This window comes from Salvelinus alpinus, chromosome 9 (assembly GCF_045679555.1).
Source record: "Salvelinus alpinus chromosome 9, SLU_Salpinus.1, whole genome shotgun sequence".
NCBI classification, from domain to species: domain Eukaryota; kingdom Metazoa; phylum Chordata; class Actinopteri; order Salmoniformes; family Salmonidae; genus Salvelinus; species Salvelinus alpinus.
Genome location: NC_092094.1, coordinates 24,387,663 through 24,459,751, shown reverse-complemented (window position 1 = coordinate 24,459,751; position 72,089 = coordinate 24,387,663). Strand labels below are relative to the sequence as shown.

The 72,089-nt window shown below is 42.8% G+C and overlaps 2 protein-coding genes across 7 annotated transcripts; both read right to left on the bottom strand.

Annotated features, from left to right (window-relative positions):
* Window positions 1–42,664: 42,664 nt before the first annotated feature.
* On the bottom strand, window positions 42,665–51,018 carry LOC139584523 (protein FAM3C-like). Of its 3 annotated transcripts, none has more exons than XM_071416491.1 (9): window positions 50,688–51,018; window positions 49,982–50,050; window positions 49,676–49,750; window positions 49,357–49,480; window positions 48,643–48,701; window positions 48,476–48,526; window positions 43,408–43,492; window positions 43,035–43,161; window positions 42,665–42,869 (listed from the first exon to the last, which is right to left on the bottom strand). In XM_071416491.1, exons 1-9 carry the CDS (start codon window positions 50,704–50,706, stop codon window positions 42,780–42,782), a joined length of 699 nt encoding a protein of 232 aa, XP_071272592.1. In that variant the 5' UTR covers window positions 50,707–51,018; the 3' UTR covers window positions 42,665–42,779. The 3 variants fall into 3 exon arrangements, with proteins under 3 accessions (XP_071272592.1, XP_071272593.1, XP_071272595.1); XM_071416492.1 differs by having other exon boundaries at window positions 48,512–48,526; XM_071416494.1 differs by lacking the exon at window positions 49,982–50,050 and having other exon boundaries at window positions 50,688–51,016.
* A 340-nt stretch (window positions 51,019–51,358) lies between these two features.
* LOC139584522 (uncharacterized) lies at window positions 51,359–70,303 on the bottom strand. Of its 4 annotated transcripts, none has more exons than XM_071416487.1 (11): window positions 70,004–70,303; window positions 65,457–65,808; window positions 64,713–64,806; window positions 64,162–64,249; window positions 63,592–63,916; window positions 63,286–63,379; window positions 63,096–63,183; window positions 61,634–61,958; window positions 55,942–56,035; window positions 55,756–55,843; window positions 51,359–53,481 (listed from the first exon to the last, which is right to left on the bottom strand). In XM_071416487.1, exons 2-11 carry the CDS (start codon window positions 65,734–65,736, stop codon window positions 52,873–52,875), a joined length of 2,085 nt encoding a protein of 694 aa, XP_071272588.1. In that variant the 5' UTR covers window positions 65,737–65,808; window positions 70,004–70,303; the 3' UTR covers window positions 51,359–52,872. The 4 variants fall into 4 exon arrangements, with proteins under 4 accessions (XP_071272588.1, XP_071272589.1, XP_071272590.1 ...); XM_071416488.1 differs by having other exon boundaries at window positions 65,457–65,781; window positions 70,004–70,140; XM_071416490.1 differs by lacking the exon at window positions 51,359–53,481 and adding an exon at window positions 55,240–55,376.
* Window positions 70,304–72,089: the final 1,786 nt, after the last annotated feature.

The window sequence follows — 72,089 nt, the reverse complement described above, 5'->3', positions numbered from 1 at the left end:
AGGGGGTTTATTAGAGTAGTTGGGTTTATGTTTAGTATAGTAGTCTAGCTGTGTCTATGGTTGAGTGTAGGTATCTAGGAAAGTCTATGGTTGCCTGAATTGGGTCTCAATTAGAGACAGCTGGTTATTGTTGTCTCTGATTGGGAGCCATATTTAAGGCAACCATAGGCTTTAGCTGGTTGTGGGGAATTGTCTATGTTGAACGTTTGTAGCCTGTTTGTGTGCACTACGTTTATATCTTCACGGTCGTGTGGAGGAGAGACGGACCAAAACGCAGCATGTGGAAAATAAGCCATCTTCTTTTATTTTACTACGAAGATGAACATGAAACGAAACACTATTACAAACTATACAAAAACAACAAACGACCGTGAAGATATAAACGTAGTGCACACTAACAGGCTACAAACGTTCAACATAGACAATTCCCCACCAACATCGGATCAAGCAGCGTGTGCAACAACAACAGGACCCACCTACACAGGACTATTGGAATTGGGAGGAAATTCTGGACCGCGAAGTACCAGGAGAATATAACCGCCCCAAAGCTGAGCTGGAGGCAGCGAAAGCAGAGAGGCGGAGATATGAGGAGATAGCAAGGAAACAAGGCTGGAAGCCCGTAAGTCAAACCCAAAAATTTATTGGGGGGGGGGCTCTCGGGTAGTTTAGTTGGGTCAGTCGGGAGACGTGAGCCAACTCCTCCTGCTTACCGTAAGGAGCCGGTGAGGGCGGATTTGGAGGAGAGTGACGCAGAGACAGTAAAGGAGTTAATGGAGAAATTGGAGGAGAGAGTTATGAGGGATGTATTGGTTTGGTGCATGAGGCACGGCATCCGTCCGAATGAACGTGTTGGTGATTTAATGTCACCGGGAACAGCTCTCCATACTCGTCCTGAGGTGCGTGCTAGCCGTCTGGTTAAGACAGTGCCTACAGCACGCACAAAGCCTCCTGTGCGTCTCCAGAGTCCTGTGCGTCCTGTTACTGCTCCTCGCACTAGCCCTGTGGTGTGTGTTCCCAGCCCAGTACCACCAGTGCTGACACCACGCACCAGGCTTCCAGTGCGTATCCAGAGCCCTGTTCCTCCTCCACGCACTCTCCCTGTGGTGCGTGTCTCCAGCCCAGTGCCTCCAGTCCCGGCACCACGCACCAAGCCTCCTGTGCGTCTCCAGAGCCCTGTACGCACTGATCCTTCTCCCCGCACTCGTCCTGAGGTGCGTGCCCTCAGCCCGGTACCACCAGTTCTGGTACCACGCACCAGTCCTATAGTGCGCCTTGAGAACTCAGTGTGCCCTGTTGTTGTTCCCCGCACTAGCCTGAAGGTGCGTGTCCTTAGCCCGGTACCTCCAGTTCCGGCACCACGCACCAGGCCTACAGTGCGTCTCAGCCGGCCAGAGTCTGCCGTCTGCCAAGCGGCGCCTGAACTGCCCGTCTGCCAAGCGGCGCCTGAACTGCCTGTCTGCCAAGCGGCGCCTGAACTGCCCGTCTGCCAAGCGGCGCCTGAACTGCCCGTCTGCCAAGCGGCGCCTGAACTGCCCGTCTGCCCAACGGCGCCTGAACTGCCCGTCTGCCCAACGCCGTCTGAACTGTCCGTCTGCCAAGCGCCGCATAAACTGCCCGTCTGTATTGAGCCTTCAAAGCCGCCCGTCTGCCATGAGCCTGCAAAGCCGCCCGTCTGCCATGAGCCTACAGAGCCTTCCGCCAGACAGGAGCCGCTAGAGCCTTCCGCCAGACAGGAGCCGCTAGAGCATTCCGCCAGAAAGGATCAGCCAGAGCCTTCCGCCAGACCGGATCAGCCAGAGCCTTCCGCCAGCCATGACCAGCCAGAGCCTTCCGCGAGCCATGACCAGCCAGAGCCGTCAGCGAGCCATGACCAGCCAGAGCCGTCAGCGAGCCATGACCAGCCAGAGCCGTCAGCGAGCCATGACCAGCCAGAGCCGTCAGCGAGCCATGACCAGCCAGAGCCGCCAACCAGACAGGATCTGCCAGAGCCGCCAGCCAGCCATGAGCGTCCAGATCCGTCAGCCAGCCATGAGCAGCCAGCTCCGTCAGCCAGCCATGAGCAGCCAGATCCGTCAGCCAGCCATGAGCAGCCAGATCCGTCAGCCAGCCATGAGCAGCCAGATCCGTCAGCCAGCCATGAGCAGCCAGATCCGTCAGCCAGCCATGAGCCGTCCAGCCAGGATCCGCCAGAGCCATCCAGCCAGGATCCGCCAGAGCCGTCATCCAGCCAGGATCCGTCCCTCAGTCCGGAGCTGCCGTCCCTCAGTCCGGAGCTGCCCCTTATCCTGGTGCTGCCCCTTATCCTGGTGCTGCCCCTTATCCTGGTGCTGCCCCTTATCCTGGTGCTGCCCCTTAGTCCGGTGCTGCCCCTTAGTCCGGTGCTGCCCCTTAGTCCGGTGCTGCCCCTTAGTCCGGTGCTGCCCCTTAGTCCGGTGCTGCCCCTTAATCCAGTGGGGTTAATGTGGAGGGTGACCATTTGGAGGAGGCTACGAAAGCGGGTAGTGACTATGGTGGGGTGGGGACCACGACCAGTGCCGGAGCCGCCGCCGTGGACGGACGCCCACCCAGACCCTCCCCTAGACTTTGTGCTGGTGCGCCCGGAGTTCTCACCTTAAGGGGGGGGTTATGTCACGCCCTGGCCTTAGTATTCTTTGTTTTCTTAATTATTTTGGTTAGGTCAGGGTGTGACATGGGGAATGTATGTGGTTTTTGTAGTGTCTAGGGTGGTTGTAAGGTTTAGGGGGTTTATTAGAGTAGTTGGGTTTATGTTTAGTATAGTAGTCTAGCTGTGTCTATGGTTGAGTGTAGGTATCTAGGAAAGTCTATGGTTGCCTGAATTGGGTCTCAATTAGAGACAGCTGGTTATTGTTGTCTCTGATTGGGAGCCATATTTAAGGCAACCATAGGCTTTAGCTGGTTGTGGGGAATTGTCTATGTTGAACGTTTGTAGCCTGTTAGTGTGCACTACGTTTATATCTTCACGGTCGTTTGTTGTTTTTGTATAGTTTGTAATAGTGTTTCGTTTCATGTTCATCTTCGTAGTAAAATAAAAGAAGATGGCTTATTTTCCACATGCTGCGTTTTGGTCCGTCTCTCCTCCACACGATCGTGACACATAATGCCATCTACAGATTTCGAGAGCTAGACCAGAGCTAGCTAATAAGCTAGCTTGCTAACAAGCTTGTGTGTGCAGAGCGTCACCAGAAATAAAATAAAAACATATTTTACTTTTTTGAAGTTAATAAATCCAATGTGAAACATGATAACTATAGTATACTTAACTAGCTTTGAAAAAGTTAATCCATTGTTCTCTAATAAAAATCTCTCTCCTTAATTTGAATCACGCTTGTAACATCAGCAGCTACATTAGACTATGCATGCGTCAGCAAGAGGGGAGGGGCAGGTAGCCTACACACATACAAAGGCAAAGATCTTCAGGTGGCAGGCAGACACTGGAATATGTTTCTGAGTGACAGTGAGGGCTTTGCATGGGCACTTTGTTGCATTTTTTTGTGGGACTGGAAATAAATGCCCAGAACGTAAAATAACGTTATTAACCGGTTCCCATGCTTTTACAATAACGGTTATCTTTTGTTCTCGGTTCTGGTTCTGTTCCTTGAACCGGTTCCAAACCCTGATCAAAACTCAGCAGGACAGAGTGTGTTCTCTGTTTCATGGGAAGGGATTTTACTGACAGATTTGTGAGGGCCTTCCTGAATAGATAGCAATAGCAAATGGATGGATGCGAAGGGAAGCCAGTTTTCCCAAATATTTGACCAATAAAAATATATAAATTATTGTTATTCATTTTTCATCTCTCTCTGTGTTTTAATATTTGTGTCAATTTGCAAGAGGCTGAAATCATCCGAGCGATGGAAACAGCACCCCTCTGTCTCAGTATGTGTAGCCCATGTAGTTGATGCTGTCTGGACCGAAAGAGTATAACATGTTGCCGCCGTAGCATTTGATTGATGCCAAAAGCATTTGGCCTCCCTTGTTAAATTTTTTAAATAATTAGCCAATAAGCATTGAGCTGAGCTCAACTGTGGGTTGTACTGGTGCAGCAAAACAACCTCCAAGGGGGGCCAGTTTGGATTTGACTTCACACCAATCAAATAACTTCCTAAGAAAAACTTGTCTATTTCTGGTCTGCTTGTGTTGATGTTCTGAAGTAGCTAAATCAGCTAAAGTTTGTCTGGAAGCAAGACGTCAGTGTCCGTGACCTGGCTGGTTTTTCTTTTGTAGTCCGTGATTGTCTGTAGACCCTGCCACATACGTCTCGTTTCTGAGCCATTGAATTGCGACTCCACTTTGTCTCTATACTGACATTTTGCTTGTTTGATTGCCTTGCGGAGGGAATAACTACACTGTTTGTATTCGGCCATATTCCCAGTCACCTTTCTTGTACCTAATCACAGTGGGAACAACATCTTCTATGCACTTCCTTATAAACTCTCTCACCGAATCACCGTATACGTCGATATTATTCTCTGAGGCTACCTGGAACATGTCCCAGTCCGCGTGATCAAAACAATCTTGAAGCGTGGATTCCGATTGGTCAGACCAGCGTTGAATAGTTCTTAGCACGGGTACATCCTGTTTGAGTTTCTGTCTATAGGAAGGGAGGAGCAAAATGGAGTCGTGGTCAGATTTGCTGAAAGGAGGGTAGGGGAGGGCCTTGTATGCATCGCGGAAGTTAGAGTAGCAGTAGTATTCTATCAATATGCTGATAGAATTTAGGTAGCCTTGTTCTCAAATTTGCTTTGTTAAAATCTCCAGCTACAATACATGCGGCCTCAGGATATATGGTTTCCAGTTTGCATAAAGTCCTGTGAAGTTCCTTGAGTGCCGTCATGGTATCGGCTTGAGGGGGGATATGCACAGCTGTGACAATGACAGAGGAGCGCAACAGCGCCTCTTCAACCTCAGGAGGCTGAAGAAATGTGGCTTGTCACCTAAAACCCTCACAAACTTTTACAGATGCACAATTGAGAGCCTCCTGTCGGGCTGTATCACCGCCTGGTACAGCAACTGCATCACCCACAACCGCAAAGCTCTCCAGAGGGTGGTGCGGTCTGCACAACGCATCACCGGGGGCAAACTACCTGCCCTCCAGGACACCTACACCACCCGATGTCACAGGAAGGCCATAAAGATCATCAAGGACAACAACCACCCGAGCCACTGCCTGTTCACCCTGCTACCATCCAGAAGGCGAGGTCAGTACACATGCATCAAAGCTGGGACCGAGAGACTGAAAAACAGCTTCTATCTCAAGGCCATCACTGTTAAAACGTCTTATGGCTGCAGGGGCAGTATTGAGTAGCTTGGATGAAAGGTGCCCAGAGGTACCCATAGTAAACTGCCTGCTCCTCAGTCCAAGTTGCTAATATATGCATATTATTATTAGTATTGGATAGAAAACACTCTGACGTTTCTAAAACTGTTTGAATGATGTCTGTGAGTATAACAGAACTCATATGGCAGGCAAAAACCTGAGAAGAAATCCAAACAGGAAGTGGGATCTGAGGTTGGTCGATTTTCAACCCAGCCCCTATTGAATACACAGTGGGATATGGATCTGTTTGCACTTCCTACGGCTTCCACTAGATGGCAACAGTCTGTAAAACCTTGTCTGATGCCTCTACTGTGAAGTGGGGCCGGAGGAGACAGGAATTAGTCAGGTCTACCATGACCTGACCATGCTCTGACCATGCACGTTCACATGAGAGGGAGCTCTGTTCCATCGCACATCTGAAGTCAATGGTATTCTCCGGTTGGAACGTTATTCAAAATTTATGTTAAAAACATTCCAAAGATTGATTCAACACATCGTTTGACATGTTTCTACTGACTGTTACGGAACTTTTTGACATTTGGCGCCCTGCACTTTCACTGGCTGTTGTCATATCATCCCGTTAAGGGGATTGCAGCCATAAGAAGTTTAAACAGCCATCATTAACACAGAGAGGCTGCTACATACAGACTTGAAATCATTGGCCACTTTAATAAATGGATCATTATTCACTTTAATAATGCCATTTTAATAATGTTTACATATCTTGCATTACTCATCTCATATGTATATACTGTATTTTATACCATCTATTGCATCTTGCCTATGCTGCTCTCTCATTGCTCATCCATATATTTATATGTATTGTGTGGAAAATCGTCTTACAAATATAACACTTACAAGAACTTGTGAATTCAATAAAGGCTTTTAATACAGAAATATCATAAGCCGTGCTGGTCCGCGGAACAACCACAGACCCTAAGCACTCGCTCTGTTCTTATACACATACAGCATATGAGTCCATCCCACATGCAAATGAAGTTCCTTCCCTCAGTCCATCTGCCACCATTATCTTTTAGTTTAAGCTTCCTGCTTGTTTACACCCAATAACGCCCATATCTGCTTTCAGTTAAGTTATAATGGTGGCAGGGCCCCTTCATGTCCTAAAAATAATATATATCCATCTATCCTATGGGCCTATGTCTTTGGCCTTCGTACTTATGTTTAGCTTGGTGTGCTCTTTGGTATGTTTGTCCTTATTAGGACTAGTAGACTATGTGTCCCTCTAACATTAGTATGTCCAGCTGTCCTATGCACTTAAGTGTCGCCTTCTCCTCCTGTGGTCTGATGTACACCTGTCTTTGCTCTATAGCATTATATCTGTCCCTATAGGTACCATTTACTCCCACAAATCCCTCCTCTGGGACTAATTAGTCCCACAAACTATACTAAAAGGACATCAAGATGGTGAAGGCCAATACCAAAGATGGGCAAAAAGATTATCAAATGTGAATAAAGCATACAACTTCTTGCCACTAGGGGGGTGCCATTTCGACATAGTCCAGATTCGTCTCCAAATTAAACTGCCTCGTACTCAATTCTTGCTCGTACAATATGCATATTATTATTAGTATTGGATAGAAAACACTCTCTAGTTTCTAAAACCGTTTGAATTATGTCTGTGGGTGAAACAGAACTCGACTTAGAGCGATTTTCCTATGTGTATGTCAGAATTCAGAATTGTACTGGCTGCTCTGAGACCTGTGTATTAATTTGCCTGTCCTCTATTGGTTGAGATGCACTGCATACGCCTTCCCCTGGGTGTCAGCGAATAGGGAGACTTGAAATGGAGTCTCTGTGTAATTCCCAAAGTTTATAAATTGATTGGAATCACGGTGGCCATTCTTTGGGATCTGCGCTCGGGCGCGAAGAGGAGCTTTGCATATCGTTGTGGAAGCTCTGGTTTTAGCTCCTTAGATAATTCCGGTCATGTTTTTATTCGATATAAGCTTTAAAGACATCATAATCTTGTTATTTTGAACCAAATTATTTCAGTTTATATCAGTTTATTGCGATTTTCTGGCATTTCTTTGTGACGCACTTTCAAGAGTTGGACACTTTCCCTGTACATGCCGAACGTTACTGGCCATTTCGACAGGACAAGAGGACATCTTTCGACCAAAAGACGATTAGACCGGAGAAAGGACACATTGCCCAAGATTCTGATGGAAGCTCAGCTAATAGTAAGAACTATTTATGCTGATAAATCGTTGTTCTGTTGAAAAATGGTAAACGCATAAGCTGCCATTTTTTTTGGGGTAGCTTCGCTTTGGCGCAACTTGTATTGCGCAGTAAGGTTAATTTTAAAAATGTAATTCAGCGATTGCATTAAGAACTAATTTGTCTTTCAAATGCTGTCCACACTGTATTTTTTAGTCAAGTTTATGATTATTTAATGATTAGACTAAGTCACTCTCTAAGATGTCGCCCGACATTTTCTGCCCAGTTTAGCTACTTTTCTCATTGTACAACCACGATTTGTGATGCTAAATATGCACATTTTCGAACAAACTCTATATGCATTGTGTAATATGATGTTACAGGACTGTCATCTGAATAATTCTGAGAAGGTTAGTGAAAAAATTAATATATTTTGGTGGCGATAACGTTATCATCCCTTTTGCATTGATTCAATGCTGGGGTGATGTTATATTAGCATACCACATGAGCTAACGATATATTGTGTTTTCGCTGTAAAACACTTAGAAAATCTGAAATATTGTCTGGATTCACAAGATCTGTGTCTTTCGATTGCTGTAGGCTGTGTATTTTTCTGAAATGTTTTAGGATGAGTATTTTGGTAATTGACGTCGGTCTCTGTAATTATTCCGGCTGCTTCCAACGCTATTTCAGATTGCAGCTGCAATGTACAACTGTGATTTATACCTGAAAAATGCACATTTTTCTAAAAAAAAATATCCTATACCATAAATATGTTATCAGACTGTCATCTTATGAAGTTGTTTCTTGGTTAGTGGCTATATATATCTTTATTTAGTCGAATTAGTGATAGCTACTGATGCAGGAAAAAAATGGTGGACAAAAAAAAGTTGTGTCTTTTGCTATGGTGGTTAGCTAATAGAAATACATATTTTGTCTTCCCTGTAAAACATTAAAAAAATCGGAAATGATGGCTGGATTCATAAGATCTGTATCTTTCATTTGGTGTCTTGGACTTGTGATTTCATGAACATTTGATTATATGATATCCCTGTGGCTTTAGGCTAGGCTATGCTAGTCAGCTTTTTTGATGGGGGGGATCCCGGATCCGGGTTTGTGACTCTATAAAGGTTAACTGGACCAAACATCGCCAAACATCAACAAAGTTAGGAGTAAAAGATCCAATTGGAAACATAAAACACTTACACAACCCAACTAGACCAAACATCTCCAACTAATAGCATAGATAGGAGTAAAAGATCTAGTTAGTAAGAAATTAAAAACATTATAATCAATCATTATATTGCGTAGAAGCAATGAGCATGTAGTATGTAGCCTTGCCTGAGGTTATCTCAGTTTTGTGAAAATGGAGAAATAAAACAATGATTATGAGCCCAATATAAGTAGCCTTCATGCAGTTTCAAAAAAGAAAATTAACAAGACATCATTCTAAAATCAAACATTTCAACATGATCCTCCCTCGCAGACACCTCTCTAACAAAGTAATATCAAAGATAACACCCTTTGTTAGAAGATAACACCCTTTGTTAGAAGATTAAGGACATGGTCCGTAGACACTTGTAACCGGAATTCCCTCTGTTACCTAGCATGTTATTAAATTATCCTATTTTTAGAAGGCAAAACTAACTTTAATAAAAATAAAAATATATATTCATAGATATATATGTAAAAAATTCAAACAAACACACAATAACACAAAGCATTAGGCTAGACAGATATGCTAAAAATCATTACATAGGAGCACAGTCCTCATCCTGACAAATACGACAATCCCCTCTTTGACACTTAGCACAGAAAAAAGGTTCTGGATAATGGTCATGACCATCCTCACGATTCTTTGTGCACCACTTGCAATAGCCACGCAAATGACATTTTTTGTGGACATGTACAAGTAGACATTCACCTGAACTTGGTAATTTAACATAAACAGGCAAACCATCCGTACGAAAATCGTGGCATGCATAACCACCTCCCCGAATCACTCCATAAAGACAGTTCGGATTACCAAAGGGACAGTCAAGAGGTCCTCCGACAAGGCTTTCCATACTTATTGGTATAATGGCCAGGGCTTCCAGGTACAGGGTTAATTACCACAGGTGGGTCAGCTCTCCTTACAGACATCTGTTTAACTGTTGTATGAACCACAAAGGATTTTATCAAAGGTAAAACACAACAAAATACAGTACCCAGTGCCAATAACCATCCTCCCAGCATGATGGCCATCCTAGCAAACATAGCTCCCCACTTTCCTAATGCTAGGTCCAACCAATCCCAAACATGAGAGTCAAAACCAGCATTAGCCTTTACTTCTGCTCGTAATCCTTTAAGTTTGGCCATAGCAATAGCGAAAGAACCATTAGGTGCAGTGTTATTGGGAATAAAGGTGCAACAGTCATCTCCAAACATGACACAAACTCCCCCCTTCTCCGCTAAGAGCCAGTTGAGAGCCTGTCTATTTTGCCATGTCATTTTACTGGTAGCCTGTACCTGTTCCCCCAACGCAGTTAGAGCCGAGTCGGTATAGTTAACTTCCGACCCACCCTCCCGGATCCGGGATCCTCCTCATCAGAAACGCTGACTAGCATAGCCTAGCATAGCGCCACAAGTAAATAATAGCATATAAATATCATGAAATCACAAGTCCAATACAGCAAATGAAAGATAAACATCTTGTGAATCCAGCCAACATGTCCGATTTTTTAAATGTTTTACAGCGAAAACACAACATATTAGCTCACTACAATAGCCCAAAACACAACGCCATTTTTTCACCGCAAAGATAGCTTTCACAAAACCCACAAATAGAGCTAAAATTAATCACTAACCTTTGAACAACTTCATCAGATGACAGTCTTATAACATCATGTTATACAATACATTTATGTTTTGTTCGAAAATGTGCATATTTATAGCTACAAATCCTGGTTTTACATTGTGAACATGGCGCCAAAATGCTCCAAATTGTCCGGAGAAATTTTAGAGAGTCACGTAATCTAACAGAAAAACGAATCATAAACTTTGCTGAAAAATACATGTTGGACATATAATTAAAGATACACTGGTTCTTAATGCAACCGCTGTGTTAGATTTAAAAAAATAACTTTAGTAAAAAGCACAGCATACAATAATCTGAGACTGCGCTCAGCCATTCTCCGCCATGTTGGAGTCAACATATTCAACAAAAATACGAAATAACATCATAAATATTCTCTTACCTTTGATGAACTTTCATCAGAATGCAGTGCCAGGAATCCTTGTTCCACAATAAATCGTTGTTTTGTTTTAGAATGTCCACTTCTTCTGTCGAATTAGCAATTTTGGCTAGCATAGTGGAGCTCACGTGTCCATGAAAGTTTGACGCATGGAACGAAAAATTCAAAAAGTGATAATAAAAGTCGAATAAACTGGTCAAACTCAGTTGAGAATCCATCTTTAGGATGTGTTTCTCGTATGTATCCAATAACGTCCCAGACGGAGCATTTCTTCGTGTCTACCTATGTCTACGCATTGCAGACAACGATATGGTGCACCCAGGTGCGCAGCAAAGTACTGCCAATATGGCTGACCTGTCACTCCAAATGCTCTCATTCGGTCCCACATCAGGCTAGACACTTCATTCAACGTTCTACTGCCTGTTGACATCTAGTGGAAGGCGTATGAAGTGCATACATATCCATAAATACAAGGCAATTGAATAGGCGAAGCCTTTCACAGAGACCCATTTCAGAATTTTCACTTCCTGTTTGGAAGTTTGCCTGCCAAATGAGTTCTGTTTTACTCACAGATATAATTCAAACAGTTTTAGAAACTTCAGAGTGTTTTCTATCCAATAGTAGTAATAATATGCATATCATATGATCTAGAACAGAGTACGAGGCCGTTTAATTTGGGCACTATTTTTTCCCAAAGTGAAAATAGCGCTTCCTATTAAGAAGAAGTTAATGAATCTCTGTTGATTATAGTAAATATAATTAATCCACTCTAAATTCTTATTAGGTGTTATCCACAAGAATATAGATTCAAATCCTGAATTAACTTCTAGTTCCTCCAAAACCCGGATCCGGGAGCACCCCCCACAGTAAAAAAGCTGACTAGCATAGCCTAGCATAGCGTCACAAGTAAATACTAGCATCTAAATATCATTAAATCACAAGTCCAAGACACCAGATGAAAGATTCACATCTTGTGAATCCAGCCATCATTTCTGATTTTTAAAATGTTTTACAGGGAAGACCCAATATGTAAATCTATTAGCTAACCACGTTAGCAAAAGACACCACTTTTTTTACTCCACCAGTTTTTTACTCCATCAGTAGCTATCACTAATTCGACTAAATAAAGATATATATAGCCACTAACCAAGAAACAACTTCATAAGATGACAGTCTGATAACATATTTATGGTATAGCATATGTTTTTTTAGAAAAATGTGCATTTTTCAGGTATAAATCATAGTTTACCATTGCAGCCACCCACCATCACAAAACTCACCAAAGCGACTAGAATAACTACAGAGAGCAACGTGTATTACCTAATTACTCATCATAAAACATTTCTTAAAAATACACAGCATACAGCAATTGAAAGACACAGATCTTGTGAATCCAGACAATATTTCAGATTTTCTAAGTGTTTTACAGCGAAAACACAATATATCGTTATATTAGCATACCACATGAGCTAACATCACCCCAGCATTGATTCAAGGCAAAAAGAGCGATAACGTTATCAACACCAAAATATATTAATTTTTTCACTAACCTTCTCAGAATTCTTCAGATGACAGTCCTGTAACATCGTATTACACAATGCATATAGAGTTTGTTCGAAAATGTGCATATTTAGCATCACAAATCGTGGTATTGCAAAGTAATCAGTCAAAACATGGCATGCATTCTGGCCGGCGCCATCTTGGAAAGGCACCTAAGTTTACGATTATTTATCGATTAGATTGACTAAAAAAATACAGGTTGGACAGCTAATGAAAGATGCATTAGTTATTAATGCAACCGCTGATTTAGATTTTTAAAATTAACGTTACTAGACATACAGTGTGCGTTACAGCCAGACTAGTGCCAGCAATAATGGCCGACAAATGCGTTTACATTTTTCCACATAAATACAGAATAAAATCATAAATAGCTCTTACTTTTGGACGAGCTTCCATCAGAATCTTGGGCAAGTTGTGCTTTGTCCAAAAGAATCGTTGCTTTGTTGTAAAACGTCCTCTTCAACTTCGGAACTAGCAGCTAACAATAGCTACGTGGCACACACATGTCCAAATCCTCAAACGCAATACTACGAAAATTCCAAAAATAGCAATATACTCGCATAAACTGATATAAATCGGTTTCAAATAACTTCGTTATGATGTTTCTAACACCTATATCGAATTAAATCACAGACGGATATATCTTAGGCCGATAACAAGAGCTTTTCAACATGCCATTCTGATGTCCTCTCTTGCACCTTGGCGAGCGTCCAAAAGAACGGACATGTCACTCCATTGCCTTTTATAAACTCTGAGAAATACGTAGAGACTCCATTCCACTTCTCATTGGTTACTGACATCCAGGGGAAGGCGGGTGCAGTTCATTTCGATCCATAGGGCACACACAGAGCTTTAAACTGATCTGAGAACAGAGACTATTTTTCTGACCTTCACATGTCCTGTCATGATTTTCGCTGTAGAAAGAGTTCTGGTTCACCCACAGACATAATTCAAACGGTTTTAGAAACTAGAGATTGTTTTCTATCCAATAGTAATAATAATATGCATATTGTACGAGCAAGAATTGAGTACGAGGCAGTTTAATTTGGAAATGTAAAAAAAGAAATAGTGCTAACAGCTCCCCCTATTGACAAAAGGTTTTAACCTCATCTCTGGCCTTAAATTCCTTAGGTACCCCACTAGGCTGTCCAATTGCATCAAGGTATACTTCAGGATCTGTTTCATAAGCCCTTTCAACTCTAGGTTTAACATAGTCATCATGGGGTGATTTAATAATGGTGACCTGTTGAATTGCTCTAACTAAGGCACAAAGACCAGTCCATCCTTCAGGCAATACATTCAGCAGTTTGTTTTTTCCACACATCCAGAAACTATCAGCGATACCTCTGTCTTGATTTTTCAACATAGTAAGAGATGGCGCAACCTGAGTTATGTGACCACACAACCCTTTTCTATTCATAATCAACCCTTTATCATTAATTTTACGAACTCCCGCATTCTCTAATACCCAAATAGTATTACATTCTACAGTGGTGTTTCCTACGTCAATTCCATGGGTGTTATGGCTATAGAAACATTCATATTTTCCTTTAACAATGGTGTTTCTATCTAGTTGAGGTCCATTTAATTCAGTTCTAATGTTATAGGCAGCACAGTCATTGTCTCCCAACATGGTCTCATTCAACATAGTCCTACCCCGAGAGCTACCCAGAGCAATTCTGCATTCTATGTCGCACAGTGGTCATTTTTCCAACTCGCACAGTTGTTAAATTATGCAGGTTCAGGGACTATTAAAAGATTAGACAAAGGTGACTTGCTACACAAAATACAATTGTCCATTCTGTGTTTGTTTGCCGTATATTTAGCCTATTCATACCACTCGTTCTTGACTACTTCTTCTCGTGTGTTGTCCTTGAGTGGTTCTAATTCTGAGATATCTGTCGTCGTTACAATGTTCTTGTCTTGAGGTAGATCATTAGAGTTTGTCAGAAAGTTCCAAATGTCAGTAAAGAACCCACCTGGTTCTGGTGTTTCAGGTTTCTTTGTGGGTACAGTGGACTGCTTGGTAAGGGCAGTTGATGTTATCTTAGTGGTAGCTACTGTGGTCTTCACAGCAGCTGCCACCGTTGTTGTCGTTGTTCTAGTTGTCACAGGCTCTTCCCGTTCAGGTATAGGCATAGGATCAATTCTAATGACCGTGGTGCTACTTCCTTACATTTACATTTTACATTTTAGTCATTTAGCAGACGCTCTTATCCAGAGCGACTTACAGTAGAGTGCATACATTTTATTAATTTTTTTTTACATACTGAGACAAGGATATCCCTACTGGCCAAGAGCAGACGCTCTTATCCAGAGCGACTTACAGTAGAGTGCATACATTTTATTACATTTTTTTATTTTTTTATTATTATTATTATTTTTTACATACTGAGACAAGGATCCCTACCCCTACCGGCCAAACCCTCCCTAACCCGGACGACGCTATGCCAATTGTGCGTCGCCCCACGGATCCCCCGGTTGCGGCCGGCTGCGACAGAGCCTGGGCGCGAACCCAGCCCAGCCTGGGCGCGAACCCAGAGACTCTGGTGGCGCAGCTAGCACTGCGATGCTAGCAGTGCCCTAGACCACTGCTTCATTCAATCTTGTTCTCGCTATTTCAACTATGTATTCTTCACCTTCCACTGGTTCAATCTTGTTCATGATGAGCACCCACTCGTCTTTTTCTTTGATTACCATCAGGTCACATCCTCTGTGGTCCCAAACGACTTCTCCCTTCGTTTGATGATGTGTCCATCCACAGAGTGCAATCTCTGGCAAGGGTTTGATCCTTATGATTGAGATTGATTTTTGTTCTCCTGCTTCTGTTATGATTTGAGGTGGAACAGAGATTCTAACCCTGTCATTCTTTTTAGATTGTTCGGCTGGTTCCTCTCTTCTCTTCCTGTTTCCACCATGCTTCTTGATTGTGCGTGAGTCTGTCGTCTCTGTACTAGAGTTCACTGTTACTTTTGCTATGTCAATGTCATTGTTCTTCTGTGGTTCTAACTTCAATTGTTTGTTAAGGGGAACCATTCAAGAGCTGAAAAGTCAATTGTGGGGAAATCCCTGTTTTCTCCAGTTTGCGGGACTTCTGCTCCTCCTTGCGGGGTCTCTCCTTCTGTTTCTCGTGAGGCTTCCCTTCCTCTTTCTTCCCCTGAGGCTCCCTCTCCTCAGGCCGGACTGGGCTTCCATCTGGAAAGGTATCAATTTCAGGGAAGAGATGTTCCCATTCTGCAGGTGGTACTTCGGGGTCCCACTGTGGAGAGCTTCTGTCAAAGAGGTCTGCCACAACAGGTATGTCGTCAGGAGTAGCAGGCATGTTACTCCCCCCCCATTCCTGGATTCTCTGGACCCACTGGAGAGAATATTGGTTGTTTACAGGTTTTCTCTCCAGCATTGTCTCTCCGTCTTTCTCTTCTGGGTGCATTAGTCGATGCACCTGTCGTATTTTGGCTTTCACTTGGTCTGCCGTTTTCTTGGCTCCTTCCCGGCGTCTCGATCGTTTCCGCTGCTTCTGCTCCTTCCGGGCTCCCGCCTGGTGAATCAGCATCCTCTATGTCCTCATCTCTATATGGTTGTGTCCTTCTCTCTGTTGGGACTCGGGTGCAGTGGTTCAGATGGTACCACGTCTTGCTTCCTTTCACTTGGACGGCCGTTGTTGTTGCTTCGGCCACCTCGTAGGGTCCTTCTCTCCTTGGTTGATCCCACTTCCTTCGGAACACTCGAATGTAGACTAGGTCTCCTGGTATCACTGGGAGAGGTCCTTCCGGTCCCAGCTCAGGCACCTTCTTTTTCTCCTGTGAATATATAACTTTGTGTATCTTAGTTAGGTGCTGCACATATGATTTTAATTCACTTTGCAATATATCTAAGGAGGGACCTTTGTACAGTCCTCCTAACATTGGTATAGGCATGGGTCGACCCGTAAGCATTTCATGCGTGTCACGTTCCTGACCTTATTTCCCTTGTTTAGTCTTTGTTTAGTTGGTCAGGACGTGAGCTGGGTGGGTATATTCTATGTTATGTGTTTCATTGGTTTAGGGTTGTCTAATTGGCCTGATATGGTTCTCAATCAGAGGCAGGTGTTTTACTGTTTGTTTGTGGGTGATTGTTCCTGTTCGTTGCGTTCTTTGGTTTATAGGTTCACATGTTCAGGACTGTAGCGTCGTTGGTTTCGTTTTGGTTTATTGTTTTTGTTCGTGTAAAAGAAGTATTAAAATAAATATGGATACATACCACGCTGCGATTTGGTCCTCCTCTCTTCCACCTAACGACGAGCGTTACAATGCGGTGATAGATGCGTGTTTCTGTTAGTTTCCATGCGACAACTCATTAGTGCAAGCGGTAAAGCATCCACCCAATTTAGCCCTGTAGATCTACAGATCTTTGTTATCTTGCTTTTCAGCGTTCCATTAACCCTCTCAACCATTCCTTGTGATTGCGGAGGATAAACACATCCCAGTCTCTGTTTCATTCTTAGCTGCTGTATTATTGTTTTTACAACTTTTTGTATAAACGCTGAACCATTGTCTGAGCTAATTTCGGACGGGATCCCAAATCTGGGAATTACTTCTGTCGATAAGAATTTTATCACTGTTCCTGACCCTTGATCAGCCGATGGTATTGCTTCTACCAATCTGCCGAACCTATCTATGATAACTAGCATGTACCTTTTACCTCGTATAGGTTTTATCATGTCTACATAGTCCATTACAATGTGTCTAAACGGGCCTTCTGGAACCGGTATGTGACCTATGGGCGTAGTTATACCTTTACGTATGTTGTTTTTTGCACAATTTTCACATTTTGACAAGATTTCGTCTACTGTTGCTTGTAAATAAGGTGACCAAAAACCTTGTTTTTTTATTTTTCTTATCACCTCCCCCCTTGCACAATGATCAATAGCATGTGCATCATTAATAAGTAACGTCAGTAAAGTGGTGGTGGCTAGTATGGCACCATCATGTGTTCTCCATATCCCATGTCTATCTACAGAGGCCCCCCTCTGTAGCCAGGTATTTTGCTCAGTTATTCCAGCGCGAGACTGAATTTGAATTAACCTTTCATGAGCCTCTACCCCGGGTCCGGGATCACCCCCCACCCCCCCCACACACTGATTAGCATAGCTAGCATAGCTTCACAAGTAGATAGTAGCATCTAAATATCATTAAATCACAAGTCCAAGACACCAGATGAAAGATACAGATCTTGTGAATAAAGCCACCATTTCAGATTTTTTAAATGTTTTACAGGGAAGACAAAATATGTAAATCTATTAGCTAAACACGTTAGCAAAATACACAATTTCTTTGTCCACCATTTTTTCTCTCCACCAGTAGCTATCACCAATTCGGCTAAACTAAGATATTGATAGCCAATAACCAATAAAAAAACTCATCAGATGACAGTCTGATAACATATTTATGGTATAGGATAGGTTTTGTTAGAAAAAAGTGCATATTTCAGGTAGAAATCACAGTTTACAATTGCACCGACCATCACAACACGACTAGAATTACTATAGAGAGCAACGTGTATGACCAATTTACTCTTCATAAAACATTTCATAAGAATAGACAAAGCATAGCAATGGAAAGACCCAGATCTTGTGATTCCAGACAATATTTCAGATTTTCTAAGCGTTTTACAGCGAAAACACAATAAATCGATAAGTTAGCATACCACATGTGAAAACGTTACCAGAGCATCGATTCAAGCCAAAGAGAGCTATAACGTAATCATCGCCAAAATATATTAATTTTTTCACTAACCTTCTCAGAATTCTTCCGATGACACTCCTGTAACATCATTTTACAACATACATATACAGTTTGTTCGAAAATGTGCATATTTAGCCATACAAAACCGTGGTTACACAATGAAAATAGTATGAAATCAAGCCTCAAAATGTCGGACGTCATCTTTCAGAGTGATCTAGTTTAATCGAAAGCTAATCATATACTTGACTAAAAAATACAGGGTTGACAGGAATCGAAAGACAAATTAGTTCTTAATGCAACCGCTGATTTACATTTCTATAATTATCCTTACTGTGCAATACAGGGTTCGCCAAGTGAAGCGATAACAAACAAAATGGCGGATTATGCGTTTAAAATATTTCGACAGAACAACGATTTATCATATTAAATATTTCTTACTATGAGTTGATTTTCCATCAGATTCTTGGGCAATGTATCCTTTCTTGGGTCTAATCTTCTTTTGGTCGATAGATGTTCTCTGTCCTTCAAAATGTCCACTAACATCGACCGAGACCCCGAAACGTGACCAAAGCTTCAAAGTGCACGACAAAGAAATTCCTCAAAATCGCACTAAACGGATATAAATTGCTATAAAACGGTTCAAATTAACTACATTATGATGTTTTTAACAACTATAACGACTAAAAACATGACCGGAGAAATATCACTGTCTAAACAACCATTTGGAAAGAGGCAAGTCCGATGTTCATCTTGCGTAAAACGCGCGAAGGGAAAAGACTGTACTTCCACGTCTTCTTGTTTTATAGTGGCTCTGATTGTGCAATCGACTCCATTCAAAGCGTGATGACGTACTGACACCCAGAGGAAGACGTAGGCAGTGTCGGTTTCTCTATAGCATCTACTGGCACCTTAAAACCGACCCCAGATCAGGGGTAAAAATTTCTGAAATCTGACTCCCTGTCAGGAAAAGTGCTGTAGAAGTAGTTCTGTACCACTCAGAGACAAAATTCCAACGGCTATAGAAACTAGAAAGTGTTTTCTATCCAATAATAACAATAATATGCATATTGTACGATCAAGAATTGAGCACGAGGCAGTTTAATTTGGAGACCAAAAAATGCTAATGCGGAACAGCACCCCCTATAGTTGCAAGAAGTTAACTCAGCCGGAGATGTAATAGGTGCAATGGCAACTATGTCCATCAAAGGTGCAATGAGAATTGGGACAATACATCTAGATGCTTTTCTGGCAGCTTCATCAGCTGCATTATTACCCCTAATGACAAATGCGCTTGACATTTAATTATTGCTAGTTTCCGAGGATACATTAAAGCTGTCATTAGTTTGACAATTTGCGCGTGATGCTGGATGGGAGTACCATCACTCTTTTTAAATCCTCGCTGTTTCCAGACTGCACCAAACAAATGACATACACCATGTGCGTAAGCTGAATCAGTATAGATGTTAACTATTTTACCTCTTCCTAGCACACATGCTGCAGTCAGTGCCTGTAGTTCAGCCAACTGGGCCGAACATGGTTGAAGGCAATGTTCTAATATTTCCTCCGTAAAAGCTTTCCCCTGTTGTTTAACTACTGCAAACCCTGCATGATTACCTGTGTAGTCTTTGAAACAAGAACCATCAACAAAGTAATTATCCAGGTTATATCCCTCTTTGTCTATTAACGGAATAGATTCGAGGTCTGGACGCAGTCTGGTAAATGTTAAAGCTTCTGCAACACAGTCGTGTGCTTTTCCTTCAAATTCAAATGGAATTCTGTCTGCTGGATTCACAGTGCTGTATCTTTTAATGGAGACATCCGGATAGGTGAGTAAGGACATATAGTCCAATGTCCTAGCATTGGTTAACACAAATTTACCTTGTTCTATTAACTCCACTATTTTATGATGAGTGCTGATAATCACAGGATACCCCATGGTAATAGTTGACGCCTTGTCATAAGCATAATGCAATGCTGCCAACCCTTGATAACACGGTGGGTAACCCTGAGCTACCGGATCTAGTTTAGAACTGTAGTAAGCGATAGGCTGTTTCTTCCTACCACTACATGTCTCCTGCATAAGAACAGCCGCTGCATAATTATCACACCTATTTGCTACGTATAATAAAAATGGTTTAGTGTAATCTGGGGCTGCTAGAGCTGGTGCTGTTTGCATTTCCCTCTTAAGTGTTTCAAATGCAACCAAAGCATCAGTGTTCCAATCTAGTTTTGCTCTCAGATTTAGCTGTCCTGCTTCTTTCATTATTTCTCTCAGAGGAGCTGTTTTAACTACATACTCCTCTATCCAATCAGAGCTAAATCCCGTCATTCCCAAAAAGGTAATCATTTGAGCTACCGTTTGTGGCAACGGTGCTTTGCTAATACCCTCTAGCTGTCCTGGAGCTATTGCTTTAGTTCCATGAGCTATCGTTCTGCCTAAGTACTCAACCTGAGGTTGACAGTACTGCAGTTTTGTTTTAGAGACTTTGTGTCCTCCTCCTGCTAATCGCTGCAGTACTTTTAGTGAGTCAGAGTGGCACTGTTCTACTGTCGAAGCACAGATCAACAGGTCATCCACATATTGGATCAGCGTGCCATCTAGCATTAATTCTTCCAAATCAGCTCTCAGTATTTGATTGAACAAGTGGGGGCTGAGCTTAAATCCCTGCGGAAGACGAGAGTAAGACAGAGTTCTGCCTCTGTACCTGAAAGCAAACAAATGTCTGCATTCTTCCGCCAGGGGTATACTAAAAAACGCTCCACATAGGTCAATAACGGTAAAGTATTTGGCATCAGGGGGAACATTGGTCAACAGCGTGTGAGGGTTTGGGACTTCAGCAGGACAATCCTGAGCAATGTCATTAATAGCTCTTAAGTCATGACCAGTCTCCATTTTTTACCCTCGGCTTTAAGAACAGGTAGCAGGGGTGTATTGCAACGGCTGGGCATCTCTATCAATACACCTGCCCTGAGCAGTCCTTCAATTGTCAGTCTTATCCCTACTTCAGCCTCAGGCTTCATAGGATAATGGGCTTTCCACGGAGGTTTAGCACCAGGTTTTATTTTGATGCTAACAGGACTTGCTGACTTCACTAATCCAACGTCTGTATCGTGTTGTGACCATACCTCTAGTGGTATGATCTTCTCCATTTCTTCTCTGAGTTCACCAATCAGTCCTATTCCCTCACCTAACATTACCTGTTGCCCTGCACTAACCTCTATCTCCCTGGGATCACCAATCAACATTGTAGTGGTTACTATTTTGATAAATGCTTTATCTTTTGAATGGAAACTTAATGGATTGTCTGTTTTATCCCAACTCTTTTCCCCAGCTTTCTTCATCATAGGTCCTAGATCTTTTGATGTAAATCCCTGATTTACCAGCAATGTAATGTGAGGGACAGAGTCAGAAACATTGAACCATTTTTGCACAAATTCAGATCCGTCTCCGTCCATCACATCCATTGCGGCCCCCTGCTTTTCAATGATTACATACTGAGACATTATTGGTGGTTTCCTTCCATTTGCCCCCATAACCCAGAGTTGTTCTAGTAAGGGGTCCTGATGAGGGTCAAATTGCATTGTGCAGTGATATTCAGATTTTGCTCTAACTGCTTTAGGTATTTGGGCCTGAATGAATTTACCCCATTTCCTTACAGTTCTATCTACATCTGCCTCAATGCCTCCTAGCCAATATACGTTAGCTGTCTCTCCTGCAGTCACCACTGGTAATTGTAATCCTGTTCTTTCTATTATTACTCCATTGGGAGAACATTTCATTTGTATGCCCATTTTGCATAGAGCATCCCTTCCCAATAGGTTAATTGGTGTTTGATCTGATACTAATATTGGAATCGTGGCTGATTTACCATCAGCCGTTAGACGAACTGGAGCAGTCATTGGAATTAACTGCGTATTTCCCGAGAATCCTATTGTTTTGGCATATTTACCAGACATGGGGAGATGAGAGGCATAATTTGGACTCACACATGTGTAAGTGGCTCCAGTATCTATCATCATGTGTGTGCCTCTGTTCTCTATTTGAACCTGCAGCATAGGTTCTTGGTCAGCCCTTGTAGTTATTATTGGAAACTGACCCTCCCCCGTAGGATTCTCTGGGCATCCCTAGTATGTGTGACTAGGCCCTGACCATGGGTCCAGAGGGCCTGGCTGGTTTGGGTTGCCCCGCCATCCATCATTCGGATCCCCACCATTCTGATTTTCAGTACCAGGTGGTCTCCAGCCCCTTGGGGCATTGTTTGTTGGTGGTGGTCTTCTATTTCTATTTCCTTCAGTCCGATCCTGCCATGTAGGACAGTCTCGTCTGTTGTGTCCCGTTTGATCACATTCCCAACAAGTACCAGGTGGCCCTCGAGGGCTCCTGGGTCCTTTCCCTTGATCAGACCGTACATTTTTCTGTTGTTTTTTCCCACCATTACAATTCGGGGGCTGTGTGTACACATTTCTACTGGCAGTGCGGTTGGCATTTGGGCCTGTCCGGGGCCGAGCAGCTGTGGCTCTCCTGGGGAGACAGCAGCCATTGTTCCCATCTCTGACAGAGGGGTCGTTACTGCGGCCTGGACTTTCTTCTTCCCTTTGTTGGTTAGCTCGTCCAACTGCAACTGGGTCAGTCTCCTCTGTATGTCTTTTCCTTGTTCCATCTGTCTCTGTTCATCCTTCCTATGTTTCTCCACAGCATGAATCATATAGTCACAGAATTCCTTGTAAGGTTTTGAAGTAAGTCCCACCACATCCTCCAGCCTGCTCTTTACTGGCTGGGGCATGGCTTCTATCACTGAACTCCGGAACATAGTTGTCATTAGGTCGTTCCCCTCAGGATCTTGTTCTGTTTCCATCCTCCATCTTTTCAGCTGTCCATGTAGGTATGTGGCTGGGTTTTCTGTGGCCCCAATAGCTTCACCTCTCAGTGCTTTGGGATCCACTTTTGTTGGATATGCTGCTCTTAAAGCGCGCCAGATGGCTGGTCTGTGTCTGTTGAACAGTAGTCCATCATTTATCACTCCCCCTTCTGTGCCATCGATGCCACCGTCCTGCATGATCTCTCCCATAGTACGCATGCTCGTTACCCTGGCCAGTAGTGCCCTTATGTCACCCACCGCCAGCAATTTCCCCACTGTATGTTCTTCACAGGTTCTGATTAATTTACCCGCCCCCTCATGTAGATCTGGCAGACGGACAACCAACCCCTCCAGGTCCTGCGTAGCCCATGGTGTATAGTGTCCCTGAGTGCCTTTTTATCAGGATTGGACACTGTCCTTTGTAGTAACCATGTTCCTTCTCTGACCCCTTTCTACGAGCCCCAATATAGCCTTCTGCAGACCTACTCCTCATGCCCTCATATGCATCGCAGACCAGATCGTTATCCTCTCGCTGTTGCCTTCCCCTACTCTTTCCTAGTTTTAATCCCAGCCCTTTACATTCCTCCTGTAGCTGTGATGCTTGCTCTTCTCTTTCTTTTCTATTTCTTTTGTATCTGTAGCTCTCCTCCTCATCTCCTTCTGACTCACTAAGACTCTGTTTTTCTTGGGGATCTGCTAATATTCCCAAGCTTTTCCTATGGTATTCTTCCTTTCTTTCCTTTGCTTTTCTTTTTTCTTTTGTAAATGGCTCTGATGACTCCTTTCCATTTTTTACTGTTTCCATTGCTGCTAAGGTTTCTCTCAGGCCTTCATAGCAATTGAACCCTTCTTCTGTTCTTGAGTTTTTCACAGTCCTTTTCTTGTCTCTGTCTGTTGGGTGAGAGGGTGCACATGTTGCCTCAGGCGTGACAGCCTCTTCTTCTTCTTCCGTTACTTCTATCTCACCTTTTATTTCCATGTGTCCAGTTATCATTGGGAATTGCCCATCGGAATAAGGTGGGGGGTTAGTCACCCACTCTTCTTTCCCCTTCTTTGTTTTGTCATCTTTCTTCAGCATTTCTCTTGCCGTCTTCATGCTTTTTAACAGACCAGTTCCTTCTTCTTTGAACATTTTTAGTATTTCATTTTCTCTTTCCCGTTTATTTCTTCTTTTCTGTTTCTTGTCATTCGGTTTATAGTTCTTTATCAGCGTCTCCATTCCTCACACACAGAGACATCTAATGTTCCCACCGCTGGCCATTTGGTGTTTAACTTTTTTGTGCGTTTTTCCCATTTTATAGAAGTCTTTATTATTTCTTCTTTGCTCAGGGGGTATCTCGCCCCTAAGATCTCTACTGGTTTTCTATTCATTTTATCCACTTGTTTATTCTGTTATTTCAGCTTTACTTAATGTTTAGGATTTTATCTAATACCTTTTCTTTCTAATTTATTTATTTATACTGCCTACTCTTTCTTATTTCTATTTTCTTTCCTTATTGCTTAATTCCCAATTCACTGTCAGTGAGGCAAGCCTCTCACGCCCTCCTCTCTTGTCCTGGCCTCAGTATCTTTTACACCTCTTCCTGTCCTTCAGGCTATTTTTAAACTGCAGCCTCTGTTGCTACAGAGTGCCTGGTCGCCTGCTGTTTCCTCCTATTTCGTTACAATGCTCGTGATATTTTTAATATGTGTTCTAGACTTCTGTTATGGTGTTTCTCATGTATTTTTGTCACTTTATTCTAGACAGCCTAGATTTATTTTAACCACGTAGTATAATTTTTGTTTATCTGTATATTTTTTCTCCCGCATCCGTTATATACTATCTCTTCGCATCCGTTATATACTATCTGTGCCCTGTTTAATACCTCTTTTTAACACCTATTATATTTTTACAATGGACGTTTAACACATTATCACGTCAATGTTTTATCCTTATTTATAACTTATTTTGCCCAATGTCTATCGATTTCGTTCCCTTTGTCTAGCGATAGTTAAGAGTGCCTCCCCTTAACCTTATTATCTTGCCTATCACAGAAAAGCTGCGCAGTCCCTCCTCTGGACCTATGACAAGATACACACACAACCTGTTCTTCCTCCTTTTTCCGTATATTCTAGTTTATTCTGATCTACTCATTTCACCACAGAAAATTCTCATTCATGCGTTTATTCTAATTCGTTCAGTTTCTTTATTCACATTTGTTCACACATACCCTTCGTTTTACCTAAAACGACCTATAGTTTCTTCTACTAAACTTAATTCACTTCTTCCACATAAGTTTTTCCCTCCTGACTTAATTCACTTCCTCGACATAAGCCAGATCTGTTCTATAGGATTTTTCACGGTATGACGAGAATACTGCCTAACCGGGTCAGCCTGTCTTCATACCCTATTCACCCACCCAATATTGGCCTCTATTCTGTATTAGAGCAATATCGTGGCGTGACCTACCGATTTACAGACCCCCGTTTAGCTAGACGGAGCGTTTTATCCGCAGGATTTATTTTGCAGTTTAACCCAGCCAAATCGGGTCAGAGTTCTTCCGCTCCCTATTTATTCAACTGTTCAGTCCCCCTCTTCTCAACAGGGGCGGTAGCCGTGAATTATACCATCCAAGCAGACCCCTTTCTAATTTTTACTTTTTAAAGACAACCTGAGGTTTGATTATAAAAAAACATTTGAAATGTTTCTACGACCATTTCGGATACTTTTGGGGATTTGTCGAACGGAACACGGCTTTTTTCCCCCCATCATAACGCGCAACCCAAATGGCGTTTTTTTGTGATAAAAGTAATATTTTCGAACAAAAATAACATTTGTTGTGTAACTGGGAGTCTCGTGAGTGGGAACACCCGAATATTATCAAAGGTAAGCGATTAATTTGATTGCTTGTCTTACTTTCGTGACCAAGCTAGCCAAGCTAATATAAGGCTAAGCTGTTATAGCATTGAAAGCTACACTCACAAAAGCTTGGATTTATTTCGCTGTAAAATATATTTTCAAAATCTGACACGATAGGTGGATTAACAACAAGCTAAGCTGTGTTTTGGTGTATTTCACTTGTGATTGCATGATTATAAATATTTTTAGTAATATTTTTTAATCTGATACGTTTGGAAATTTCCATCTTCCTTTCAGGACCGGAACGAGGCTGTAGTTTTTTTCATCATAACGCGCAACCCAAATGGCGTTTTTTTTTGTGATAAAAGTAATATTTATCGAACAAAAATAAGATTTGTTGTGTAACTGGGAGTCTCGTAAGTGGAAACGTCCGAAGATTATCTAAGGTAAGCGATTAATTTTATTGCTTTTCACACTTTCGTGACCATGCTAATTTGGGGCTAGCTGATGTAGCATTGAAAGCTACACTCACAAAAGCTTGGATTTCTTTCGCTGTAAAATATATTTTCAAAATCTGACACGATAAGTGGATTAACAACAAGCTAAGCTGTGTTTTGGTATATTTCACTTGTGATTGCATGATTATAAATATTTTTAGTAATATTTATGCATTTGGCACCCTGCAATTCTAGCGGTTGTTTAGGAAAGTGATCCCGTATTAGGGATGCGTAGCGCAGAGAAGTTAAAGGGTGGTATCGTGGGCTTTCTAACTACTTTATCTGTTTTGACCGTATGGGCAGACAGCCGCAGCCCCACACCGGGCCAGGCAGCTCAGTCAGAGAGCGCAAACCGCCGCACCAGTCAGGCCACACAAGGTCCCCAAATGAATGGTCCGGTGAGAGGGGCAGTCCGAATCACACACACCCGACTCAAGTCGCCCGCTCAGGTTGATTGGGCTGTGTTTACGCACATCCCAAAACAGATCATGAGACAGTCGAGCTCGGCCAAGCAGAATCAGACGGAACGACTCCTCCCAATCAAGCCAGACACGTGGGTCCGTTCGAACGGTCCGATCAGAACGAGTGCAAGCCCCCTCCGCTAAACGCCCGACACCAGCAAGGTTCACAGCCCCTACTCACTTAGTCCCTACACATGCACATATATGTTTACTTTTGACAACCCCCAAAATCACACATGCATGCAATTCATTGAATTCAAAAGTTCTTAGCATTTACTGGGTTTTTAGGAAATTTAAAGAGAGACCTACGTGACGCCCTTCTCGCTGAGACAGTATCTCTGAAGCAATTTATACAAACATTCAACTATGTAAGAACAAGCTTACCTTTTAATAGTTGGGTGGCCACCCGTTTGCAAGATTGTCCAAAGAAACTATCGCCAGCCCGGAACGTCACTCTCCGTGGTCCCTTGATCTCCTGGCCAAGCTCGCCAAGTATGTGGTGGAAAATCGTCTTACAAATATAACACTTACAAGAACTTGTGAATTCAATAAAGGCTTTTAATACAGAAATATCATAAGCCGTGCTGGTCCGCGGAACAACCACAGACCCTAAGCACTCGCTCTGTTCTTATACACATACAGCATATGAGTCCATCCCACATGCATATGAAGTTCCTTCCCTCAGTCCATCTGCCACCATTATCTTTTAGTTTAAGCTTCCTGCTTGTTTATGCCCAATAACGCCCATATCTGCTTTCAGTTAAGTTATAATGATGGCAGGACCCCTTCATGTCCTAAAAATAATATATGTCCATCTATCCTATGGGCCTATGTCTTTGGCCTTCGTACTTATGTTTAGCTTGGTGTGCTCTTCGGTATGTTTGTCCTTATTAGGACTAGTAGACTATGTGTCCCTCAAATCAAAATCAAATCAAATGTATTTATATAGCCCTTCGTACATCAACTGATATCTCAAAGTGCTGTACAGAAACCCAGCCTAAAACCCCAAACAGCAAGCAATGCAGGTGTAGAAGCACGGTGGCTAGGAAAAACTCCCTAGAAAGGCCAAAACCTAGGAAGAAACCTAGAGAGGAACCAGGCTATGAGGGGTGGCCAGTCCTCTTCTGGCTGTGCCGGGTGGAGATTATAACAGAACATGGCCAAGATGTTCAAATGTTCATAAATGCAGCACCTCAGGAGTAAATGTCAGTTGACTTTTCATAGCCGATCATTAAGAGTATCTCTACCGCTCCTGCGGTCTCTAGAGAGTTGAAAACAGCAGGTCTGGGACAGGTAGCACATCCGGTGAACAGGTCAGGGTTCCATAGCCGCAGGCAGAACAGTTGAAACTGGACTAGCATCACGGCCATGTGGACTGGGGACAGCAAGGAGTCATCATGTCAGGTCGTCCTGAGGCATGGTCCTAGGGCTCAGGTCCTCCGAGAGAAAGAAAGAGAGAAAGCGAGAATTAGAGAGAGCATACTTAAATTCACACAGGACACCAGATAAGACAGAAGTACTCCAGATATAACAAACTGACCCTAGCCCCCCGACACATAAACTAATGCAGCATAAATACTGGAGGTTGAGACAGGAGGGGTCAGGAGACACTGTGGCCCCATCCGATGATACCCCTGGACAGGGCCAAACAGGAAGGATATAACCCCACCCACTTTGCCAAGGCACAGCCCCCACACCACTAGAGGGATATCTTCAACCACCAACTTACCATCCTGAGACAAGGCCGAGTATAGCCCACAAAGATCTCCGCCACGGCACAACCCAAGGGGGGGCGCCAACCCAGACAGGAAGATCACGTCAGTGAATCAACCCACTCAAGTGACGCACCCCTCCTAGGGACGGCATGAAAGAGCACCAGTAAGCCAGTGACTCAGCCCCTGTAATAGGGTTAGAGGCAGAGAATCCCAGGCAGAGACAGCAAGGGCGGTTCGTTGCTCCAGAGCCTTTCCGTTCACCTTCACACACCTGGGCCAGACTACACTCAATCATAGGACCTACTGAAGAGATGAGTCTTCAATAAAGACTTAAAGGTTGAGACCGAGTCTGCGTCTCTCACATGGGTAGGCAGACCATTCCATAAAAATTGAGATATATAGGAGAAAGCCCTGCCTCCAGCTGTTTGCTTAGAAATTCTAGGGACAATTAGGAGGCCTGCGTCTTGTGACCGTAGCGTACGTATAGGTATGTACGGCAGGACCAACTCGGAAAGATAGGTAGGAGCAAGCCCATGTAACGCTTTGTAGGTAAACAGTAAAACCTTGAAATCAGCCCTTGCCTTAACAGGAAGCCAGTGGGAGGCTAGGCTAGCTTTGGAGTAATATGATCAAATTTTTTGGTTCTAGTCAGGATTCTAGCAGCCGTATTTAGCACTAACTGAAGTTTATTTAGTGCTTTATCCGGGTAGCCGGAAAGTAGAGCATTGCAGTAGTCTAACCTAGAAGTAACAAAAGCATGGATACATTTTTCTGCATAATTTTTGGACAGAAAATTTCAGATTTTTGCAATGTTACGTAGATGGAAAAAAGCTGTCCTTGAAACAGTCTTGATATGTTCGTCAAAAGAGAGATCAGGGTCCAGAGTAACGCCGAGGTCCTTCACAGTTTTATTTGAGACGACTTTACAACCATCAAGATTAATTGTCAGATTTAACAGAATATCTCTTTGTTTCTTGGGACCTAGAACAAGCATCTCTGTTTTGTCCGAGTTTAAAAGTAGAACGTTTTCAGCCATCCACTTCCTTATGTCTGAAACACAGGCTTCTAGTGAGGGCAATTTTGGGGCTTCACCATGTTTCATTGAAATGTACAGCTGTGTGTCATCCGCATAGCAGTGAAAGTTAACATTATGTTTTCGAATGACATCCCCAAGAGGTAAAATATATAGTGAAAACAATAGTGGTCCTAAAACGGAACCTTGAGGAACCCCGAAATGTACAGTTGATTTGTCAGAGGACAAACCATTCACAGAGACAAACTGATATCTTTCCGACAGATAAGATCTAAACCAGGCCAGAACTTGTCCGTGTAGACCAATTTGGGTTTCCAATCTCTCCAAAATAATGTGGTGATCGATGGTATCAAAGGCAGCACTAAGGTCTAGTAGCACGAGGACAGATGCAGAGCCTCGGTCTGACGCCATTAAAAGGTAATTTACCACCTTCACAAGTGCAGCCTCAGTGCTATGATGGGGTCTAAAACCAGACTGAAGCATTTCGTATACATTGTTTGTCTTCAGGAAGGCAGTGAGTTGCTGCGCAACAGCTTTTTCAATTTTTTTTTGAGAGGAATGGAAGATTCGATATAGGCCGATAGTTTTTTATATTTTCTTGGTCAAGGTTTGGCTTTTTCGAGAGAGGCTTTATTACTGCCACTTTTAGTGAGTTTGGTACACATCCGGTGGATAGAGAGCCGTTTATTATGTTCAACATAGGAGGGCCAAGCACATGAAGCAGCTCTTTAAGTAGTTTAGTTGGAATAGGGTCCAGTATGCAGCTTGAAGGTTTAGAGGCCATGATTATTTTCATCATTGTGTCAAGAGATATAGTACTAAAACACTTAAGTGTCTCTCTTGATCCTAGGTCCTGGCAGAGTTGTGCAGACTCAGGACAGCTGAGCTTTGGAGGAATACGCAGATTTAAAGAGGAGTCCGTAATTTGCTTTCTAATGATCATGATCTTTTCCTCAAAGAAGTTCATGAATGTATTACTGCTGAAGTGAAAGCCATCCCCTCTTGGGGAATGCTGCTTTTTAGTTAGCTTTGCGACAGTATCAAAAATAAATGTTGGATTATTCTTATTTTCCTCAATTAAATTGGAAAAATAGGATGATCGAGCAGCAGTGAGGGCTCTTCGATACTGCACGGTACTGTCTTTCCAAGCTAGCCGGAAGACTTCCAGTTTGGTGTGGCGCCATTTCTGTTCCAATTTTCTGGGAGCTTGCTTCAGAGCTCCGGTATTTTCTGTATACCAGGGAGCTAGTTTCTTATGACAAATGTTTTTAGTTTTTAGGGGTGCAACTGCATCTAGGGTATTGCGCAAGGTTAAATTGAGTTCCTCAGTTAGGTGGTTAACTGATTTTTGTCCTCTGACGTCCTTGGGTAGGCAGAAGGAGTCTGGAAGGGCATCAAGGAATCTTTGTGTTGTCTGAGAATTTATAGCATGACTTTTGATGCTCCTTGGTTGGGGTCTGAGCAGATTATTTGTTGCGATTGCAAACGTAATAAAATGGTGGTCCGATAGTCCAGGATTATGAGGAAAAACATTAAGATCTACAACATTTATTCCATGGGACAAAACTAGGTCCAGAGTATGACTGTGGCAGTGATTAGGTCCAGAGACTGTCACGTTCTGACCATAGTTCTTTTGTGTTTTCTTTGTTTTAGTGTTGGTCAGGACGTGAGCTGAGTGGGCATTCTATTTTGTGTGTCTAGTTTTCCTGTTTCTGTGTTTGGCCTGATATGGTTCCCAATCAGAGGCAGGTGTTAGTCGTTTGTCTCTGATTGGGAGCCATATTTAGGTAGCCTGTTTTGTGTTGGGTTTTGTGGGTGGTTGTCTTCATGTCTTCGTGTGTCTGCACCAGACAGAACTGTTTCGGTTTTTCACATTTTGTTGTTTTGTATTTTGTAGTGTTCACGTTTATTGGCTTTAATTAAAAATGATGAACACTAACCACGCTGCGCTTTGGTCCGATCCTTCGTCCACAGAAGAAAGCCGTTACAGAGACATGTTGGATAAAACCCACTGAGTCGATGATGGCTCCGAAAGCCTTTTGGAGTGGGTCTGTGGACTTTTCCATGTGAATATTAAAATCACCAAAAATTAGAATATTATCTGCTATGACTACAAGGTCCGATAGGAATTCAGTGAGGAACGCTGTATATGGCCCAGGAGGCCTGTAAACAGTAGCTATAAAAAGGGATTGAGTAGGCTGCATAGATTTCATGACTAGAAGCTCAAAAGACGAAAACGTCATTTTTTTTTTTGTGAATTCAAATTTGCTATTGTAAATGTTAGCAACACCTCTGCCTTTGCGGGATGCACGGGGGATATGGTCACTAGTGTAACCAGGAGGTGAGGCCTCATTTAACACAGTAAATTCATCAGGCTTAAGCCATGTTTCAGTCAGGCCAATCACATCAAGATTATGATCAGTGGTTAGTTCATTGACTATAACTGCCTTTGAAGTGAGGGATCTAACACTAAGTAGCCCTATTTTGAGATGTGAGGTATCACGATCTCTTTCAATAATGGCAGGAATGGAGGAGGTCTTTATCCTAGTGAGATTGCTAAGGCGAACACCGCCATGTTTAGTTTTGCCCAACCTAGGTCGAGGCACAGACACAGTCTCAATGGGGATAGCTGAGCTGACTACACTGACTATGCTAGTGGCAGACTCCACTAAGCTGGCAGGCTGGCTAACAGCCTGCTGCCTGGCCTGCACCCTATTTCATTGTGGAGCTAGAGGAGTTAAAGCCCTGTCTATGTTGGTAGATAAGATGAGAGCACCCCTCCAGCTAGGATGGAGTCCGTCACTCCTCAGCAGGCCAGGCTTGGTCCTGTTTGTGGGTGAGTCCCAGAAAGAGGGCCAATTATCTACAAATTCTATCTTTTGGGAGGGGCAGAAAACAGTTTTCAACCAGCGATTGAGTTGTGAGACTCTGCTGTAGAGCTCATCACTCCCCCTAACTGGGAGGGGGCCAGAGACAATTACTCGATGCCGACACATCTTTCTAGCTGATTTACACGCTGAAGCTATGTTGCGCTTGGTGACCTCTGACTGTTTCATCCTAACATCGTTGGTGCCGACGTGGATAACAATATCTCTATAGTCTCTACACTCGCCAGTTTTAGCTTTAGCCAGTACCATCTTCAGATTAGCCTTAACGTCGGTAGCCCTGCCCCCTGGTAAACAGTGTATGATCGCTGGAGGATCCGTTTTAAGTCTAATACTGCGGGTAATGGAGTTTGTCAATTTGTCAGAGCTAATGGTGGGAAGCTTCGGCGTCTCAGACCCCGTAACGGGAGGAGTAGAGACAAGAGAAGGCTCAGACTCCGACTCGCTGCTTAATGGGGAAAACCGGTTGAAAGTTTCTGTCGGCTGAATGAGCGACACCTGTTGAGCATTCCTACAGCATTTCCCTCCAGAAGCCATGAAAAAGTTGTCCGGCTGCGGGGACTGTGCGAGGGGATTTATACTACTATCTGTACTTACTGGTGGCACGGACGCTGTTTCATCCTTTCCTACACTGAAATTACCCTTGCCTAACGATTGCGTCTGAAGCTGGGCTTGCAGCACAGCTATCCTCGCCGTAAGGCGATCGTTCTCCTGTATATTATGAGTACAGCGACTGCAATTAGAAGGCACCATGTTAATGTTACTACTATGTTACTATTACTACTACAACAGCTTTGGCTGTTGAAGGTGCTGACGAACCATGTCCAGATAGTTGAATGAAAAACAAAGCTGAAGGAAAAATTAAAAATATAAACGGTAATTAAAAAGTAAAAACCGTAAAGTTGTCAGGTAGCAAAGTAAAGTTGGCGACAAAACGCACAGCAACACGTCTGCAAGTTGCAAGTTCAAGAGGAAGTGACGAGCGCTGAAAAAAAACAATAATTGACTGTTGCCTTCTACTGTCTTCTAATTGACTATGATTTCAATATTCTGTTATTAAATCAGGCTATTGATTAGGCATGCTAACATTAGTATGTCCAGCTGTCCTATGCACTTAAGTGTCACCTTCTCCTCCTGTGGTCTGATGTACACCTGTCTTTGCTCTATAGCATTATATCTGTCCCTATATGTACCATTTACTACCACAGTATATATTCTTATTCCATTCCTTACTTAGATTTGTGTGTATTAGGTAGTTGTTGTGGAATTGTTAGATTACATGTTAGATATTGCTGCACTGTCAGAACTAGAAGCACAAGCATTTCCCTACACTCGCAGTAACGTCTGCTAACCATGTGTATGTGACCAATAACCTTTGAATTGATTTGCTTTGATTTTGATTTAAATGCCAAACTGTGCCGGCAGTCAAATCAAAGACACTCCTTCGATATAAAGTTGTTTTTGACAAATGAAAACGTGTCAGTTTGTCGCTTTGACTCGAATCTAGGTTGTGCTTTTAGATTTCGAGAAAATTAACAACTAAGGAAGAATTTTTAACCTTCTCTCATTGACTTTTCACAGCCCAAACCTCGGCTTGGTCTGTTTCGCAATCATTTCCGGAAGTCTTGCGCCTCTGGGTTTACAAACTCTGTGGCAATAGTAATGGCGTCTTTTTGTAGGCATTAAATCCACCATGATTCGTTGGACAAAGCCTATGGGAAAATTTCGTTTTTGTCGTTTTTTTTACGGTTTCCCTAAGGTGCTAACCAGCTTTCCAAATTATAGGTTGTGAATTTTGGTAAAAGGCTTCAAATATTTTACAATCCTACAAAGTTTGGTAATAGGCTGCAAAGTTTGGTAAAAGGCTATGAAATACTGTATTTAAAAGCCCTGCTAAATATTTCAAAGACCTGCAAAATATTTGAAAGGTTTCCTAAAATGTGTTTTTGTGTTATACTTGTAGCCCTGGTTGTCCTGAAAATAAATGGTAAAACACTTAATTATGAGGCTAAATGCCGATAAATGAAAGTCAGATAAATGAAAAGCCGATTTTTGTTGGGGTCTCGTGACTGATAGGGTTCATGTCTTCGGGATCGGTGTCCCTTCCACGGGACGGTTGAGCTAACGTAGGCTAATGCAATTAACATGAGGTTGTAAGTGACAAGAACATTTCCCAGGACATAGACATATCTGATATTGGCAGAAAGCCTAAATTCTTGTTAATTTAACTGCACGGTACAATTTACAGTAGCTATTACAGTGAAAGAATACCATGCTATTGTTTGAGGAGAGTGCACAATTTTGAACATGAAAAGTTATTAATTAACAAATTAGGCACATTTGTCTTGGCAGTCTTGATACAACATTTTGAACAGAAATACAATGGTTCATTGGATCAGTCTAAAACGTTGCACATACACTGCTTCCATCTATTGGCCAAAATCTAAATTGTACCTGAGCTGGAATAATACATTATGGCCTTTCTCTTGCATTTCAAAGATGATGGTAAAAAAAAAATACAAAATTTGTATTTTCTTTTACCAGATCGATTGTGTTATATTCTCCTACATTCCTTTCACATTTCCACAAACTTCAAAGTGTTTTTTTCATTTTTTTTTCAATAACATTTTTAATTGAATATTCGAAACATACAATATACTTGCAGTGAAGCCGCTCAACAACTACATCATACCAGTCATCCAACAGATTCTCATTCAGAGCGACACACAGAAGCATCCAGGGTCAATGCCCTGCTCAAGGGCATGTTAACCGATCTACCACCAGGCCAAAAAATGTGAACCTGAACCCTCCAAGATCCCCCCCACAGTTCCCCAATAGCTGTCCCTCAACCATTCGAGACCCCTCCCACAGTCCCCCCCAGGAAGAAAAATAAAAAATACAATTAATTCCATTCCCCACCCCCAAGAACCCCCCAATGCACCAACAACCAAGAGAATGAACTAAAGAGAAAAAAGGAAAATACAGAAGAAAACAGCAAGCAACAATGCAATTAAAAATAATAATAATAATAATAAATGTAAAACAAAGGACATCAAGGACAACTAAAATCATAACAGCAATGCCAACTGTATATGTTTGTGTGCATGTCTGGCACTATTACATGTATGTGTGTGTTCTTGTATGTGTTTATTTGAATGAGAGTGTGTGTATAGGCATGTGTACAAACACCTGCACGGCATCCGCCTCAGGCAAACCAGCATTAGTTGTAAAAACACTGCCACTTAGTGTCATTCAAATGTACTTTTTATTATGTTTTATTTTGATTATTTTAAATGTTTTACTTTTATCTTTGACCATCATTCTATCTTCCACACAGCAACTCCACTCCCACTTGGCTCCACTTCCACATACCAACCCTCAGCTTCCCTCAGCCCATCCCATCTATCTCTGCTGGCCACCCACTTCGGGTTTCTACGCAACACATATCGTTCCACTATGCTGTGATGTTTAACGTACAATTTCAATCGATCTAATCGAATGGAATCAACAGATTGCGAGTTGAAGATAAATACTTTTACTAAGACTATTAGTATATTAGTAATTGACTGACCCGGTCTCTCTAGATATCCTAACGGTACTATTTCTAGGGTCAATTTTAGATCAATGCTATGCATTTTCAGCCATTCCTGAACCTGAGACCAGTTTTGATCCTTTATATTGGGCAGACAGACCAGTTCCCTACCTCCTCCCGCTGCCACCTGCCTCCTCCATTTTTGGGGCAATGCTGTAATCAATTGGTTGTACTCTTGGATTGAGCAGACCTTTCCGTACAATTCTGATAACTCCATGAAGGACATAACTCTACCATTTCAATTTACAATATAATTTAAGAACAAAATACTATTTTCAAACATCTTTCCCATAAATACAGGTATTTTATCAACCAGCACATTTGAGTTCCGCCATAATATTTATTGTAATATTTGTTCTATCTTTTCAGGGGGATGAAATTGAAAATGTAGCCAGCTCTGCAATGCTTGTTTGAAAAAGAGTGATACTTAGAAAAAAGTATAATTTTCAATTAATAAAAAATGAGACACGGCAATCTGCAGAAAGGCAAAAAGGCAATTTTTAAACAATAGATGAGCTTTTCTTAGTAATCTACTTGAGAACCATTTAAGGTTCAAATAAAAATGTTGAATGAATGAAGCTTTTAGAGAGAGGTTTAGTGCTTTTATATTTAATAATCTCAACCCACCCAATTCATATTCATTATATAGATAGGCACGTTTTATTTTGTCTGGTTTAGCGTCCCAGATAAAGCAAAATATTTTTTGCTCATATGATTTGAAAAACGAATCATCAGGAGTAGGCAGCGCCATAAGTAAGTGAATAAACTGAGACATGACTAAGGAGTTAATCAGGGCAATTTTTCCAAAAATAGACAGGTATTTACCTCTCCATGGTTGCAGGATCTTGTCTATTTTTACAAGTTTTCTATTGAAATTCATTGTGGTGAGCTTACTTATATCTTTTGTGATATGAATACCGAGTATGTCTACTTCACCATCAGCCCATTTTATGAGCCCAAACAACAAAAAAGACAACATTAAATTACAGCTCTAAAATCAGTCAAGGATAGAGTGTGGTTGTTACACATCCAGCTAGCTGTCCTCTTTAGTCAGTTTACCTAACTGCAGGCCCTCCGATTTGACACTCTGAACTGTATCTAGAAGTAGTTGGTGAACCAGGCAAGGCAGTCATTTGAGAAACCAAGGCTGTTGAGTCTGCCGATAAGAATGTGGTGATTGACAGAGTCGAAAGCCTTGGCCAGGTTGATGAATACGGATGCACAGTAATGTCTCTTATCGATGGCGGTTATGATATTGTTTAGGACCTTGAGCGTGGCTGAGGGGCACTCATGACCAGCTCGGAAACCAGATTGCATAGCGGAGAAGGTACGGTGGGATTCGAAATGGTCGCTAATCTGTTTGTTAACTTGGCTTTCGAAGACCTTAGAAAGGCAGGGTAGGATAGATATAGGTCTGTAGCAGTTTCGGTCTAGAGTGTCTCCCCCTTTGAAGAGGGGGATGATCGCAGCAGCTTTCCAATCTTTGGGAATCTCAGACGATACAAAAGAGAGGTTGAACAGACTAGTAATAGGGGTTGCAACAATCTCGGCACATAATTTTAGAAAGAGAGGGTCCAGATTGTCTAGCCCGGCTGATTTGTAGGGGTCCAGATTTTACAACTCTTTCAGAACATCAGCTATCTGGATTTGGGTGAAGGAGAAATGGGGGAGGCTTGGGCGAGTTGACCGGGGTAGGGGTAGCCAGGTGGAAAGCATGGCCAGCCGTAGAAAAATGCTTATTGAAATTCTAAATGATAGTGGATTTATCGGTGGTGACAGTGTTTCCTAGCCTCAGTGCAGTGGGCAGCTGGGAGGAGGTGCTCTTATTCTCCATGGACTTTACAGTGTCCCAGAACTTTTTTGAGTTTGTGCTACAGGATGCAAATTTCTGTTTGAAAAAGCTAGCCTTAGCTTTCCTAACTGCCTGTGTGTATTGGTTCCTAACTTCCCTGAGAAGTTGCATATCAAGTGGGCTATTCGATGCTAATGCAGTACGCCACAGGATGTTTTTGTGCTGGTCAAGGGCAGTCAGGTCGGGAGTGAACCAAGGGCTATACAGTTGAAGTCGGAAGTTTACATACACTTAAGTTGGAGTCATTAAAACTCGTTTTTCAACCACTCCACAAATGTCTTGTTAAAAAACTATAGTTTTGGCAAGTCGGTTAGGACATTTACTTTGTGCATGACAAGTAATTTTTCCAACAATTGTTTACAGACAGATTATTTCACTTATAATTCACTGTATCACAATTCCAGTGGGTCAGATGTTTACATACACTAAGTTGACTGTGCCTTTAAAGAGCTTGGAAAATTACAGAAAATTATGTCATGGCTTTAGAAGCTTCTGATAGGCTAATTGACGTAATTTGAGTCAATTGGAGGTGTAGCTGTGGATGTATTTCAAGGCCTACCTTCAAACTCAGTGCCTCTTTGCTTGACATCATGGGAAAATCAAAAGAAATCAGCCAAGACCTCACAAGACCTCCACAAGTCTGGTTCATCCTTGGACTAACAATTTCCAAATGCCTGAAGGTACCACGTTCAACTGTACAAATAATAGTACGCAAGTATAAACACCATGGGACCACGCAGCCGTCATACCGCTCAGGAAGGAGACGCGTTCTGTCTCCTAGAGATGAACGTACTGTGGTGCGAAAAGTGCAAATCAATCCCAGAACAACAGCGAAGGACCCTGTGAAGATGCTGGAGGAAACCGGTACAAAAGTATCTATATCCACAGTAAAACGAGTCCTATATCGACATAACCTGAAAGGCCGCTCAGAAAGGAAGAAGCCACTGCTCCAAAACCGCCATAAAAAAGACAGACTACGGTTTGCAACTGCACATGGGGACAAAGATTTTACTTTTTGGAGAAATGTCCTCTGGTCTGATGAAACAAATATAGAACTGTTTGGCCATGAGGACCATCGTTATGTTTGGAGGAAAAAGGGGGAGGCTTGCAAGCCGAAGAACACCATCTCAACCGTGAAGCACGGGTGTGGCAGCATCATGTTGTGGGAGTGCTTTGCTGCAGGAGGGACTGGTGCACTTCACAAAATAGATGGCATCATGAGGGAGGACAATTATGTGGATATATTGAAGCAACATCTCAAGACATCAGTCAGGAAGTTAAAGCTTGGTCGCAAATAGGTCTTCCAAATGGACAATGACCCCAAGCACACTTCCAAAGTTGTGGCAAAATGGCTTAAGGACAACAAAATCAAGGTATTGGAGTGGCCATCACAAAGCCCTGACCTCAATCCTATAGAAAATCTGTGGGCAGAACTGAAAAAGTGTGTTCGAGCAAGGAGGCCTACAAACCTGACTCCGTTACACCAGCTCTGTCAGGAGGAATGGGCCAAAATTCACCCAACTTATTGTGGGAAGCTTGTGGAAGGCTACCCAAAACGTTTGACCCAAGCTAAACAATTTAAGGCAGTGCTATCAAATACTAATTGAGTGTATGTAAACTTCTGACCCACTGGGAATGTGATAAAATAAATAAAAGCTGAAATAAATCATTCTCTCTACTATTATTCTGACATTTCACATTCTTAAAATAAAGTGGTGATCCTAACTGACCTAAGACAGGGAATTTTTACTAGGATTAAATGTCAGGAATTGTTTAAATGTATTTGGCTAAGGTGTATGTAAACCTCCGACTTCAACAGTATCTGTTCCTGGTTCTACATTTTTTGAATGGGGCATGCTTATTTAAGATGGTGAGGAAGGCACTTTTAAAGAATAACCAGGCATCCTCTACTGACAGGATGAGGTCAATATCCTTCCAGGATACCCGCGCCAGGTCGATTAGAAAGGCCTGCTCGCTGAAGTGTTTTAGGGAGCGTTTGACAGTGATGAGGGGTGGTCGTTTGACCGAAGACCCATTACGGATGCAGGCAATGAGGCAGTGATCGCTGAGATCTTGGTTGAAAACAGCAGAGGTGTATTTGGAGGGCAAGTTGGTTAGGATGATATCTATGAGGGTGCCTGTGTTTATGGATTTTGGGTTGTACCTGGTAGGTTCATTGATAATTTGTGTGAGATTGAGGGCATCAAGCTTAGATTGTAGGATGGCCGGGGTGTTAAGCATGTCCCAGTTTAGGTCACATAGCAGCACGAGCACTGAATTAAGATGGGGGCCAATCAATTCATATGTGTCCAGGGCACAGCTGGGGGCAGAGGGTGGTCTGTAGCAAGCAGCAACGGTGAGAGACTTGTTTCTGGAAAGGTGGATTTTTAAAAGTAGAAGCTCGAATTGTTTGGGTACAGACCTGGATGGTAAGACAGAACTCTGCAGGCTATCTCTGCAGTAGATTGCAACTCATTTGTCAGTTCTATCTTGTCAGAAAATGTTATAGTTAGGGATGGACATTTCTGGGTTTTTGGTGGTCTTCCTAAGCCAGGATTCAGACATGGCTAGGACATCCAGGTTGGCAGAGTGTGCTAAAGCAGTGAATAAAACAAACTTAGGAAGGAGGCTTCTAATGTTAACATGCATGAAACCAAGGCTTTTATGGTTACAGAAGTCAACAAATGAGAGCACCTTGGGAATAGGAGTGGAGCTAGGCACTGCAGGGCCTAGATTCACCTCTACATCACCAGAGGAACAGAGGAGGAGTAGGATAAGGGTACGGCTAAAGGCTATAAGAACTGGTCGTCTAGTACGTTAGGAACAGAGGAAAAGGAGCAGGTTTCTGGGCGCGATAGAATAGATTCAAGGCATAATGTACAGACAAAGGTATGGTAGGATGTGAATACATTGGAGGTAAACCTAGGCATTGAGTGATGATGAGAGAGATATTGTCTCTAGAAACATTTAAACCAGCTGATGTCACCGCATGTGTGGGAGGTGGAACTAAAAGGTTGGCTAAGGCATATTGAGCAGGGCTAGAGGCTCTACTGTACAGTGAAATAAGACAATAATCACTAACCAGAACAGCAATGGACAAGGGATATTGACATTAGGGAGAGGAATGCGTAGCCGAGTGATCATAGGGGTCCAGTGAGTAGTTAGGCTGGCTGGAGACACGGCAATTCAGACAGCTAGCAGGCCGGGGCTAGCAAGCTAGCAGAAGGGCCTTAGAGGGACGTCGCGATGGAGGAAATCTGTTATAGCCTCCTCGTGCGGAGAGTCCTTGTGCGGTTACGTCGATAGACCAGTCGTGATGGATTAGTAGGGTTCCGTGTAGCAAAGGGGTCCAGTCCAATTGGCAAAATAGGTATAGTTGCCCAAGAAATTGGCCGATGGATCTCTTCAGCTAACAGTCCAATATGCTCTAGACAGCTAGCGGGCCGTGGCTAGCAGATGGGCATTCAGGGGACGTCGCGAAGGAGGGGCCTGTTGGGAAGAAAAAAAACTTGGGCAGATTACGTCGGTAGTCCAGTCGTGAAGGATAAGCAGGGCTTTGTGTAGTGAAAGGGGTCCAGGCCAATTGGCAAAATAGGTATAGAGGTACTTAATACATTGAGGTACTTAATACTGTGTTATAGTCTCCTACCATAATGATTAGATCATTTGTTGCCTGTAAGTTCAATAAATTGGTATAAATGTTTTCGAAGAAGTGTGAATCATCCTGATTTGGACCATATAGATTAATGAGACAAATCTCTTTATCCTACACTTTCATATTCAAAAGGATCCACCTTCCTTGCGAATCATTCCTGACTATTTGCACATTCAGATCGACATTTTTGTTAATTAATATCATCACATCCTTTGAGTTCCTTTGTCCATGACAGAAAATTATTTCACCACCCCATTCCTTTTTCCACGCAACTTCATCTAAGGAGTTTCCTGTAAACAGTATATGTTATATTCCTTTTCTTTTAGCCATGTAAAGACTGATCTTCTTTTTTTATAATCTACTAAACCGTTGCAATTATAACTGTTCTGTTTTTATGACAACGCCTATAAGCACATCTGTCATATAGTGAAACATCTCAGTAAGCTGTTTGTGTTATATAGCTACTAGAAATAAAAAGTTGTACAGCAGTAGTAGCACAACTGAGGCGAGGAGAATGGGCCAGCCAAGAAAATAAAATACCCTTCAAAGTGGAAAGGAGACGTTCGGAAGAGGAGGATGGAGGGTAAATCCTACCTTGGCAGGAAAGAGATGATTGAGTTGAAGATGGTAATTGTTATCTGCACTGTTTATTTTTTATTACTTACATGATTGTTACCTGAATACCTACCTTGATATTTAATTCCATGCTGAAATGTCAGATTTTTATTTTACCTTTATTTTATCTGGGAGTCATACAGAGACCAAGGTCCCGTTTACAGACTAGCCCTGAATTACAGAAAATGCATGCATATAAATACAAATTGCTTTTAGAAAGACACGGTCATAAAAAAAAAACACATTCATCAGTAATAAGGTCCTCAATCTGCTGTCTGAATTGCCCTTGAGGCACCAAAACATCACATTTAAGAATATTTTGACGCTTGTTCCACAAATAAGGTGCAAGAAAACTAAAAGCTGATTTACCCGACTCAGAGACCAAAGGTCTCATAGACTGATCTCATAGAACAAAACGTATAAGACCTTCTAAGCCTGTGTTAACCACAGACCTTATTTTCGGCGTTTATCCCAAAACCCCATTCTTTCCCCATCAATTTCCCCAATAAAAATGTCTGAATGAACCACAGGTAACTAATTTCCAGTTTGTAGGACTACAAAATGACGAGCTCTATTATCTGTGTTATAAACAGATAATTCTGTATTTTGCCAAAAGAATACTTCATAGACAAGGCCAAACTGTTGTTTATTATGCATTTTTCAGAGTAATACAGACATCATAACATGTGCAAATGTTTACAGTGGATATGGGGTCTGGCAGGATAACAACATTTTTGGTACCAATCACTCCAAATAGCGTGGTAAGCATCCTTGCAATTCAATCATCTCTGGCCAGGAGTCATACTTGTTTTTGTCTCTATTGTTTTTAATATGCTGTGGGGGGGAAACGGATCAATTAGATTCCTGCAACAGCAACATAACCACATAGCTCATCCAGCTCAAATGATATCAGTAAAAAGTGGGGAACTGCAGGTGCAATCCAAAAAACTGGATAACAGAGACAGTGAAAACATATTATACATGTTGGTATGGTATTACCTTCTCCAAGGTACTCTCGACATCTGCTCCTTTTCCTCCAACAAAGACCCAGTTGTCTCTGAAGCCTAATGACTGGATAGCAGAGCTGCCAAGCTCTCTGATAAGCTTCCTTGCTTCTTCGTTCAATCTGTCAATCAATTACTAAACCATTCAGTATTTTTCCTCACTACCATCATTAATTGTATCACTAAAAACAATATGAATAGGCTTGCGATAGGACTTTGTATGAGCATGCAGAGCGCTTCAATTAATTAAATGATTTTGGTGCACACTCCAAAGGTCCCAAAGCATTATCATATAGTATCCTGGATGACCATATTGGTCAAGTTCTGCCATGAAAGTTGGTTTAATGTTAAAATGAAATGTGACTCACTTTGTAGCTGGGTCGTCGTAGGTGGCAATCAACACAATGGATCTATTCTCAATGGACTCCAGAAACTCCACCAGAGATTCAATATCTGCAAGACAGAGATAACATGTCAGCTTTTCAACATGATCAATGGTTTTCTTCTTTATTGAGGAGTGGAAATTAGAATTATGTACACTCAAATTGAACAAAATCTATGTATTATTTTAAGAAACACTGTACTTCCGTTTTCAATGTGCTGGATATGGTTGACCAACCCATACAGGAATGATTGTATCTGGTTGGTTAATAGCTCAACATTTATAACAAGGTACAGAAACCGATCATGGAAAGGGTGGAGATGCATTTAACTAATGTTGCTAAGCAGGAAATACAGTGCCTAGTGAAAATCTACACACCCCTTGCAATCTTCACATTTTGCTGCCTTAAATAATAAAGTTTCAAATGATAGACAATGTTCTAAATACATTTTGAAATATTAAGTCTTTATTGCATATGTCTTCACACCTCACAGTTAATACCTGGTGGAAGCACTGTTGGAAGCCATTACAGTTTGCACATTTTTCGCCTAAAACCTGGTTGCCTCTGTCAGGAGGCTGACACTTGGCCGCAAGTGGATCTTCCAGCAAAACAATCCAAAGCATGAATCAAAATCCACAAAGAAATTGTTAATTGACCACAAATCAACATTTTGCAATGGCCATCTCAGTCTCCGGACTTGAACCCCATTGAAAACCTGTGGTTTGAATCAAAGAGGACAGTCCATAAACACAGACGAAGGATATCAAAGATCTGGGAAGATTCTGTATATAGGAAGGGTCATATATTTTTTACTCATCTTTATCAAGGGTGCCAATAATTATGGAACTCTGTATATCCATTGTTTTTGTCAGAATTGCTCAAGCTCAGTAAATTTGGTTGGGAATTATTGATGGACAGCAATACACTGAATATACAAAACTGTCTCTTTCCATGACAGACTGACCAGATGAATGCTATGATCCCTTACTGTTGTCACTTGTTAAATCCACTTTAATCAGTGTAGATTAAGGGGAGGTGACAGGTTAAAGGATTTTTAAGCCGCGAGATAATTGAGACATGGATTGTGTATGTGTTCCTTTCAGAGGGTGAACGGGCAAGTGCCTTTCAACGAGGTATGGTACTAGGTGCCAGGCGCACCGGTTTTTGTCAAGAATTGCAACACTGTTGGGTTTTTCCACACAACAGTTTCCCGTGTGTATCAAGAATGGTCCACCACCCAAAGGACATCCAGCCAACTTGACAACTGTGGGAAGCATTGGAGTCAATATGGGCCAGCATCCCTGTGGAATGCTTTCGACCCTGAGACTAAACACCTTCCTCTGCCACTGGATCCTGGACTTCCTGATGGGCCACCCCCAGGTGGTAAGGGTAAACAACAACACATCTCCCATGCTGATCCTCAACACTGGGGGCCTTCATGGGTGCGTGCTCAGTCCCCTCCTGTACTCCCTTTTCACCCACGACTGCGTGGCCACGCCACTCCAACACCATCATTAAGTTAGCCGACGACAACGGCGGTAGGCCTGATCACCTACAATGATGAGACAGCTTACAGGGATGTCAGAGACAACAACCTCTCCGTCAACGTGAGCAAGACAAAAGAGCTGATCGTGGACTATAGGAAAAGGGAGGCCGAGCACTCCCCCATTCACATCGACTGGGCTGTAGTGGAGCGGGTCGAGAGCTTCAAGTTCCTTAGCATCCACATCACTAACAAACTATCATGGTCCAAACACCAAAATCGTGAAGAGGGCACGACAACGCCTATTCCCCTGAAATTATTTGGCATGGGCCCTCTGATCCTCAAAAGGTTTCTACAGCTGCACCATCGAGAGCATCCTGACTGGTTGCATCACTGCCTGGTATGGCATCCGACTGCTCAGCATCCGACCGCAAGGCGCTATAGAGGGTAGTGCGTACGGCCCAGTACATCACTGGGGCTAAGCTTCCTGCCATCCAGGACCTCTATACTAGGCGGTGTCAGAAGAAGGCCCTAAAAAATTGTAAAAGACTCCAGCCATCCTAGTCACTGTTCTCTCTGCTACCGCACAGCAAGCGATACTGGAGTGCCAAGTCTACGTCCAAAAGGCTTCTACCCCTAAGCCATTAGACTGCTAAACAGTTAATCAAATGGCTACCCAAACTATTTGCATTGACACCCTTTTTTACGCTGCTGCTAGGCGCTGTTTATCTATGCATAGTCACTTTACCCCTACCTACATATACAGTGGCAAGAAAAAGTATCTGAACCCTTTGGAATTACCCGGATTTCTGTATGAGTTGGTCATCAAATTTGATCTGATCTTCTCCTAAGTCACAACAATAGACAAACACAGTCTGCTTAAACTAATAACACAAACAATTACACGTTTTCATGACTTTATTGAACACACCATGTAAACATTCAGAGTGCATGGTGGGAAAACTATGTAAACCCTTGGATTTAATAACTGGTTGACCCTCTTTTGGCAGCAATAACCTCAACCAAACGTTTTCTGTAGTTGCGGATCTGACCTGCACAATGGTCAGGAGTAATTTTGGACCATTCCTCTTTACAAAACTGTTTCAGTTCAGCAATATTCATGGGATGTCTGGTGTGAACCACTCTCGAGGTCATGCAACAGCATCTCAATTGGGGTGAGGTCAGGACTGACTGGGCTACTCCAGAAGGCATATTTTCTTCTGTTGAAGCCATTCTGTTGTTGATTTACCTCTGTGCTTTGGGTTGTTGTGTTGTTGCATCACCCACTTCTATTGAGCTTCAATTGGCGGACAGATAGCCTTACATTCTCCTGCAAAATGTCTTGATAAACTTGGGAATTCATTTTCCGTCGATGAGAGCAAACTGTCCAAGCCCTGAGGCAGCAAAGCAGCCCCAAACCATGATGCTCTCTCTACCATACTTTGCAGTTGGGATGAGGTTTTGATGTCGGTGTGCTGTGCCTTTTTTCTCAACTCATAGTGATGTGTGTTCCTTCCAAACAACTCAACTTTAGTTTAATCTGTCCACAGAATATTTTGCCAGTAGCGCTGTGGAACATCCAGGTGCTCTTTTGCGAATTTCAGACGTGCAGCAATGTTTTTTTTAACAGCAGTGGCTTCTCCATGGTGTCCTCCCATGAACACCATTCTTGTTTAGTGTTCTACGTATCGTAGACTCATCAACAGAGATGTTAGTGTAACAGTATAACTTTATGTCCGTCCCCTCGCCCCGAGCCGGGCGCGAACCAGGGACCCTCTGCACACATCAACAATGGTCGCCCACGAAGCATCGTTACCCATCGCTTGCTTTTGCAGAGCAAGGGGAACCACTACTTCAAGGTCTCAAAGCGAGTGACGTAACCGATTGAAACGCTATTAGCGCGCACCACCGCTAACTAGCTAGCCATATCACATCCGTTACACTAGCATGTTCCAGAGATTCCTCTAAGTCTTTAGTTGACACTCCAGGATTCTTTTTAACCTCATTGAGCATTATGCGCTGTGATCTTGCAGTCATCTTTGCAGGATGGCAACTGCTAGGGAGAGTAGTAACAATGCTTAACTTTCTCCATTTATAGACAATTTGTCTTACCGTGGACTGATGAACATCAAGGCTTTTAGAAATACTTTTGTAACCCTTTCCGGCTTTATACAAGTCAACAATTCTTAATCTTAGGTCTTCTGAGATCTCTTTTGTTCGAGGTATGGTTCACGTCAAGCAATGTTTCTTGTGAATAGCAGACTTACATTTTGTGAGTGTTTTTTATAGAGCAGGGCAGCTCTAAGCAACATCTCCAATCTCGTCTCATTGATTGGACTCCAGGTTAGCTGACTCCAATTCACTTTTGGAGGTCATTAGCCAAGGTGTTCACATACTTTTTCCAACCTACACTGTGAATGTTTAAAATATATTACATTTAGACAAGAAATATACAATTTGTGTGTTATTAGTTTAAGCACACTGTCTATTGTTGTGAATTAGATGAATATCAGATCAAAAGTTAAGACCAATTTATGCAGAAATCCAGATAGTTCCAAAGGGTTAACATACTTTGTCTTGCCACTGTACATATTACCTCAACTGACCTGTACCACCGCACATTAACTCTAACGGTACCCCTGTAAATAGCCTCATTAGTTATTTGTGTACATTTTTTTTTACTTAAGTTTATTTAGCAAACATTCTGCATTGTTGGTTAAGGGCTTGTAAGTAAGCATTTCACGGTACCTGTTGTATTTGGAGCCTGTGACATTTGATTTGACACCTTGTAGAGTCCAGGCACCGATGAAATTAGGCTGTTATGGGGGGGGGGGGGGGGGTGCAGCTCAATATTAGGAAGGTGTTTGGTATACTCTGTATGCCTCTGATTTTCAAGCTAATTTAATTCAGGATAGACTGGACCACTCAACACCTCTTGGAAAGCCATTTAATGTCTTTGGCATTAAAATGTCCTCAATTCCTGAGCTTTGCACCTTTCATATGTATTTGATCTTGACCAACTCCTCAGTCCCTGCCGGTGACAAGAATACCCATAACATAATGCTGCCACCACAATACTTTAAAATAAATAGTGATTCACTTCGTGTTGTACTGGATTTGACCCAAACCTTTAGTTTTTAATTTATTCCAAAAGTATTTTTCTTTGCCGTGTTGTCTTGCAGTATTACTTAACTGCCTTTTTGCAAACAGAATCAATGATTTAGAGTGGCCTTCCTTTTTTCCCCATACAGGTCAGTAATGTGTCAAGTATTGTGGTGGCATGTTATGGGTATGCTTGTCACGGGCAGGGACTGGGGAGTTTGCTAGGCTCAAAGAAATATGAAAGGTGAAAGGTTAGATAAAACCTAATTTTAATTTTTTATATCATTTATTTCACTTTGAAATGTGGAATATGTTGTGTAGATTGGTAAAAAAATGTCACCAATTTAAACCATTTAGATTTGCAAAATGTGAAAACTGCAATGTGGTGTGTAGATGGTCACTAGGCAGTGTACATGCTCCTCTGGCCAATTTTTTTTTTTTTTTATAGGGGGCTGTAAACCATCTTACCACCATCATACATGTTAAAAAATGCTGTCTTCATACCCTCCCCCGTGTTCCCTGTGTGAAAAAGAGAGACTAATTAGGTATTTAAAATCAGATAAACACTGAATACAAGATGTAAAATATAAGAAAACTGTTAATACTATTTGTGTGTATATAACCTTTTGACTTACCGTTCACAACAGCAATGTTAATTCCGTACCCTACATTTTCTTCCACATAACCCATAACCCTGAAGAGAACATAGAACAGAGTCTTACAACCCGACAACCCCTCCCCCACAACATTGAACAATAATAGGGCACTCTCTACATCAAGATATCACTCTCACTTACAGACAGATACATTCCCCAGCAAAAAAAAAAAAAACATTGCTCAAACAGAAGGCACTAACAAAGTCACTGACCAACAACCAAAACAGGTGGGGTTTTAGGAGGGTTCTGAAAGACTCATGGGGGTGTCTACTAAAGGTTGACTAGCATCAACAGGAACCTAAAAGACACCCACCATGAGAGCCGACTGAATTTGCCCAAGAAAAAGCAAACAAAAGTAAAACCCATACCAAATGTAAAGACAGGAAGTAAAACAAAAGTGTGGCGCAAAACCAGATAAAGCCTTGTTGGTCTACAAAATAAAAATAGGGAGCACCAACTAAAGGTATTAATCCTTCGGATCTATCAAGACAACTGGAGCAGTGGGCCAGCCACTCTTAAATAGCACCTGGGCAAGCTCAGGTAAAACACCTTCCCACTAACGACATCGCAACCAGCACAGGTGTAACACATACTGACTAACAAGGTGATAGTGAGCCCTACATGCTAAAAGTCCAACCCCAAAACATAAATGGAAAAAACCTGTAACAACACACACAGGGATATGTTCCTTACATTTTGTCCTCTATGCAGATTTTGGGTCCAACCACATTAGCAGCTCCACTGGCGATTAAAAAGCTGAAGTCCCCCTCTGGACAGGGCTTTGGGATGCCACACGGACTTGGTCTTTGTCTGGAGGCTGCGCAAGTATTCAGGAGGAGAAACACACACAATCACACATATTAATGGTTCCCCATACCATTCATTTGATGCGATAGACTAGGTTTTTGGCCTTGCCAGCTACAACTTTGTTTTGTTAAAATTTTGAATATGTGGATGCTAGTAGCCCAAACATGTTGCACAGGTGGAAATACACATCCTTCTGATTACTCACTGGTCTCTTGGGGTACATTAGGCACCTGTAGCCACTCTGGACCAGGAAACTCAGGATACCAGGAGAGGGTGTCGCCTAGAGTAATAGGGTGAAGGAGCAGCGTGTATCATTATGAATGGGAATTATTGTAGTGGGTACTTACTCTTGAAGAAAACATGAACTCTTTTCCTGATAAATTCATCATTAGCTAGGCTAGATGACAAACGTTTATTCAAATGTTATGCCGGTTTTATTAACAGCATGTAATTAATAGTCGTTATCAAATGAATGTGTCCTTGTGTGACAAACATTGTCATCGAGACTTACTTTGAGACCGCATTATGATTAAAACAGCAAAGAAAAGGACTCCAAGCACTGCTATGATTGGAAGAAGGCCTGCAAGATAAATAATGGGGATATCGTACTGATACGGGATAATCACCAAGTCACTTACAGTATATATTGTGGAGAAGCATAGACAGCTGTCAATGAATGGATGACTACAACTGTAAAATGTACAACCAAAGGGCTGATTTCACTCATGTTCAATTCAATTTCCTATTGACATACAGTAAATGCATGAATTATGAGAAAGTCAGTACTCGCATGGATCACAAGCTAGGATCTGGGCCCTACACTAAACACTAAGGTATATTTCTACACTCACCCTACAGTAGAAAAGGGTTAATAACACCTGAATGGCCTGAGCCAGAGATAAATAGAAGACTGCTCTACCAGTAAAACCACATTGTTGATTGGTAGTCTTCACCCCTCTATGGAACAAAATATTTTGTTTATAATCTTGTTTTTTCATTTGTTCATAAAATAATATATTGAGCAGTAATACATAAAACATGCTGAAAAAAACCCTGGCTTTGCAACTTGTGGAGCCCTGTGTTTTATGCACCCTTTGTCCTACAAGAGATTAACTTGTCATTGTTCTTAAAGTAAATACTGTATTGACAGACAGATTGATATCCAGATTTCTCAGTAAACATAAAACATTGGCATTTTATGGGCAAATATGACTTACCTATGCGTACAGTGAGCATGATATCTGATTACTCTCTCTCCTGTTGCCTGTATGAGAAGCACAAAAGAGCAAATGCAGCTGGTTGCTAGTCAGGTTGATCCAGTTAGGTTAAAAGCTAAGTTTCTTTCTTCACCAGATTCTTTTACTCAATCATCCCTCCCTTTTCTCCACCCCCTCTCAAAACATTATACTACTGCAGCACTATGCACAGGCAATTGCCTGTCAAAAACACATTGTGCATTATGTTTGAACAAGGCCTATGCAAGAAAAGAGGCAATGAATCTCCTGGGTAATATGGAACCTTTCCACCCGGAAACACTTTGCTCACTGTACTGGAGGCTGCAGCCGCGATGACACTTCAAGCTGGACAGTCGGTGGAACTGCAGGACCTCCAGGTCCGTGAAAAAAGAAGGACTTGTCCCAGCACTTGGCACACTGTCCGTGCCAGTGGAGCGGGTTAGACAAGGACTTTATGAAGTCCACCTGGAGATTCTCCTAGCAAAGCTTCTTCAGCTGGCTACAAAGGGCATCTGGATACAAACATATTTCATTCCATGCATTACTATATTGAGTTAAATAAAGGTTAAATAAAATAGCTGTTGCGTTCAAACCTAACCATCCATTGATTTTAGCCCCTAGTCCTCTACATTTGTACAGATCCGATAAGAAAATCATGAGCAGAGTATGGTCCTTTTTATTGTAGGCTATACACAATTGTTGAGCGGGTACTATTTCCTCAAAAAATATATTCCGTCACATTTCTCACTTGAGCTTTGGTCATACTGTGATTTGATTTCTCAAACAATATTTCACTTCCATACTTTTTTGGAAGTAATTTATAGCATATTCATTGTTTGAAAATGGAAACAGCTTTCACATTAGAGAAAAGTAGTCAGTACATAAAAAGTTAACACTTCTATAACAAATTCAGTTCTCTCACTTATGGTGCTAATTTTGTCTTATATTACAATATAATTGCAACCGAGACTGAAAAGACAGGATGAGGTCATTGAGATAATGAGTCACACCACAAACACTTTAAGGGTTACATGACATCATTAGCCTGTTCTGTCAAAAGAAAGAGAAATTCTCAAATTACATTTAAAACAAGTCCACAATGTTACAGATTGAAGTCTCTGTCACTGGTTAGTTTAATAAACCATTACGTTTAGATGTTCGGAATGTATCAATCACAAATCAAAGAAAGCACGTTCTCTTGTGAGTGTAAAACATTTATTAGTGGTGTGGGGGCTGTGCTTTGGCAAAGTGGGTGGGGTTATATCCTGCCTATTTGGCCCTGTCCGGGGGTATCATCGGATGGGGCCACAGTGTCTCCTGACCCCTCCTGTCTCAGCCTCCAGTATTTATGCTGCAGTAGTTTATGTGTCGGGGGGCTAGGGTCAGTGTTATATCTGGAGTACTTCTCCTGTTATCCGGTGTCCTGTGTGAATTTAAGTATGCTCTCTAATTCTCTCTTTCTTTCTCTCTCTCTTTCTTTCTCTCTCTCTCTCTCTCTCTCGGAGGACCTGAGCCCTAGGACCATGCCTCAGGACTACCTGGCATGATGACTCCTTGCTGTCCCCAGTCCACCTGGCCGTACTGCTGCTCCAGTCTCAACTGTCCTGCCTGCGGCTATGGAACCCTGACCTGTTCACCGGACGTGCTACCTGTCCCAGACCTGCTGTTTTCAACTCTCTAGAGACAGCAGTAGCGGTAGAGATACTCTTAATGATCGGCTATGAAAAGCCAACTGACATTTACTCCTGAGGTGCTGACTTGCTGCACCCTCGACAACTACTGTGATTATTATTATTTGACCATGCTGGTCATTTATGAACATTTGAACATCTTGGCCATGTTCTGTTATAATCTCCACCCGGCACAGCCAGAAGAGGACTGGCCACCCCTCATAGCCTGGTTCCTCTCTAGGTTTCTTCCTAGGTTTTGGCCTTTCTAGGGAGCTTTTCCTAGCCACCGTGCTTCTACACCTGCATTGCTTGCTGTTTGGGGTTTTAGGCTAGGTACAGCACTTTGAGATATCAGCTGACGTAAGAAGGGCTATATAAATAAATTTGATTTGATTAATCTCGAGCCAATAAGGTGAAAACATGCTGAAAAGTCTTCTCTAAATAACTTGAAGGCTCTTAATCAGTCCTTGGCTTCCAAGGCAGTTAATACCATAAGTCTACATCCCCATCCCACAGTGGTTGACGTGTCCAGTGTGCACCCCTGTAGCACTGTTCATCACCACTGCTGCCCTTTGGCTCTCAAAGGCCTCTCTCTCTCTACCCAATGCCGCCATGTCCTGTTCCAACAGCATCCTGTCTCTTGCCAAGTTGGCTCTCTCGCTCTCCAGCCACTGCCGCTCTCTGTCTACCGCCGCTCTATCCCCCTCTATCGCTGCCCTCTCCCTCTCCACCATCTCCCACTCTCTCTCCAGTGTCACAGACTTCTGAGCAGCAGTGCCCCCTGCTGGCCCCCTACCCAACCTCTCCTCTATCAGTGCACTCTCGCACTCCGCTGTGGCCCGGTGGCACTCCTCTATGGTGGGGTCCACATAAATCTCTTGTTCGTACTCCAGTGTGATGTCATCCTTTTCCAGCAACGGGCATCCTCTATTTCGAGAGGACTGTGAAGGGGAAGGCTCGGGGTCATCACCCTCCGTTATAGGGGTCAAGACAGGTCCGCTGGCAGCAAGGCGGCCCTCCATGGCCTCATTCATGAGGTAGAACCATGGCCAGGAAGCAGCGTTGTCTGCTATGCTCTCCATGCCCACAGGAGGGTACTTCAAGTCCTGTTCAGGGAACAACAGGGGACAAGTGTGACCACAGTGTAGAATACAAACAACAGAACAGATTTCAGATGGGTGAAAGTGTTTGAGCAATGCATGGACATTATTAAGGATTGGTCCTTCAATATAAACATTCTGATTTGATCTACTTACACTTTGATTATTTCATGTTGCAGAAATTTGCCGGAAACACTTGACAGTTTACATTTACATTTACATTTAAGTCATTTAGCAGACGCTCTTATCCAGAGCGACTTACAAATTGGTGCATTCACCTTATGATATCCAGTGGAACAACCACTTGCATCTAACTCTTTTAAGGGGGGGGGGGGTTAGAAGGATTACTTTATCCTATCCTAGGTATTCCTTAAAGAGGTGGGGTTTCAGGTGTCTCCGGAAGGTGGTGATTGACTCCGCTGACCTGGCGTCGTGAGGGAGTTTGTTCCACCATTGGGGTGCCAGAGCAGCGAACAGTTTTGACTGGGCTGAGCGGGAACTGTACTTCCTCAGAGGTAGGGAGGCGAGCAGGCCAGAGGTGGATGAACGCAGTGCCCTTGTTTGGGTGTAGGGCCTGATCAGAGCCTGAAGGTACGGGGGTGCCGTTCCCCTCACAGCTCCGTAGGCAAGCACCATGGTCTTGTAGCGGATGCGAGCTTCAACTGGAAGCCAGTGGAGAGAGCGGAGGAGCGGGGTGACGTGAGAGAACTTGGGAAAGTTGAACACCAGACGGGCTGCGGCGTTCTGGATGAGTTGTAGGGGTTTAATGGCACAGGCAGGGAGCCCAGCCAACAGCGAGTTGCAGTAATCCAGACGGGAGATGACAAGTGCCTGGATTAGGACCTGCGCCGCTTCCTGCGTGAGGCAGGGTCGTACTCTGCGAATGTTGTAGAGCATGAACCTACAGGAACGGGTCACCGCCTTGATGTTAGTTGAGAACGACAGGGTGTTGTCCAGGATCACGCCAAGGTTCTTAGCACTCTGGGAGGAGGACACAATGGAGTTGTCAACCGTGATGGCGAGATCATGGAACGGGCAGTCCTTCCCCGGGAGGAAGAGCAGCTCCGTCTTGCCAAGGTTCAGCTTGAGGTGGTGATCCGTCATCCACACTGATATGTCTGCCAGACATGCAGAGATGCGATTCACCACCTGGTTATCAGAGGGGGGAAAGGAGAAGATTAATTGTGTGTCGTCTGCATAGCAATGATAGGAGAGACCATGTGAGGATATGACAGAGCCAAGTGACTTGGTGTATAGCGAGAATAGGAGAGGGCCTAGAACAGAGCCCTGGGGGACACCAGTGGTGAGAGCACGTGGTGCGGAGACAGATTCTCGCCACGCCACCTGGTAGGAGCGACCTGTCAGGTAGGACGCAATCCAAGCGTGGGCCGCGCCGGAGATGCCCAGCTCGGAGAGGGTGGAGAGGAGGATCTGATGGTTCACAGTATCAAAGGCAGCCGATAGGTCTAGAAGGATGAGAGCAGAGGAGAGAGAGTTAGCTTTAGCAGTGCGGAGCGCCTCCGTGACACAGAGAAGAGCAGTCTCAGTTGAATGACTAGTCTTGAAACCTGACTGATTTGGATCAAGAAGGTCATTCTGAGAGAGATAGCAGGAGAGCTGGCCAAGGACGGCACGTTCAAGAGTTTTGGAGAGAAAAGAAAGAAGGGATACTGGTCTGTAGTTGTTGACATCGGAGGGATCGAGTGTAGGTTTTTTCAGAAGGGGTGCAACTCTCGCTCTCTTGAAGACGGAAGGGACGTAGCCAGCGGTCAAGGATGAGTTGATGAGCGAGGTGAGGTAAGGGAGAAGGTCTCCGGAAATGGTCTGGAGAAGAGAGGAGGGGATAGGGTCAAGCGGGCAGGTTGTTGGGCGGCCGGCCGTCACAAGGCGCGAGATTTCATCTGGAGAGAGAGGGGAGAAAGAGGTCAAAGCACAGGGTAGGGCAGTGTGAGCAGAACCAGCGGTGTCGTTTGACTTAGCAAACGAGGATCGGATGTCGTCGACCTTCTTTTCAAAATGGTTGACAAAGTCATCAGCAGAGAGGGAGGAGGGGGGAGGAGGGGGAGGAGGATTCAGGAGGGAGGAGAAGGTGGCAAAGAGCTTCCTAGGGTTAGAGGCAGATGCTTGGAATTTAGAGTGGTAGAAATTGGCTTTAGCAGCAGAGACAGAAGAGGAGAATGTAGAGAGGAGGGAGTGAAAGGATGCCAGGTCCGCAGGGAGGCGAGTTTTCCTCCATTTCCGCTCGGCTGCCCGGAGCCCTGTTCACCCATATAAGTTTACCTTATATCTTCTTTTTAAGTTGTCCCACTTCTTGGCCACCTGGTAAGTTGACACCTTTCCCAGGAGACCCAACTCTTTTAAAATGGCCCTGCACACAAAAATAACCAATGTGATCAGTGTTGATTATGCATATCTGACTTTAGTGCTTCGTCATTGACATTTACTTTCATACTAAATCCTACTCACTTCCATGCAGCCTTGGCAGCATTTCGCCTCCCAGTGAAGAGAACTTCATTGGCCGCACGCAACTTAATCAGCCTCCTCGTATCCTGCTCTGTCACTGTCATCAAAACAAAAATAAAGTTTCTATTTCTTTGCCAAAATGTTTTTCTTGATTGTTGCCTACAGTGCCTTCAGAAAGTAATCATACCCCTTGACTTATTCCACATTTTGTTGTTACAGCCTGAATTCAAAATAGATTTTCTTTCTCTCACACATCATGAAATACAGAAATCTCATTTAAATAAGTATTCACACCCCTTTACTCCAGATTGAGCTCAGGTGCATCCAATTTCCTTTTATCATCTTTGAGACGTCGCTACAATGTGATTGGAGTCCACCTGTGGCCAATTGGATTGTTTGGAGATGAATTAGAAAGAAAACACCTGTCTATATAAGGTCCCATAGTTTACAGTGCATGTCAGAGCAGAAACTATACCATGAAGTCCAAGGAACTGGCTGTAGAACTCTGAAATAGAGGTGATGAGGCATATATCTGGGGAAGGGTGTAAAACTATTTCTAGAGTGTTGAAAGATTCCAACAGCACAGTGGTCTCCATCATTGGGAAATTGAACAAATGTGGATCTACTCTGCCTAGAGCTGGCCATCTGACTAAACTGAGCAACCAGGCAAGAAAGACCTTGGTCAGGGAGATGACCAAGAACCTAATGGCCACTCTGACAGAACTACAGAGTTCCTTGGCTGAGATGGGAGAACTGGCCAGAAGGACAACAATCTCTATAACACTTCACCAATCTGGACTTTATGGAAGAGTGGCCAGAAGGAAGCCACTCCTGAAAAAAAGCCACATGGCAACCTGAAGTTTGCAAAAAGGCATGTAAAAAACTCGGCGCATAAGGCAAAAGATTATATGATCTGATGAGACAATTGTAACCATTTGGCCTGAATGCAAAGCACTGTCTGGAGAAAACCAGGCACAGCTGGTCACCGGTCTGAACACCATCCAAATCATGAAGCATGGTGGCAGCATCATGCTATGGGGATGCTTTTCAGCGGCAGGGACTAGGAGACTGGTAAGGATAGAGGGAACAATGAATGGAGCCAAATACAGGCAAATCCTTGACGAGAACCTGCTTCAGAGTGCAAATGACCTTAGACTGAGGCAAAGATTTACGTTCCAACAGGACAATGACCCCAAGCATACAGCCAAAGCAACCCTGGAATGGCTTCAGAACCGAAATGTGAAAGCGCTTGAGTGGCCCAGCCAAAGTTCAGACTTGAATCCAATTGAAAATCTTTGGAAAGACTTAAAGATTGCTGTTCTCCCACACTCCCCACCCAACTTATAGCTTGAGAAAATCCTCAAATGCAGATATTTGACCTAGATAGTTTGTTTGTATGCATTGATATGTAGGCTATGTGTAAACATTTTTTTTTATGTAGTTCTGTCTTTGAGCTGTTCTTGTCTATTGATGTTCTGTGTTATGTCATTATGTTTCATGTTTTGTGTGGACCCCAGGAAGAGTAGCTGCTGCTTTTGCAACAGCTAATGGGGATCCTAATAAAATACCAAATACAAGCAAACAGTGCATTCGGAAAAGACCCCTTGACTTTTTCCACATTTTGTTAGGTTACAGCCTTACTCTAAAATTGATTAAATTGTTTTCCCCTCTCAATCTACACACAATACCCCATAATGAAAAAGCAAAAACAGTTAAAAAAAATAAAAAATCTTTGCAAATGTTTTAAATATGGAAATATCAGACCTTTTACTCAGTACTTTGTTGAAGGACCTTTGGCAGCGATTACAGGCTCGAGTTTTCTTGGGTATGACACTACAAGCTTGGCACACCTGTATTTGGGGAATTTCTCCCATTCTTCTCTGCAGATCCTCTCAAGCTTTGTCAGGTTGGATGGGGAGCGTCGGAGCACAGCTATTTTCAGGTCTCTCCAGAGATCGGGTTCAAGTCCGGGCTCTGGCTGGGCCACTCAAGGACATTCAGAGACTTGTCCTGAAGCCACTCCTGCATTGTCTTGGCTGTGTGCTTAGGGTTGTTGTCCTGTTGGAAGGTGTACGTTCACCCCAGTCTGAGGTCCTGAGTGCCTTGAAGCAGGTTTTCATCAAGGATCTCTCTGTACTTTGCTCTGTTCATCTTTCCCTCGATCCTGAATAGTATCCCAGTCCCTGCCGCTGAAAAACATCCCCACAGCATGATGCTGCCACCACCATGCTTCACCATTGGGATGGTGCCAGGTTTCCTTCAGAAGTGACACTTGGCATTCAGGCCAAAGAGTTCAATATTGGTTTCATCAGAACAGAGAATCTTGTTTCTCATGGTCTGAGAGTCTTTAGGTGCCTTTTGGCAAACTCCAAGTGGGCTGTCATGTGCCTTTTACCAAGGAGTGGATTCTCTGGGCACTCTACCATAAAGGTCTGATTGGTTGAGTGCTGCAGAGATGGTTGTCCTTCTGAAAGGTTCTCCCATCTCCACAGAGGAACTCTGGAGCTCTGTCAGAGTGACCATCAGGTTCTTGGTCACCTCCCTGACCAAGGCCCTTCTCCCCCAATTTCTCAGTTTGGCCAGGCGGCCAGCTCTAGGAAGTGTCTTGGTGGTTCCAAAATTCTTCCATTTAAGAATGTTGGAGGCCACTGTGTCCTTCGGGACCTTCACAGCTGCAGCCATTCTTTTGGTACCCTTCCCCAGATCTGTGCCTCGGCACAATCCTGTCTCGGAGCTCTACGGCCAATTCCTTTGACCTCATGGCTTGGTTTTTGCTGAAATGCACTGTCAACTGTGGGACCTTATATAGACAGGTGTGTGCCTTTCCAAATCATGTCCAATCAATTGAATTTACCACAGGTGGACTCCAATCAAGTTGTTGAAACTTCTCAAGGATGATCAATGGAAACAGGATGCACCTGAGCTCAATTTTGAGTCTAATAGCAAAAGGTCTGAATACTTATGTAAATAAGGTATGTTTAAAAACATTTTTTTTTTATATATACATTTGCAAAAATGTTGAAACCGGTTTTCATGATTTGGTATTTTGTGTAGATTGATGAGGAAAACATTTAAATGTAATACATTACAGCCTTATTCTAAAATGTAACAAAATGTGGAAAAAGTCAAGGGGTCTGAATACTTTCCGAATGCACTGTACAAGACAATTCATGCTGTAATCTCAGCCAAAGTATTCATGGGTGTGAATTCTTATGTAAATTAGATCTGTATTTTATTTTTAATACATTTGCAAAAGTTTCTAAACATATTTTCACTCTTCATTATAAGGTATTGTGTGTAGGTGGGTGATAAAAAAAATATGAATCAATATTGAATTCAGAATGTAATGACAAAATGTGGAATAATTGAAGGAGTAATACTTTCTGAAGGCATTGTATATGGTTCATATTAAGGCTGACCGCATTTAGTCAACTGGTTGATTGTTTGGTCGATATAAAATCTCGGCCGGCCAAGAGCCTACGTTGAGCAGTCGCAAATATATCGATTTTTTCATGGCACACTTGACATGTCTGATTCGCGCCGGTCTCAGTGGACTAAATCCATTGAGGAAGCCGCGGGGATGCCACTATCCAAGGAAAAGGGGAGTGTGGCTAAGATGCACAAAGCACGTCTCTCCCGTCATTTCGTGCACATTTATTGTTTCATAACTTCCTTGTGTGAATTGTTTGCCCTTTTGATTGTTAGTGTCTATCAATTCCCCATTACATATAATCACCAGTAGTAACCTACATTTACTTTAATTCACATAATTTCTAATCTACAATTAGATTTGTTTGGTTACGGTAATTTCTGTTCATGCATTCAATATTATTATTACAGTCGTGAAGCGCTCTCATTGTCGGAGTGGAAACGTTGTTTGCAGAGCTCACAACCTATGCTACACTTGTGAGAAAGTTTTGGTTTATTTCTTAACATTTACAAGTTGTCCATTTTTTTCCCATTGTCTTTTGTTTGGAGTGCTCCTGTCAATGTTGAGTAAGGACGTGCACCTGATTACGCATATAGAAGTAGGCCTAGGCTACCTGACTTGTGCGCAAATGTAGGCCTATAAATGTGCATATTTGGGGATGTTGGATAGTATTTCTGATTGTCTTAACTCACTACCACTATTGAGCTGTGGAGCTTCTCAAATTAAAAATGTCTTCAACTCAAACAGCAACTCTTTTAGATTCCATTGAGAATGAGAATAGTTCCTCAATGTATTTGACAAATATTTCCAGCTCTCTCCCTTTTGATAACCACTCGGCCTGAATGGGAAAAATGTAATGCTCTGATCCAGTGTAAACTTCAAAATACTTGATGACTTATTATCCCTTGCACAAATAGCCTACAGCCGTGTCTGTCCTAAGCTCACTGGTGTGGGAAACTGAGGGCCCAGTATTTTTTATACAATGTTGAAAATTTGCTAGCGTGGGCTTTGGGCCGGACACAGTTGATATATGTTTCAAGTTCGTTGCAGACAGCCATGCGTAGCCAATGTGATTTATAGTATATTTATCAGGATATTTTCTACCTGCAGGCTACCATGTTTTTATTTGTTTGTTAGCTAGAATTTAGATTAACCACATTACCATGATTTTGAGATACAAAAGACTATAAATTAAATGAAACTGTTCCACAAAAATGTGCAAATGAAAATCATAACTGGGGGCCTCCCGGGTGGCGCAGTGGTCTAGGGCACTGCATCGCAGTGCTAGCTGCGCCACCAGAGTCTCTGGGTTCGCGCCCAGGCTCTGTCGCAGCCGGCCGCGACCGGGAGGTCCGTGGGGCGACGCACAATTGGCATAGCGTCGTCCGGGTTAGGGAGGGTTTGGCCGGGTTAGGGAGGGTTTGGCCGGTAGGGATATCCTTGTCTCATCGCGCTCCAGCGACTCCTGTGGCGGGCCGGGCGCAGTGCGCGCTAACCAAGGGGGCCAGGTACACGGTGTTTCCTCCGACACATTGGTGCGGCTGGCTTCCGGGTTGGAGGCGCGCTGTGTTAAGAAGCAGTGCGGCTTGGTTGGGTTGTGCTTCGGAGGACGCATGGCTTTCGACCTTCGTCTCTCCCGAGCCCGTACGGGAGTTGTAGCGATGAGACAAGATAGTAATTACTAGCGATTGGATACCACGAAAATTGGGGAGAAAATGGGATAACATTTTTTAAAAGAAAAAGGGAAAAAAAGAAAATCATAACTGGCACACAGATGGATAGAAATGGTAAGATAAATTGTCACTCCAAATGGAAAAAGGTTGCCGACCCCTGGTGTCGCCTATTACCGGCAACTTCAGCGGCAGCGGGAGGAGGAAGATCGGGAAAAGTAATTTTTTCCCCCTTCTGGTTAGGCTATCTTGATCTCTGGCTCCCTTGAGTCATTTGTGTGACTTAATTATTTAATAAAACAGCAAGCTTAAAGCATCAGACAAGCTCAGTACATGTAGTTGATTTTATTAAAACATATAGGGTGTGTCTATATATGGAAAAGTACATGTTTTTACATTTCGACCAATCGATTGCTCAAAAGAAAAGACTACTCTCGTTCGACCAAGATTTATTTTAGTTGGGGACAGCCCTAGTTCATATACACCTGAGAACATTAATCAATTTTTAACTCATGAAATTTGACTTCTAAAAGTATATTTTATCCTCCTTGAAAAGAACATTCAGAGACATGAAGAATGAAGGAATGACACTGACTTTTATAGGAGAATTCCACAGGTGTGGGGCACTCCTCTCCACTGGCGTCTAAGAACGTAACCGTTCCATCCACCTCTGTCCCCTCTGGTCTCATTCCCTCTTCCAGCTCAGAAATCTCACTCCTTTCTGGCATGGGACACGGGTCTCTCTCTGTAGGCATTGGCGAGGATACAAACAAGTAGTCTTCCTCGCTCATCCATATGGGAGTTATTTTGGGGGCTCTCGCGGCCAGTCGGCCCTCGAAGGCATCATTCATGAGTTGGAACCAAGGCCAGGAGGCAGGGGTGCTCTGGTTCTCCATGCCACGCGGCGGATACTTCAAGTCCTAAGGGATAAGAGAAGATATAAACTTATTAGAAGATATCACTTAGTGTGACCTATCCATCTTCTGGTCCCACATACGAGCATCCATGTACATATACACTGACTGTACAAAACATTAGGGACACCTCTTTCCATGAGACTGACAAGGGGAATCCAGGTGAAAGCTATGTTCCCTTATTGATGTCACCTGTTAAATCCACTTCAAACAGTGTAGATGAAGGGGAGGAGACAGGTTAAATAATTATTTTTAAACTTTGAGACATGGATTATGTACATGTGCCATTCAAAGGGTGAATGCGCAAGACAAAAGTGCCTTTGAACGAGGTATGGTAGTAGGTGTCAGTCACACCGGTTTGAGTGTGTCAAGATCTGCAACGCCACTGGGTTTTTCACGCTCAACAGTTTCCCGTATGTATCAAGAATGGTCCACCACCTGTCACAGCCGGCTGCGACAGGGAGGCCCATGGGGCGGCGCACAATTGGCCCAGCATTGTCTGGGTTAGGGGAGGGTTTGGCCGGCAGGGATGTCCTTGTCCCATCGCGCACTAGCTACTCCTGTGGCGGGCTGGGCGCAGTGCACGCTGACACCAGGTGTACGGTGTTTCCCCCGACACATTGGTGTGGCTGGCTTCCGGGTTAAGTTGGCATTGTGTCAAGAAGCAGTGCGGCTTGGTTGGGTTGTGTTTCGGAGGACGCACGGCTCTTGACATTCGCCTCTCCAGAGTCCATACGGGAGTTGCAGCGATGAGACAAGACTAACTACCAATTGGATACCACAAAATTGGGGAGAAAAAGGGAGTAAAGAAATATATATAATAAAAATAAAAAATAAATATATATATAAAAAGAATGGTCTACCACCAAAAGGACATCCAGACAACTTGACACAACTATGGGAAGCATTGGAGTCAACATGGGCCAGCATCCCTGTGGAGCACTTTTGACACTTTGTAGAGTCCATGCCCTGATGAATTGGGGCCGTTCTGAGGCCAAAAGAGGGTGAAACTCAATATTAGGTAAAGTGTTACTAATGTTTTGTACACTCAGTGTACATGTGCAAGTACACACACAGCCCCTGATAAACAGGGTGAGAAAAATAATGGACAAAATGTACATGGACACACACTAGTTACAATACCTTGAATTTTGTCTTCAGGTTGTCCCACTTTTTGGCAACCTGGTCAGCAGACAACTTTCCTGCGAGGCCCATCTCTTTTACTATAGCCCTACAGAGAAATAATGGAGGTATAAAATAAACTGAGTACATTGACTGGAAAGATCACATTTTTATTTAGCCAAATAGTTTCTTCCAACACAAGCTAACTTACCTCCAGGCAGGCTTGGCAGTATTTCTCTTCCCTGTGAAAAGAGCCTCATTGGAAGCACGCAGCTCTATCAATCTCTTGGTGTCCTCCTCAGTCACTGTAAATCAAGCAAATATAACAACTAGCGTTATTCTTCACAAAGAATTGTTATCGAAGTAACTTGTTGCTAGTTAGCTTATTGCCAATAACTCAAACATGCACTTTAAAAACTGTCTGGGTCGACCCATACCATTCCAAGAAAGTGGAAAATCATATTGATTTGTATTTTGAGCAAATAGTCCCTTTGAAAGGCAAAACTTCATCACTTACGCTTATATGAGAATTCTGTGGCTGTGTGATACTCCCCTATGGTGGCCCCTTGGAAGACGGCTGCTCCATTCCTCTCCTCCGTTTCCACCAGCTCATCCATCTCAGACTCTGTCAAGAACTCAGACATCCCCCCCCTCCCTGGCGTCCGACGAGCCCTCTTCCTTGGTGGTGGAGAGGGCTCAAACTCCTCATCACCCTCCTCTACTACTGGCGTCAGGATGGGGGCACAGCCGGCGAATCGTCCCTCCATGGCATCATTCATGCGGTAGAACCAGGGCCAGGAATTTGGGTTGCTCTCCGTGCTGCGGGCTGGACATTTCAACTCCTGCACCAAAAGAGGAACACAGTGTCTGGGTTCAGTGGACAAAGCAGTGTGGAGTGGAATTGAGAAGAGAGAAGAGATGTGAGAAGAGATGTGTGCAGGAGGTGATGAGAGAGCGATACATTGTGGATCAAGAATAACTTCAAGAAACTTTGGGAATGTTTCTTATACACTACACAAAATAATTCAAGAATGAAAATGAAACACACAAATACGCTAGTTGAGTACTGCCGTCACTGTCACATTACCTTATATCGCCTCTTGAGGTTATCCCACTTTTTGGCAAGCTGGTCAGTAGTCAGCTTTCCCTGAAGGCCCAACTCATTCAAAATAGCTCTGCAGGAAAACATGGAGACAACGCAGGAGGTTGGTGGCACCTTAATTGGGGAGGACGGGCTCATAGTAATGGCTGGAACGAAATCAATGGAATGGTAATCGAACTCATCAAATACATGGTTTCTATGTGTTTGATACCATTCCATTTACTCCATTCCAGCCCTTATTATGAGCCGTCCTCCTCTCAGCAGCCTCCTGTGAGAGACAAACAAAAATGCCGAAGACAACAATTTGCAAACTAATTCTCATTTAGGGCAGTTAACAAAATTATAAAATAGGTATAAGCAATATGGTAATAGCTCCAAGTCGAGCTAGAAAGACTTATCACCATATTGTTTACACCTATCCAGTCCTTTTAGACATACATAAGTGCAAAGGAGCTGGAGGTGGATTTGGGACACATAATCACAGGATGTGCTGGGCCAAACTATGGTCTGTATATGTCCTTCCCAAACATACTCACCTCCAGGCAGGCTTGGCAGTATGTTTTCTGCCTGTGAAGAGAGCCTCATTCACGGCACGCAGCTTTATCATTCTCTCCGTCTCCTGCTCTGTCACTGATAAGCAGGAACCAATGTCAGTAATATGAATCAGGTACGTCAGATTGAGCATATATTACCATGTATCAAATAACACCATTTTTTGCAGCAAGCTTGCAAACAACCAATAACTACAATTAAATTAAATTATTATTTTTGAATTTAACCTTTATTTAACTAGGCAAGTCAGTTAAGAACAAATTCTTATTTACAAAGACGGCCCACACCGGCCAAACCCGGACGATGCTGGGCCAATTGTGTGCCACCCTATGGTACTCCCAATCACGGCCGGTTATGATACAGCCTGGATTTGAACCGGGGTGTGTGTAGTGACGCCTCAAGCACTGAGCTGCAGTGCCTTAGACCGCTGCGCCACTAGGGAACCTTAAAAGACCAGAGTCTAGACCAGGGTTCTCCAACCCTTTCCTGGAAAGCTACTGTCCTGTAGGTTTTGCTCCAATCCATCCTAATCTACGGCACCTGATTCTAATAATTAGTTGAACTGAATCAGGTTAGTTACAACTGGGGTTGGACTGAAAACCTATAGGATGGTAGCTCTCCAGGAACAGAGTTGGAGAGCCCTGGACTAAACAGACCTCCTGGTCAAATTAAGGTTGAAGAAATAATTTGAATGGTCAACAGAATCAGAGTATCCCCAACTCACTTACTTTTATACGAGCATTCTGAAATTCTTCGCCAGCCCATAGTAGTAGGGCCCTCAGTCTGAGTTGCATCAGTGTTAACTGTTGCATTGTCCTCCAAGTTCTCTGTCCCCACACTGTCCTCCATCTCAGTTTTGATCAAGAACTCCAAAATGTCAGCACCGTCAACCCCCTGTCCTCTCTCGTTGGTTAATGGTGAGGAAGAACCTGGAGCCTCACCAGCCAAAGATGCCACTGCCAAAACTTGGGCGCTGTTGAAGAGGCGTCCTTCCATGGCCTCGCCCATAAATTGGAACCAGGGCCAGGAGGCTATGCTGGTAGCAACAGTGTCCTTGCCAAGAAAAATGTATTTTAAGTCCTAAAAGACAAATACAAAAGTGGGACTATGGCTGGGATGAGGCTTTTTTGTTTTGACTTCATGATCAGTAAATATTGACAATATCAGTAAACACTTTTTTAGAAGTCCCAAATCTCAGTCTTCTAAGAACACAAGCCCACTTCACCTGGTATCTGGTCTTCAGATTTTCCAACTTTTTGGCAATCTGGTCAGCTGTCAGCTTTCTATCAAGACCCAATCCCCTTAGAATTGCACTGCACCGTTAAAAGATAGATATAAACCTGGTTGTGGTATACTGGTGTATACAATTTCCTACACCAACCCTGACATACTTGGAGAATAAGAGCACCTCCTCCCAGCTGCCCACTGCACTGAGGCTAGGAAACACTGTCACCACCGATAAATCCACTATAATTGAGAATTTCAATAAGCATTCTTCTACGGCTGGCCATGCTTTCCACCTGGCTACCCCTACCCCGGTCAACAGCTCTGCACCCCCCACACCAACTTGCCCAAGCCTCCACCATTTCTCCTTCACCCAAATCCAGATAGCGGATGGTCTGAAAGAGCTGCAAAATCTGGACCCCTACAAATCAGCTGGGCTAGACAATCTGGACCCTCTCTTTCTAAAATGATCCGCCGCAATTGTTGCAACCCCTATTACTAGTCTGTTCAACCTCTCTTTTGTTTTGTCTGAGATCCCCAAAGATTGGAAAGCTGCCGTGGTCATCCCCCTCTTCAAAGGGGGAGACACTCTAGACCCAAACTGCTACAGACCTATATCTATCCTACCCTGCCTTTCTAAGGTCTTCGAAAGCCAAGTTAACAAACAGATTAGCGACCATTTCGAATCCCACCGTACCTTCTCCGCTATGCAATCTGGTTTCAGTGCTGGTAATTGGTGCACCTCAGCCACGCTCAAGGTCCTAAACGATAACATAACCGCCATCGATAAAAGACAATACTGTGCAGTCGTATTCATCAACCTGGCCAAGGCTTTGGACTCTGTCAATCACCGCATTCTTATCGGCAGACTCAACAGACTTGGTTTCTCAAATGACTGCCTCGCCTGGTTCACCAACTACTTCTCAGACAGAGTTCAGTGTGTCAAATCAGAGCCTGTTGTCCGGACCTCTGGCAGTCTATGGGGCTGCCACAGGGTTCAATTCTCGTGCCGACTCTTTCCTCTGTATACATCAATGTCGCTCTTGGTGCTGGTGATTCTCTGATCCATCTCTACGCAGACGACACCATTCTGTATACTTCTGACCCTTCTTTGGACACCGTGTTAACTAACCTCCAGATGAGCTTCAATGCCATACAACTCTCCTTCCGTGGCCTCCAACTGCTCTTAAATGCAAGTAAAACTAAATGCATGCTCTTCAACCGACCTCTGCCCACACATGCCCGCACATCTAGCATCACTACTCTGGACAGTTCTGACTTAGAATATGTGGACAACTACAAATACCTAGGTGTCTGGTTAGACTGTAAACTCTCCTTCCAGACTCACATTAACTTCTTATGGCTGGGGGCAGTATTGAGTAGCTTGGATGAACAAGGTGCCCAGAGTAAACTGCCTGCTACTCAGTCCCAGAAGCTAAGATATGCATATTATTAGTAGATTTGGATAGAAAACACTCTGAAGTGTCTACAACTGTTTGAATGATGTCTGAGTATAACAGAACTCATATGGCAGGCAAAAACCTGAGAAAAAATCCAACCAGGAAGTGGGAAATCTGAGGTTTGTAGGTTTGCCTATCCAATATACAGTGTCTATGGGGTCATATTGCACTTCCTAAAGCTTCCACTAGATTTCAACAGTCTTTAGAACCTTGTGAACCTCAACAGTCTTTAGAACCTTCTTCTACTGTGAAGGATGAGGGAATGGGAGCTGTTTGAGTCAGGGCTCTGGCAGAGTGCCACGAGCTCACTCAGGCACGCCCCCGTGAGAGTTAGCTGCGTTCCATCGCATTTCTACAGACAAAGTTATTCTCCGGTTGAAACATTATTGAAGATTTATGTTAAAAACATCCTAAAGCTTGATTCTATGCATCGTTTGACATGTTTCTACGAACCGTAATGGAATTTTTTGACTTTTCGTCTGGCCTGCACGTCATCAATTTGGATTTTGGAACTAAACGCGCAAACAAAAAGGAGGTATTTGGACATAAATTATGGACGTTATCGAACAAAACAAACATTTATTGTGGAACTGGGATTCCTGGGAGTGCATTCTGATGAAGATCATCAAAGGTAAGTGAATATTTATAATACTACTTCTGACTTCTGTTGAGTCCACAACATGGCGGGTATCTGTATGGCTTGTTTTGGTCTCTGAGCGCTGTACTCAGATTATTGCATGGTGTGCTTTTTCTGTAAAGTTATGAAATCTGACACAGCGGTTGCATTAAGGAGAAGTTTATCTAAAGTTCCATGTAAAACACTTGTATCTTTTATCAATATTTATTATGAGTATTTCTGTAAATTGATGTGGCTCTCTGCAAAATCACCGGATGTTTTGGAGGCAAAACATTACTGAACATAACGTGCCAATGTAAACTAAGATTTTTGGATATAAATTTTAACTTTATCGAACAAAAATAAATGTATTGTGTAACATGAAGTCCTATGAGTGTCATCTGATGAAGATCATCAAAGGTTAGTGATTCATTTTATCGCAATTTCTGCTTTTTGTGACTCCTCTCTTTGGCTGGAAAAATGGCTGTGTTTTTCTGTGACTAGGTACTGACCTAACATAATCAGATGGTGTGCTTTCGTCGTAAAGCCTTTTTGAAATCGGACACAGTTTTGGGATTAACAACAAGTTTATCTTTAAAATGGTGTAAAATACTTGTATGTTTGAGGAATTTTAATTATGAGATTTCTGTTGTTTGAATTTTGTGCCCTGCACTTTCACTGGCTGTTGTCAAGTCGATCCCGTTAACGGGATCTCAGCCGATCTCAGCCGTAAGAAGTTAAGCATCTCCAATCCAAAATTACATCTAGAATCGGCTTCCTATTTCACAACAAAGCATTCTTCACTCATGCTGCCAAACATACCCTCGTAAAACTGACTATCCTCCCGATCCTCGACGATGTCATTTAGAAAATAGCCTCCAACACTACTCAGCAAATTGTATGCAGTCTATCACAGTGCCATCTGTTTTGTCACCAAAGCCCCATATACTACCCACCACTGCGACCTGTATGCTCTCGTTGGCTGGCCCTCGCTTCATATTCGTCGCCAAACCCACTGACTCCAGGTCATCTATAAGTCTTTGCTAGGTAAAGCCCCGCCTTATCTCAGCTCACTGGTCACCATAGCAGCACCCACCCGTAGCACGCACTCCAGCAGGTATATTTCACTGATCACCCCAAAAGCCAAGTCCTCCTTTGGCTGGCTTTCCTTCCAGTTCTCTGCTACCAATGACTGGAACGAATTGCAAAAATAAAATAAAAAATCTCTGAAGCTGGAGACGCATATCTCCCTCACTAACTTTAAGCATCAGCTGTCAGAGCAGCTCACAGATCATTGCACATATCCCATCTATAAATAGCCCACTCAACTACCTCATCCCCATATTATAATTTTTTTGCTCCTTTGCACCCCAGTATCTCTACTTGCACATTCATCTTCTGCACATCTATCACTCCAGTGTTTAATTGCTAAATTGTAATTATTTCGCCACTATGGCCTATTTATTGCCTTACCTCATTTGCACACATTGTATAAATACTTTCTATTGTGTCATTGACTGTACGTTTGTTTGTTCCATGTGTAACTCTGTGTTGTTGTTTGTGTCACACTGCTTTGCTTTATCTTGGCCAGGTCGCAGTTGTAAATGAGAACTTGTTCTCAACTGGCCTACCTGGTTAAATAAATAAAGGTGAAAAAAAAAATAATAATACTCCCAGGCAACCTTGGCAGCATTTATTTTTCCTGTGAAAATAACCTCATTGGAGGAACAGAGTTCTATTAAAACCTCTTGGCGTCCTTTTCAGATACCGTAAACAAAACACACTGTATTGTAATCACCTTGTCTATAACAAGCTATAGATCTCGACAACGGATGGAGGCACAGCTGATAAAAACAATCCACGTAATAAATGACTTTACTAGCAAAACAACCTGCAATTGCACACGTTACAATTTACCTTCTGCCAGCTAACTAAATGAGACAAGGGAAATTAGCTAATAACATTAGCTACTCACTTTTATAAGAGCTATCCGTGACGTGAAGTGGGTCCACCATTTGCGCCAGCTAAAGAATGGAGAAGTGAACACTTACAGGAAGGAAGCGTGCCCGTGCAAAAGCTTTCCATCCAGTGAGTTTACTATAAGAATAGCTGAGTAGGTAGTTGTAGCTATCCTGCAGCCAGCATCTCGTTGAGTTTGATAATATTTTTCTCTTCAAGGTGCAGTTTGTTGAAACAAAGAACTTTGGATTTGCCAGCGCTTGATTCGTTGTTTAGCTAGGAGCTAACGTTTTCGTAGCCTAGGCAGGCGATAGTGGCCGCTAACGTGTTGGTAGCAAGCAGCTAGCTCAGATAACCCAACCCACTAACAGAATAACAATCAAAACAATTTCATCCTTTCATCTCGCAGTAAATTCGTCCATGTGTTAGGGATATTTCGAGTTGGTACCAAATAGAACAGGTTGTACAACATTTAACGAGATGTTATGCCGTTTTTCTTCTATTTAACAAGCTGGCTAGTGAGGGGATTATATTAATCTGGCCCGGGCAGGCGTACTTTGCAACGCGTGGAAGATGATTGCATTCGTTTTGGAAGCGGGCTGTCTCCCGGGCATGAGCCGGCTGCCCCGTTCTGCCCGACAGTGATGTCGGCTCAAAACAAAAGTGGAGTAATCAAATCAAATTGTATTGGTCGCATACATGGTTAGCAGATGTGCGAGTGTAGCGAAATGCTTGTGCTTTTAGTTACTACAGTGACACAATATCTAACAAGTAATCCAACAATTCCACAACAACTACCTAATACACAGATCTAAGTAAAGAGATGGAATAAGAATATGTACATATAAATATGGATGAGCAATGACCGAGTGACATAGGCAAGATGCAATAGATGGTCTAAAATACAGTATATACATATGTGGGATGAGAAATACATGATATGTAAACCTCATTATTAAAGTGGCATTAATAAAGTGACTAGGGATCTATTTGTTAGAGTGGCTAATGATTTCAAGTCTGTATGTTGTCAGCAGCCTCTTTGTGTTGGTGATGGCTGTTTATTCGCCTGTAGTTTTCCTTACATCCACCAACAGCAGTTAGGGACCATCAACATAGTGACCATTACTCCTAAAACTTTCAAAACTGGTTCTAGCTAACCCGATGGTGTAGACACACATTGCACACATTTTTTTGTCGGTTTACATCTCACACTATTTAAAATTATTTATTTACATTTTTAAATTCACACATTTTTTTTAATTTTTTATTTCACCTTTATTTAACCAGGTAGGCTAGTTGAGAACAAGTTCTCATTTGCAACTGCGACCTGGCCAAGATAAAGCATAGCAGTGTGAACAGACAACACAGAGTTACACATGGAGTAAACAATAAACAAGTCAATAACATGGTAGAAAAAAAAAGAGAATCTATATACAATGTGTGCAAAAGGCATGAGGTAGGCAATAAATCGAATAATTACAAACTTATATAACAAAATTATAATTACATCTCAAACAAGGTTCATAACGTACACTCAGTGGGCCTACACATTGGACACCCTTTTGTTTGTTCATTTTTGAAATTCAATAACCTTAGTCTTAGGACCTACAACCCTCAAACTACTTTCAGAATATCTACTGAGTAGCCATATATATAGCACAATCGTTTGTTTGTCCATTTTCATCTCACATGATTTTACATTCATTTTCAATGTTTTTCAATGTTTCTAATTTCAATAGCTCCTTGGTCATGTGACCTACAACCCTACAAGAATGTACACCGACTACCCTTCTATATTGCACACCCTTTAGTTCGTCCATTTTCATCTCAGGTGATTTTACATGAATTTTTCTATGTTTTCAGCTCCTTGATCATGTGACCTACTGGACTCAAATAAGGTTCAGAATGTACACTCAGTTGGCCTACACATTGCACACCCTTTGGTTTGTCCATTTTCATCACACACAATTTTACATTAATTTTTCAAACTTTATAATTTCAATAGCTCCTTGGTCATGTGACCTACTGTCCCCAACCAAGGTTCAGAATGTACACTGACTGTCCTTCTATATTGCACACTCTTTAAGTTTGTTAATTTTTCT

Coding starts and splice junctions, on each gene's coding strand:
- LOC139584522 (XM_071416487.1), bottom strand. CDS start 65,736: ATGGGCGAGGCCATGGAAGGACGCCTCTTCAACAGCGCCCAAGTTTTG. Junction 63,184..63,285: donor ACTGCCAAGCCTGCCTGGAG/GTAAGTTAGCTT, acceptor ATTTCTCTGTAG/GGCTATAGTAAAAGAGATGG. Junction 56,036..61,633: donor TGTGGAATTCTCCTATAAAA/GTCAGTGTCATT, acceptor TTTTGATGACAG/TGACAGAGCAGGATACGAGG.
- LOC139584523 (XM_071416491.1), bottom strand. Junction 43,162..43,407: donor TACGACGACCCAGCTACAAA/GTGAGTCACATT, acceptor ATTGATTGACAG/ATTGAACGAAGAAGCAAGGA. Junction 42,870..43,034: donor TCGAGAGTACCTTGGAGAAG/GTAATACCATAC, acceptor TCCCCCCCACAG/CATATTAAAAACAATAGAGA.